This window comes from Euleptes europaea, chromosome 12, assembly GCF_029931775.1.
Source record: "Euleptes europaea isolate rEulEur1 chromosome 12, rEulEur1.hap1, whole genome shotgun sequence".
Taxonomy (NCBI): Eukaryota; Metazoa; Chordata; class Lepidosauria; order Squamata; family Sphaerodactylidae; genus Euleptes; species Euleptes europaea.
Genome location: NC_079323.1, coordinates 43,442,545 through 43,514,376, shown reverse-complemented (window position 1 = coordinate 43,514,376; position 71,832 = coordinate 43,442,545). Strand labels below are relative to the sequence as shown.

Here is a 71,832-nt window from a genome sequence, read left to right as displayed (position 1 = left end):
CCTGCTCCAACGCTCCTTGCCTGTGCCTGCAGTATAGCACCTCCTACTAGTTAAAGATCAGCTTTCTTAGGAACAGATAGCTCCCTGCTACAAGTATGTGCACAGAACATTGAACACCTCACTGATGATGGTGGACAGTGGCCAGTTGAGGACAAAGAAGTCAAGGGAGAGCTAACATGGTGTAATGGTTAAGAGCAGGGGTTTGGAGCGGTGGTCTCTGATCTGGAGAACCAGGTTTGATTCCCCACTCCTCCACATGAGCGGCAGAGGCTAATCTGGTGAACTGGACTTGTTTCCCCACTCCTATACATGAAGCCAGCTGGGTGACCTTAGGCTAGTCACTCTCTCTCTCAGCCCCACCTACCTCACAGGGTGTCTGTTGTGGGGAGGGGAAGGGAAGGTGATTGTAAGCCGGTTTGAGTCTTCCTTAAGTGACAGAGAAAGTTGACATATAAAAACCAACTCTTCTTTTTTCAGTAGAGGGCCATTGGTTCCACAAGCACTTGTACAGAACATTGGAGGACCAAGTGGGGGTGGGAGAGGGGTGTCTAGGTTAGGCAAGGGGGAAGAGCGAGAAGGCAACAGAGAGGTGTGGGGTGGGTCTTAGTACCTGCTCATGCTAGAAAGGAATGCTGTCTACTGCTCCTCTCACCCTTTGGCTGTGCTCCTCTCAGTATTCATGGAGCACACAAAAAAGGCAGTTCTACAGGAGTCTATGACTCCCACCTGAGGTTTCCAATCCATGGAATGAAGACCACTGATCTAGACCATGATAACAACCTTTAAAATACATATGAGTCCATTCTGATATAGATCCCAAGTTCTTCCATGCTCTCTCTTCCCTCCCTCTTTGGCAAAGGGGAAAGAGAAAATGGATGATTAATCATTTTGATTACAATGTTTTCAAGGCAGGGAATAAATCAATCCTATATATTAAAGATCTGGAAGTGAATGGGAGAAGAGAAGACTAAATAAACAGATTCTATGGTTTGTGAAATTAATTTGTAATACAAGCCATGACCACCTTCCTTCAGGAAATAGCTGGAAGGGTTTGCCCTTCAACGGGTTATACAGATAAAGAATACAGTATCTTAAACGTTCAAACTGCTGGTAGCAAGTTTTGACATAACTCTAGATATGCTGTTGATTTCAGACAACTGGACAGCTGAATCCAATTATTTACATCCACAGCAACGAGATCAGCTTACTGAATATTTTTGATCGAGGACAGCCAACTTGTATACCGTTGGCCCTTCTGTTTTTCCATTTATGGTCAGGGGGGCAGTGTGGGGTTAACTTTTTCTTGGATAGTCAGGCCCTATAAAGTCATCATCATTAGCAAGTATGCTGGGATTATCTGTAACTGGATAACATTCGTTTTACAGGCTGCAAGTGAGCCATCCCTGTCAGCAATCCAGGTGAGAAGCCACAGGCAAACAAGAAACCTGGAGCCCAGAGGCATAATACCTACATCAGGGGTGTCAAACATAAGACCCGCGGGCCCAATCCAGCCCCCAGAGAGCTCTTATCCGGCCCACGAGCCAGCTGAGGTAGGCACCCCCTCCCTCTGTCAATCTGGGCTGGCGAGGTCTGGCCCAACCCGACCACGTGACATTTATGTCATATCTAGCCCTCATAACAATTGGAGTTCGACACCCCTGACCTACACGATAGTCTCAATTTACAGGAGTCAAGTTGCCTGACATGGATGTAGGAAGTATGAAATGTGACATTTGCCCTCAATCTTCAAAATCAATCTTCAGCCACCTACAGATCCATGACAAGGGCTTAATCCACAAAGGAGCGAGAAAAGCCACCCTCACTATGGAAAGGGATGGAGGCAAGTGTCATTTCTGAGATACAAAGTGATGAAGGGAACAACAACAAAAACCCACTGGTATTTGATGGAAGTGAATTGTAAAGGAAGGGACCAGAAAGGATCTCCATCACCATGAAAGGGGAAATCCTTACTTGTTTTCATTATTGAACTGAAAAGTGATGTAAATAAAATCTGGAAAGGAGCTATGCTTATCTGCCACATTCACTGTAATGTAGTGACCCATCACTGACACTGGCAATTACCACTGTCTGACAGGTTGACCTGAGGTTTTTGTAGCTATACAGTAAAGCTGTCAACACCTTCTGAACCTGAATCCTCCTTTGAGGCCACTTTTTCCAGTTTTGTACCTATTTCAGCACAGATAGATGATGCTGCAGCTTGCTTACGTCCATGTGCATCCATTCCATGAGACAGACCCCCAACGATACTTGACTGTGCAAATTAGATAATGAACTTCTTGCAGGTGAAGAAATTTTGTTGCGTAGAAGATTTCCAGCATGTCACCCCCTGGAAAGTGAGAAATTAGCAACTGCATACTTATTCACTGGCTCAGCTGGAGTGTCAGATCAGGCTCAAGGTGCTGGTTTTGATCTTTGAAGCCTTACACGGTCTGGGACCTTCATATCTTTGGGACTGCCTCTCCTGGTACACCCCCCCAAAGAACACTACATTCACATGATACCAATCTGTTGGTGGTACCTGACCCTAGGTGTGTGTGGCTGTCCTCGACAAGCTTTTTCGGCCCAGGCTCCAGCCTGGTGGAATGCTCTTCCTAGCAACATCAGGGCCCTGCAGGACTTGAAAGAGTTCTGTGGGGCCTGTAAAAGGAGACCTGGCGCACCCAGGAAAGGTGTGCAGGGCTGGGGTGAATGCATACACACAGGGGACTGCTGTGCAGCCAGGGACAACATGAAAGTCTTTTGGCACCCATTTTGGGGTAGCTCTGGAAGCCGACCAGGCTTTCTCAGGCATGCCTCCCTGCCTGCCTCCCTCAAGCCCATGCCAGATGTAACCTGGAAAACATTAAAAACATACCATGCCCCTTTTAGCATATGCTTTAGTTCTCTCCTTGCAGTAAATATGCAGCCCCTTAATCCTCTCCAGGGTTGTGCACACACAAAAATCAGTAAATTTCAGGTTCAGGTTTATTGGGCATGAATTTTTCTCAGTAAACCCAAAATAAGCAGAATACCTATAAAGGTAAATGGGTATTTCGGCTTTTTTCCAGGTTTCCTGAAAGAAATTCTGGTTCATTATAGTCTATAGGGATTTTTTCCCAAAGCTCCTCTGGGCGCATTTTTGGAGGTAAGGTAAAAGGTAAAGGTCACCTGTGCAAGCACCGGGTCATTCCTGACCCATTGGGTGACATCACATCCTGACGTTTACTAAGCAGACTTTGTTTACGGGGTGGTTTGCCAGTGCCTTCCCCAGTCATCTTCCCTTTACCCCCAGCAAGCTGGGTACTCATTTTACCGACCTTGGAAGGGTGGAAGGCTGAGTCAACCTTGAGCCGGCTACTTGAAACCGACTTCCCTCAGGATCGAACTCAGGTCATAAGCAGAGCTTGGACTGCAGTACTGCAGCTTACCACTCTGCACCACAGGGCAGGTAGAGTCACCAAATTTACAGCATAGCTGCAAGGGACCCTCTCTAGATGGACATCGAAGTTTGGGGAAGTTTGGGACAGGGGGTCCAATTTTTTGGGCCCACAGAGGGGACACCCCCATCCTTCAGGCATTTGCGAGCCAAGCTGTCCATCTGTTTTCAGGCTCAGAAGTTCAGTGTTGCCGAGGACTGGCAGATAGAGCCAATCGGCAGGCTGGCACCTCAACGTCTGGGGGGCCCGTTCATTTCTGGGCCACATAGCATGATGTCCATGCAAATTAGCTTCCAAACTGAGGAAAATGGCTTAAATGCAAGAAAAATAAGGCACGGAATACATTTCTTTTCATGGCAAATACATGGAATACATTTCTTTTCATGGCAAATGACATCCTGTGAACTGTCCTTTATTATAGTTCTCAAAAATCTGATTTCAAGACATGGTCACGGTGTAGGGAAACAAAGCCACTATTCGGGGTGACCTTCAGTTTGAGAGCAGGTTCTCATGAGGGGGGGAGGTGATATCGGAGCCAGACGAAGTCATGACCAAGGCAGCTCTTCTGAAGGAGATTGCTCATCCGTGTGGGTGAACAGTCTCTTCAGAACAAAGCCTGTTCAGCAGGTGTTGAAGCTGGTGCATTTTAGTTGGAGGGTATATCCCTCCAGACAGGACAAGGTGAACCCCATCCTTTAAATGACCTTTCTGCCTCCAGACTATCCAGATGGATAGTTTGGTCAGACCAAGTTGGTTCCAATTACACAACCCCTACCTCAAAAGGGCCCCAACTATGGGGCCCTAACAAAACCAGTCAAAAATACAAAAATGGGAGAAAGCACAGGGCCGTGCATCTGAACACAGGCAAACAGCCGAAACCCAAAAAAGGCAAATATCTATTCAGCTTTTCAGGAATTGTCTGTTTAGCTTCAGGTAGATTCCCAGGTTTTGGTATTTGGCCACAACAAAACTGAATATTGCCCAAACTGCTAATTTTGGGTTTATTTTCGGTTTAGATTGATATGCACAGTCCTAAATCTCTCAGCAATCAAGTTTAATCCCAGCGCCCTCAAACCATCCCAAATAGAAATTTCTAGCTTTTATGTGGGTCTGCAGGTGAGAGATGGAACTCCATTGTAATTAGAACTCTTCTGCATGGATTTTTGAAGACTAAATAGATGCATTGTTATTTTGTGCTCTGTTCTCTTTTTAAACAGAGTAATTTACTCACAGAAGAGAAACTGGAATCAGAGTAGGGTTGCCAACTGCCAGGTAGTAGCAGGAGATCTCCTGCTAATTCAACTGATCTCCAGCCGATAGAGATCAGATCACCTGGAGAAATATGGCCGCTTTGGCAATTGAACTCTATGGCATTGAAGTCCCTCCCCTCCCCAAACCCCGCCCTCCTCAGGCTCCGCCCCAAAAATCTCCCACCTGTGGCGAAGAGGGACCTGGCAACCCTAGATCAGAGAAGAACTGAGGGGTTGATTCTACATATCTCTGAATAGTTTGCTCAAAAGAATAACAAATTAAGTAGCAGTGAAACACTGACATACTGGGATCCATTTTGTGCATGAGCAGAATCATTAGAGTCTAGAAGTAACAGCAATGTTTTCACCAAGCCAAAAACTTGGAGTGACCTGGGAGTTCAGGTCAAGATAAGAAGATCCGGCATTTCCACCAGCAGGTACCTGGCAATTATTCACCTGGATAGAACAAACTATTATCTATCCTAGATGCCAGCCAAGTTGCATCAACTTTCCCTGTCAACCTTGTGTGAAGATTGTTAAAAGATTACTTAACTGGAAGTTCTTTGGAATACTGACCTTTCAAAGACCAAGAAGCAGCAACCGGCTGTGTCATCTCTCACCCCTTACCCTTGTATGTGTAAAGGGATTAGCAATCCAAATCTGGAGCAGCAATAAGAACTGTGCTGCAGTTCAGGCAAGTTTAATACATTCCATTTGGAATCCTTAGCTTTGCTGATATTAAAGAACATGCATTTAAATAAGTAGTTTGGTTTGTGTTAGAGAATAAAGTACAAAGTCTCAACTCAGAGAGAATTTGTAGTAAAATATTAATACTGAAATTTACTGATTGACTTCATTTATTAGTTACAGATTTGGGCCTTTTTGTGCAGAAGTATTTCATCTGGCCTGCCAAATATCCCACAACAAACTCAGTTGCTTTTCTTGCCTCAAGTTCCAGATGCTCATTTGTCAGCCACACAGTGTCTAGTTTGGCAATGCTACCAGTGAATGGTTTGTAGATAGGGGTTGCCAGCCTCCAGATGGTGGCTGGAGATCTGGGATTACAACTGATCTCCAGGCAATAGAGATCACTCCCCCTGGCTAAAATGGCCAGTTTGGAAAAGGGACTGTATGGCATTATATCTCATCAAAGCCCCTCCCCTCCCAATCCCCCCTCAGGCTCCACCCCCAAAATTTCCAGGTATTTCTCAAACCAGAGCTGGCAATACTGTTTATAGATATGCAGCGGAGTCCTCACATAGCCTCATGGCGCAGAGTGGTAAGCTGCAGTACTGCAGTCAAAAGCTCTGCTCAAGACTTGAGTTCGATCCCGATGGGAGTCGGTTTCAGGTAGCTGGTTCAAGGTTGACTCAGCCTTCCATCCTTCCAAGGTCGGTGAAATGAGTACCCAGCTTGCTGGGGGTAAAGGGAAGATGACTGGGGAAGGCACTGGCAAACCACCCCGCAAACAAAGTCTGCCTTGAAAACGTCGGGATGTGACATCACCCCATGGGTCAGGAATGACCCGGTGCTTGCACAGGGGACCTTTACCTTTACCTAGGGGAGACCTCAGTTACAGAGCATCCGGAGCAATTACCCTGGGCTCATCAGGGCCCGCACCACCCACAGCCCTGCCCCCTCAGTGAAGGCGTAAAGAAGAGGAAGAGGAGGGTGCTGTCACCAGGCACATGCACACATGTGTTCTCTGGGATTTTCGCAGTTGGCTAAGTGGTGACAGCTCATGCCTCCATGGCAGCCAGCTCGCCACAGGCTGCATGCACCCACTCCCTCAGCAACAGGAGCACATGCATGCCTGCCCCCTTGGCAGCTGGGCCTGGGGTAGGGACATCAGCCTCCTGGTGGGACCTGGGGATCCCCTGGAATTACAGCTCATCACTACAGAGATCAGTTCCCCTGGGGGAAAGGGATGATATGGATGGTGGATTCTACAGCATGGAATCCCACTGAGGTCCCTGCCCTCCCCAGACTCCCCACATTGGTGGCTGGAAGGACCTAGCAACCCTACCCTGGGGTGGCCCAGGTGGGGAGTCAGCATGGGGTGGATCCTGGGGGGGGGGGCAGGGGATGTGATGACCCCATCCTGTACCTTGGTCCATGGCCCCAAAATTGCTAAGACTGCCTTTGTAGACATAAGGACACTCTCCAATGTTATTAGTGAATATGGTTATCCTTTTCAGAGTGGATTACATTATTTTGTGTTCTATAGATATTTTTAATGTAATATCTTCAATGCAACATCTTCAAATTTTTAAAAAATGCACAAGATCAATCCCCAGACTGACATGCCCATTTTTTTCTCTATATCCAGTCCCAAATTTATTGGTTTTATTTATACCCTGCTCTTTTTCTGAAGAGTTCTGGATAGTTTATTTATTTATTTATTAGACTTATAACCCGCTCTTCCCAGCAAGCTGGCTCAGGGTGGGTAACATCATTTTAAAATACAACAACCAATATAATTATCCATGATAAAACCAACAATAAAATTCTAAAACCTAACATGATGGCGCATATATTGAGTTCAGGCTGTTATCCCATTTTAGTACTTGCTCACTTTAACTCCTTGAAGACTGATGTGGTGACATAGCTCACAGCCCTCTCAGTTGAGTAACTGCCTGCCATTTTGCTCCAAGCCACCTCACAGGTTACACAGCACATGTGGAGCCAGGCCAACCATGGAAGGAAAAAAGCTGCCTTGATCTTGCACAAGAGCAGAGTACTTTCCCCATTCGTTAGACAGGTGGCTCCACACCAGTGGTGATCACACATCCTCCTCTACCGCCATGCACTTCTTTAAATAAGAGAGAAACAGGAAATTCCAGCTCTTGAAGCTTAATTGGTTCGTTACTGGCACATAAGTCTTCCCACTTGCAAATGACCAAGGCCAAAAAAAATTCTGATCTCTACACAGCCAGTCATCTTTTATTCTGTTTCCCAGAAACTATGGCAAGGGAGGAGGAATGATCTCAGTATTACTCTTTAAATAGCTAAACAGTTCTGCACGCTAATAGCATGATATGAAGGATGAAGAAATTCTAGAGGTCTTTGGAGTTAGTAGATGGCATATATCATTTTCTTAGCTGTGAGAGACCAAAGTTTAAATACTTTTTTTTAGCTGAAAGTCTCACCATAGCCTTTACACAGGACTGTTGTAAAGAACGATTACAATAGAACAAGGGTCACAATTAGTGTGGTACCTTGGCACCTGCTGAAACTTTCCTGGTGCCCACCAATTGTTTTTAGAAAGTGGGTAGGGCCAATGCCTAGCAGAGCATCTGATTGGCCATTGGAGATCTAATAGACACTGCAAAATGAATGTTTCTTCACTAGCTCAATATGTATATTTTGTGTGTATGCAAGAAATTATTTTGAACCAATTTATTCATTTTAACAGCATCCTGTTAAAACAGAGCTTCTGCCTGAAATATTGAGTTATGCCTGACCTCACTTCCTGACATTTTGTGGTTGACTCCACTTCCTGTGACTGCCATTTTGTGGTAGCACCCAAAATCCTGTGTCAGAATTCCAAAGGTTCCTGCAGACTCAAAAGGTTTGGGATTCCTGAAACAGAATGATAAAATACTCTGTAGGCTGTAAAGATATGATGAAATGACTGATAACGCTCTGTCAGGGAGAAGGTTTCGATCTGCTTGGGTGCTACCAGTAGGGTTGCCAACCTCCGGGTACTAGCTGGAGATCTCCTGCTATTACAGCTGATCTCCAACCAATAGAGAACAGTTCACCTAGAGAAAATGGCCACTTTGGCAATTTTAAAAGTCAAGTTTATTGTATAAGGCCGCATGCCATTATAATCTAAAACAGTATGGCAATTGTACACTATGGCATTGAAGTCCCTTCCCTCCCCAAACCCCGTTCTTCTCAGGCTCTGCCCCAAAAATCTCCCGCCAGTGGCGAAGAGGGACCTGGCAACCCTAGCTGGCAATGCTTGACTTGTAAAAAGAGAGCGGTTGAAACTCATATCTCTCTAGATGCCATGCCTTCTGATCCAGAAGCTCTTCTCTCCTAACTGAAGTCATTTAAGGTGCCGGGATAGTAGGGTTGCCAGCTCCAGGCTGGGAAATACCTGGAGATTTTGGGGGTGGAGCCTAAGGAAGGTGGGGATTGTGGAGGGGAGGGACTTCAATTGGATATAATACCATACAGTCTACCTTCCAAAGCAGCCACTTTCTCCAGGTGAACTATATCGCCTGGAGATCAATTGTCATAGCGGGAGATCTCCAGTTACCATGTGGAGGTTGGCAACCTTATGGGATAGTTAGGGATACTCTATGGGGAAGAAAATATACTCTTCGTGTGCTCAATGCATCTTTTTCTTTACTACTGTTTCATACGGCTACTTTTAATTAGAAACATTTTTGTAATAATCATCACTTTAGCTGTTTGGTGCTGTATCTTGGCGATGCAAGTAGATTCCAAGTCCTGGTACAAAATTCAGCACTGGGAATAGAAGAGGATCTAACTGAAGCCACTTTATCTGGTCTCTTGAACTTCTGCCAAGCCTGAAACTGCTGAAACAGCTTTTGTCCAAACAGCAGGTGGCAACTCTAGGCATGAAGATACAGCAAGGCCTTCTCCAGCTTCAGTAGAGCCCAAGTGTGGGAAAGAAAAACAAGTATGTTTCTGAAAGGAACCCAGAAAGAGATTGTATCTATCTCACACATTTCTTATCCCACCTTTCAAGTTGCTCAGAGCTGCACATGTGGTTCTCCCATTTAACCTTCCACATTACTCAAACTCCTATCTCTGGGACAGATTGCAACACTTGAACTTGCTTGATGTCATGTTCCGCAATCTAACTGTTCTTTTAATTAGGAACATTTTCATTATAATAATCACCCCAGCAACTCTGTGCTGTAACTGATTGTATCTTGTGTGTGCTTAGTAGCCTTTAACAATAGTAGCTTCTCGTGCTTATTTCACTGTAGTCTCTGTCAGAGTACTCTGAGTTTTTATGGAATTGTGCAGAGGAAAACAATACTGTCGTCTACTTCAAAGGAAACTAAGGTGAGCCCTCCAGTTAAGAAGCCTTCTTCACCAAGATTTATCAGTTTTGAATCTCTCACTCTTAAGCCAGGTGATCAACCATTTTGTGGCTGAGTTGTTGCAGCTCCAGGATGAAGATTGTTACCTGTTTCAGGTTCCAACATGGCTTCGAACTGAAGGTAGAGACTGATATAGTTTTGGGAAGTCTGCTTGAGGACTTTCTCTAAGAGAAAGAAGTTAGAAGATTGTGATCCTGTGGATTTTCCTTGACATTTCAACAGGTTTTGATACGATCAGCTATTAAGTATTTCTTGATAGACTGGTGGATTGGAAGCCCTTTGTAGTGCTTCTGATCCCACCTGGTTGGGAGATTCTAGAAGATGGTATGGAAGACGTTCTTCTCCACTGGAACTTCTTTAAGGGGCTCACTGTATCCCTATGCTGTTCAATATATATGTGAACCCACTGAAAGTGATTGCCCAGGGTCAAGGGATCAGTTGTCCAGTATCCTAATTACACCCCGCTCTTTGTTTCCATTCATGTCAACTGTTGCAATGTAATCCTTGAAAGGCTTGACTGTAATCAGTAATCAATGGGATGAAAGTGAATACATTGACACAGTCATAACAAGGCAGAATTGCTAATAGTAGACGGTCCCAGTACCAGTGGAAGTTGGAATATCACTATGATGCATGACATAGTAACATCCTGACTGGACTACTGTAATGTGGTTGTGTGTGGCTTCCTTTAAAACAGTGTTGGAAGCTTCAGTTGATCCAACAAACAGATACCAAAAATATTTTTGGTTCTAGATGTGAAGAATACATACCATTGATTTTATATGATATTCATTGACTACCTGTTTGCTTCCAAGATAAATTTAAGTCTTGGTATTTACCTTTAAAATACCGTATGGTATGGGACTGCGGTACTTGAGGGAGGGGCCTTGTACCTTCTTGCTCTTTCAGATCTAGCACAAAACATGGCTTGAAGGTTCTTGTATCCATCAGGTTGTGTCCACTGACAAGTGAGCAGTCTATATAGCTTTCCACAAATTGTGGAACAAGTTGCCTACCATGGGAAAACACAACCAGGAGCTTGATCCTTCACAGAGTTTCTCTCCAGCCATAGATTTATGTGTTCAGGTTTTTTTTCTTATTTGTATTGATTGTTTTCTGCTTTATAGTGTTTTGACCTTTTATAACAGGCAAGTATAATATCTAAGTATAGTTTTACATTGTTGGAATGGAATCAGTAGTTTAATTGTTGCCTCTGCCTTTAAAACCATTGTGTTGAAGACTTACCATGCTTCTAAATAAAAAGATGTGCTGAATATTAATTCTGTTGGAAAGTTCAGGGCTCAGAGTCCACAGTGCCAATGAAATCCCGTCTATTGTATGGTGGTGATATATCGGCATCAGTTTCAAGATAATACTCATTTGCAGAGGTCCACAAATACACGTCCCAAGCCTGGTGTTGGGAAGATAAATATCACCGTTCTGATCAATTCAAATAGACAGAATGTGAAGCTCCTGATGTCTGCAGAGCCTGAAGATGAGGAACCGTCCAGACATTCATGCTGTCCTAGATTCTGTAAAATGTCAGCACCTGTGCTGAAACACGAGGGCAGGAACCTAAGTTGCTAAGAGAAAAATCAAGGTAACTCAGCTTAGAAGAATGGGGGCAGGGTCAAGTTTGTTTATCAAGGAGTTCAGCAAGTCCAACAAAGCCTTGTTAAATAGATCATCTTTTAAATCAACCTTTGTTCATTCAAATTGTAGCTGTGTTCACTGAATGAACAGCATTAGAGGCTTGTTAGGAAAAGCCTGGGAACAAGTCTGCAGCTGCAGGTAAGAATTCCCCTGATCTGGGCTGTTTTCATATATGATACTAGAATGTATTTGAGTTTACTGATGCTAGTTGTGCCAGATATGAATACTGGCGACATCTGCATGGATTCTCTGTTGAGCATTTATTGCTGCTGTGAATACAGCATTTGCATTGGCGATGGAAGATGCGATTTTCCCTGCATTTTTCTCCTGCCATGCCATCAGAGGGCTTTTTGAGGGCTTTTGATAAAATTAATCACTATTGCATTATAGTGCTGGAATAATTGCCTTTTTAAGCTCTCCAGTAGTGTGTGGGGGGGTGGTATCCATGAGTGGACAATGGCAGGAAATGATGCCAATCCAGGTGGGACCTTAGAAAATGCACAGGTGACATGCTGACAAACTTTTACTGCATTCTTTACCAAAAGACTGCAGTAAAGCAGGTTTTAGAAACAGCACAGCAAGGATGGTGGAAACCTGGAAAGTGGATGATTAGAACACAACATTGTGTGGAAGTGCCAAAAACAGCACTCCACCTTGGACATTAAAGTGGAAGAAGCCATTGTTAATGTGAAATAGAACATAGAAGTTTTAAAAATGTGCATCCTAGCCAATTAAGTCTTAAGATCTTGCACTGGAGCACAAAAAAATAAAAGTTTTAAGCAAGTTTCTTCCATTTAGCCCCACCTTCCTGGTGAGCAGGTTCTAGTATCATTCTAACTTTACCATACCCTACTGCTGCTTCAGTCCTTTATTGCCTGGGAGTTGGGTTGATTTCAACGTTCGCGCATGTTTCCAAAAATAATGAGACTTTAAATAAAAACCTCAGACTATTTTATTTGCTTTCTGGGATATGAGTCAGGATTCCTGTTTTGCAGTTTTACAGTAATTCCCAGAGATATAAAATAAAGAGATTTCTTGTGGCATCTTGACAGACCTGTTATGTGGACTAAAGCCCATATTGTCAGCCACGTGAAGTATGTCCTTAGTTGACTGATGTGTGTGTGTGTGTGTGTGTTTAAAATACCTGCCACTCTGCAAATCTTAAATCTTAAACTCTGTAAATCTTAAAGGGGCCACAATATTTTTATTTTTTTGCTGTAACAAATTATAACAAATTAAAATAGCTCTCGGGAATTTGTCTCCCAGAGATCTAGGAACATTTCCATTAAACAAATTGAGACTGTCTTCCAAAAGCATTGGTTACAGTCCTACTCACGTTTGCACAAACAGCACTGAAACACGGTTCTTTAAAATGTTACTCCTTTTCTTTCACTGTAGATTAATTATCAAAGAGAACAGGACAGAACTACCAAGTAATTGTGCTTACAGCTCTGGCTGCTGGTTTTAGTAAGAACTATTGTTGGTGTTAGTTGCAGCTTTTAGATGTGGACAAATTTTTATAATTAGAGATTTGGTAGCATCCACTCTCCAGCACACTATTGAGCCAGAGTTACAGGCGGTAAATTCAGAGGTGGAAGTCATCTGAGTGCCACCTTGGTAGTACAATCGCTTGACCTAAGTAGGATTTCCACTTAATAGCCATCACTTCTTTACATATTAACTATGTCATCAAGATTACGAGGTATGGCATGCGGAGTAGGAGTGAGCAAAGTGCAGAATTCCTCAAGATGTTAGAATTTCAATATAATTGCTGATATGCTGCGCTTCTCTTGAACTGCGAACCACAATGTTGATTTGATCGACATGCCAAGCATTAGTTGTTGTTATGACGGACAAGAGGCGGTCCTGCCCCTGAAGGGACAAACAGCCACTCAGCTGAGCCTATGGGAGTGCTGCTCCGGCATCCAATCACCTTTCAGAAGATGGCAACCACTATATGACAAATACGCTTCAACAACGAATTTTGCCAACTGTGTTTAATATGCTAATTTGTTATGTATAATCTGGTGTTGACATAGTTTTGTTTTTAATAGAGATAATTATATTATTATAAGGGGGGAAATTGGCATAAAATGTTATAGCACGTGTTTATGATAAGCTTATACAAAGAGGAAAAAAAGATATACTGTATTTCTTAATGATGAGAAACCAAAGAGTGTATTTTAATCAAAATTAATTTATGGGATATGTCTATAGTCTATTGGAAAGGTTTGGACACAGAAAATTAAACGCTTTCCCCCTTTTCCTTCCCATTCTCCTTTTTATTTTTGTACCCCAAAAAAAACCTTTAATAAAATACTTTAAGGGGGGATGGAATGTTGGAGGGAAACACAGTAGGAGATGGGCAGACCTGAACTGAGCTATCTCAGGGAGGAAGCAGTGATACCTTGGTTCTGGCTCAGCAAAAGAGTAGACAGTTTGAAGGGTAGCTCTTGGGGCTGTGCAACATTTTTTTTCGGGTTTAATAAACCCAGAAATTTCCCCAAAAAAATCTAAAAAAAGCAAATGCCATATTGGCTTTTCCTGGATTTTCAATTTTTTTAGGTTTATTAAACCTGAACCCCAAAAATACACAGGGCAGAGCTAAAGGCTGATCTTGGAGCAAGCCCTGTCTTCAGTCCTGAGTTGTCGCCGCCTCCAAAGTCCACGTGGACTACGGAGCCGGCAGCAAAGAACTGAAGGTTGGGCACAGCTTTTCTGCTACCTTTAATTGCCACCCTTTTTGGGTACAATCTCCCCCCCCCCAAAAAAAAAGGGGAAAAAAAGAAGGTATTTATCGGGGATTTTTCCAATTTGGCTTTATTAGATGCACACCCCTAATAGTTCTGCCTGGTAGTGCGCCAGAATGGTTTAGCTTTACCTCTTGGAGACAATAGAGTACCTGATTGTTAGGCCTGTCTCTGGTCATGAGCAGATATTGTACCATTTAGTCAGACTCTTGGGAAAGAGCAGGCTGGTGTGATTAGGGTTGCCAATTTCCAGGTTGTGCCTAGAGATCTCCTGGAATTACAGGTGATCTCCAGACTACAGAGATCAATTCCCCTGGAGAAAATGGTAACTCTGGAGGGTAGAATCTATGGCACTGAACCCTGCTGAGGTTCTTTCCCTCCCCAAAGCTCAACCTTCCTAGGCTCCACCCCCAAATCTCCAGGAATTTCCCAGCCCAGAGTTGGCAATCCTATGTGGATGGATTCCTGTGTGTGGCAGAGGATCAAACCTAGTGGCTAGTCAGTAGAAGCCTCTTTGTGCCTGAAAGTATTAAAGAAAATTTGAACCCCACTGTGAAGCCATAACTAGCTTAAATTTATACAGTCATGGATGGCTGTTGGGGAAGGTAGGAAAAGATTTGCTCCTGCAAGAACCTTCCACTTATGCAGCCATAAGATCCTTACCTAAGTTTCTCTAGCCCTGTATGTAATTAATAGATTTTCTTTCATCTTGCTCTATCATGCAGTTGCTCAATGTGTTATTAGGATATCCTGTTATTAGGATAGAGTTTATTATGGCCATTAAAGTAATTAATATCCTCCTGAAAATCTCAACAACCACCCCACTAATGAGTGCTGTCGACATTTTCCTCAGGCTCCTAGTACACACCACCTCTCCTAGGGTCATACTTCAAATAAGACTTTGTCAGCTGAAACTTACAAAGCCCTTGCTGCACCTTATTAGAAATAAACAAGTGGTTTTTTTTATTCTGTTCAGATAATACCATGCCCTGAACAGTTGTGGGAGTTAAAAACATCATTGTCTACAACAGAAGGAAGTGGAGCAGTTGACAGAGTATGCCTGAAGGATCATCTACACAGGAGGCATAATGGGATAATTCCAATTTTTCTAACAAAACAGATAAATTGTGGCAATCACAAGTATTATTTCTGTGTGGAAAGCTGTAGGTCAAACATGCTGCCGCTGCATTAGAGCTTGTGCACTAATGAACTCTCCAAATTTTTATTGATAGTTTTTTTTAAAAAATTGAAATATCCTGCAGATATTGAGATACAACAATGGTCATTTATGCATGGGAACTTTTGACTTGTATTTGCTGCTCCCTGGATGCACATTTTCCCAATCCAAATTCTCAAACCTCTGCATGGGGGCTTATTTTTGAGTTTTGAGAATTTGGATGGGGAAAATGTGCATCTAGAGAGTGGCAAATCCAAGGCAAAACCTCCCGTGCATAAATGGCCAAGGTGTAGAGGGGGAGTCAGTATCTTTGGTGAGCTGTTTTCAGAGATGCTGTCAATGGATCGTTCCATCCAAACAGTGCTATAGCCAAGACATTCCCCGATGTGCTGTTTCAGAGTTTTGTGAGCCTTATCCTTTGAGGGAAGATTTCAACCTTAAGGTCGCTTCTGATGAACTGGTGAAAGTCAACTGACAGTCGTTTGCATTGTGCTGTGAAAGTGGACCGAGCCTAGTATGAGTCCCCGTGTGCTTCAGAAAAGGAACTGTGGTTAATTTTTTTCCTCAGCAGGTGTGCTGGTATCCTGGTGTGTGATTAATATATAACTTCCCCATTGTAGCTGTCCAGAAAAACTCTACTAAAGTGCTATGGATGATCAAGTTATGCATTTGTCCCTTAAAAAAAAAATTCAGAAAAAAGGAATTCGTCCTAGCTAATCAGTATTGACATCCTTGACAGAACAATAGAAAGTTGGCAAAAACAAATCAATTTGTCTGGAATGGGAAAAAAACGAGAATTAGATTTAAAGTGCTACAAGACGAAAAGAAAAGAGGAGGATTGGCATTACCCAATCTCAAATTATACTACCATGCTGCCTGTCTAACCTGGATTATAGAATGGATAAAATATCCTAATTCTAGACATGTTATTCTAGAACGAGCGGATCTCGGACAAGGTTTTCATAAAGCGCTGTGGGATTCTACAACAAAAATTCAAAAAGACAAAGCACCAGAAGACTGCGATGTTAAAATAGCGTTATTGAAAGTGTGGAAAAAATACAAAAAGAGAATAAGTCCTTCTCCACCATCTATAATGTCGCCAATCGAAGCTTATCATGATAACGTCACACTGAAACCGGGTGTTCACTTTATCTACAATCAAATGATAGAGCCCACAGGAGAAATTAAGAGCCTGATTAAACTTCAAGAAAATTTTCAAAAATTGAATTGGCTGACCTATTTACAACTGAGGTCTAACTTACAAAAAGACTGCTTATACCCCCGGCCATTCCGTGAACTAACAGAATTTGAGCAAACAATATCCAAAAATGACTCTCACTTATTAGGAAAAATTTATAAGCTTCTTTTGAAATATGATACAGAAGAAGAACAAGTGAAAATCAATATGATAAAATGGATGCAAAACTTTGGAGAAATGATCAATATGGATTTATGGGAAAAACTCTGCACTTCTGAAATGAAATATACTGTGTGCCAAGAAGTGAAAGAAAATTGGTATAAGACATTTTATAGATGGTATTTGACTCCCAATATGCTTTCCCAGATGACCACTTCTGGAAAAAGAGGCGCCTGCTGGAAATGTCAAGACACTGATGGTTCCTACTTCCATGTTTGGTGGACATGTCCAAAATTACAAATATATTGGGAAAAAATTCATCGTGAACTCCAGCTGATGTTAGATACCAAGATAACATTTGATTCTAAATTTTACTTACTTAGTATAGTGCCACCAAACCTGCCTTTAAAATTCCAGGACGTTTTCAAATATGCTACAACTGCAGCCAGAATAGTTCTGGCAAGAACCTGGAAACAAACTCATATACCCGAAACAGAAGACTGGAAAGAAAACTGTTGGAATATGCCAGTATGGCTAAGATGACTTTCGAGTTAAATTTCGAGTTAAATTTAAAGTTTAGTGAATCTACAGAGCAATTTGATGATAAGTGGGCGTCATTCTATACTTATATGAATTGCAACTAATTGAACGAAGTACGCTGGCTTAACCTTTCATAATAGGCTAAGTTTTATTTTATATGTTTTAACTAACTGTTAAGTAAATTCCGGATTTTCACATAATAGAACATTAATATGACACAAGTAGAATAACTGAATGATATTTTGCAATTATTTTTAATGCAGAAAATGTTTTATAATATATCGCAAATGACCAATAATTTTTTGTTGTTTACAACTGAGTTTATTTTATAATGTTGAATTGTTTTTATAAATACGTTTTACCCCTCCCTTTTTTTTCCTGTACCCCTCCAATTATATAAATAAAAATCTTATTAAAAAAAAAAGTACTGACTCCTTTGTCCCAAAAGTATACTCTATCATCAACATTCTTGCAGAGATTTTGTTAGCTACCTTTCCTGATTTTGATGTTTTCCCCATCTTCTCTCAGTCGACTACCTTTTGTGTTTCTCAGTCCTATGTTGAGCTCAAGGTCTAATCTATGTTATTTGGAATGCCAAAAGCATCCAAATGATTCTCCTGTCTTCGTGCCTAGGTTTACACAATGCAGCCTTTTTTTTTGTTCTTTTTGGAAAGACTACAATGTGTCTGTTTTTTTGACCCGGGGCAGCAACAAAACAAATGAGCACATCTCTTTTAATTATGGATTTCCCCCATCTTCAATGAAAGCAGAAACATCCAACACATTCTGATGTGATCCCCAGCAGGCCAGGTCTCCCTCCCTGAAGCATGTTCATTTGGTGCACTTGGCACAGCATCCTTTTACCATGGACTTTTAGCAGTCTGCTTACTTGGCAACACTGTTAGAAAACTTTCTGTTCACAAGAGGGAATCATTAAAAGAAAATGCTTCATGAGGATGAACAACAGAGGAAACGTTTTAGGTTATGAGAAATCATTTTTCTAAGTTATGTAATCACTGCAGAATGTGTATGAACCTTATCTGCATGCTAAGAATGGCTGGGAGGAAATGCCTTTTACAATTGTCTAATACCCAGAATCCCACAATGTTGTGTTCAGCAACAAGAACAAGAACGACAACAATACAAGTGTGGCAATAAAGAAATGAGTGTTAGCCATTTTAATACAATTTCCTTCCACGTGAGTTAGACCCAAACCCAAACCCATTCTTTAGAAGTGACTAATTCCTTGTTAATATCTTTCTTTTCACATGATGATTTGTTCCATTTTCAGTTTTTTTTTCTCACTTCTGTTTGAGGATCTGGATGGTCTTGCTGTTCTTGGATCGTTTCTCTCAACTTTCTATATAAGTGTTTTTTGACAGCTGCATCTCTCTTTTTTCCCCTTCTTCCCAGAAATGACATCTCCTCTACAGCCCAGGGAATGCAAACTGACTAGAACAGATAAAGAGAGTTATGGATTTTGCCTGCGCCTTGAGAAACACCAAAATGGTCACCTAATTAGAAATGTGATACAAGGCAGCCCAGCTGAAAAGGCTGGCCTGAAAGATGGAGACAGAGTCCTGAGGGTCAATGGGCTATTTGTAGACAAGGAAGATCATGGACAGGTATGACACCATTTAGCTCAGGATACTTCATTCTGCTAAATTTATGTTTTCCTTTATTACAGCCCAATCCTAATGGGAGAGAAGGGGTTTGGAGCCGCCATGTCCCCAGCGCCAGCATTAGTGTCACTTGCGCCAGCTAAAGAGGCACCAACGCCAGCGCTGGGGCACTTATGTTGGCTCTGCTGAGCCACACGGCAGCATCAGGCACCAGCACAGCCTTGCCGGCACTGTTTCCCCAGCGCAGAGGCTTCCGCCGGTGTCAAAGAGGGTGTTTTCGGGGATGGAACTGATGTTAGTGAGCTCCCAAAGCCCTTTTCGGCTTGGGAATGTCCCTTTTGCAGGCACCGAGTTACATCTGTATAACGGCAGGCGTAGCCCCATGGAACTCTATGGAGAGTTGTATGGGGGTTTCTTGGAAGAGGCATTTTCAGCTTGCTGTGCTTGGCAGCAAGCTACTCAGGAGGTGGCGTGGATGCACTCCCCCTGGCCCAGGCTAAGCGCACGCACACACACCCAGTTAGGATTGTGTTCTTACATTCAGATCCTAGTTGTTTTAGACCATTTATGTCCTGTCATTCCCAAAGGTTTCCAGTGGCTTACCTCACCTTAAAATCATAATAAAACAACTGTAATGACCCATGATCACCACAACTATTCAAAGCAACAGCAATAAAAGAATCCAATAATTACTTAGCCAAAACCTTCCAGTAATTCTTAATGCCTGAAGAGTTTCAGCCACCGCCGCTTAAAACCAGGAGGGTTTTCATTCCACAGTCCCGAGGTCACTACTAAACAGACCTATCTATCTCATCCTTCCTACAAGGAAGGAACTCAAGGGGGCCTTCCCCATATCCTCACATACGAGATACCTTGACACTGAAATAATATAACTGGCCTAAGGTCTCTAACGTTGTAATCTGTCAGCCTGAGGAGAGGGATTTGGGGAGGGGAGAGACTTGGGGATTTGGGGAGGGGAGGGACTTCAATGCCATAGAGTCCAATTGCCAAAGCAGCCATTTTCTCCAGGTGAACTGATCTCTATCTGCTGGAGATCAGTTGTAATAGCTCCACCCCAAAAATCACCCGCCAGTGGCGAAGAGGGACCTGGCAACCCTATCTGAACTGGTGGGCATGCTTATAGGGAGTAAAGCACTCTCTAAGGTACACCAGCCTCCCTGAGAGCAGTGACATTTACTCCCTTGTGACATACACTGGACTGTGGCCTTGAGCACTCTATACTACCTAATAACCTACCGTTCCTGGTACAGAAGTGACTGCTAAACCAGTTTGTGCTTGTGGTATATATTTGCTACACTAGACTTCCCCTGCAATGATTTTAAACAAATCCTCTTTTTAAGAGAGGTAAAATTGAGGAACTACAGCTCTAACCAGCTTTGATCCCACAGGGGATTTCCATCCATGGAGCAGGACTTCCCTGCCTCCCCCTGTGACCCAAAATCCCTCCCATACTGGTTGGGGGGGGGGGAGCATCAGCAACCAACTTGTTGTGAGACATAAAATAGAAAAACTGGAAATGTTCCTGATCTTTGATCTTGACACTTAACCTCACGTTCCGTCCATTACAGGTTGCTGACTTGGTTAAGAAAAATATGAATTCTGTAGTATTCCTCGTCTTGGATGAAAAATCTTATGAAAAAGCACAAAAGGAAAAAATTGTTTTGGAAGAGCTGGGTCAGAAGTCAGAAGCCCAGCATCCGCTAGGACATCTCCCACCTGCGACGAACAGAGAGCCTGCCCCAGTTCCACAGCCCCGACTCTGCTACCTGACAAAGGAAGGGAAAACTAGCTATGGCTTCTCCTTGAAGACTACTGCAGGTGAGACCAATGAAGGCAGGTGTATATATAGTACAGTTTAGAGTACAGGAAAAGTCTGTCAGCCGTTCTGCAAAAAGTATATTTATTTATTTATCAAGTGCATACACTGCTCCTCCCAAGGATTAATTGAGGCAGCTCACAAAGTAAAAACAAAACACAATATTATAAAAACTACCATCATAAAATTATTAATATTAAAATAAGCCATAAAAACATGAAGCAGCCTAAAATGGAACTCCAAAAAACAGCCCTGAGGCCAGAAGTGGACCATAAAAAAAAGCTTTAATGTATGGATGAGTACGCAAATGTATGGATGAGTTCTGGGTGAATACACAAAAAATGCTTTGGCATTATGCCCAAAGGACCGTAAAGTAAATACCAGACAAGCATCAGTGGAAATGGCATTCTAAAAGAGAATAGTAGAATCATAGAGTTGGAAGGGGCCATATGGGCCATCAAGTCCAACCCCCTCCTCAATGCAAGGTCAGCCTAGAGCATCCCCAACAAGTGTTTGTCCCACCACTGCTTAAAGACTGCCAGCGAGGGTGTTCCTGGGGATGGAGCTGATATTAGTGAGTTCCCTAAGCCCTTTTTGGCTTGGAAACGTACCTTTTTGGAGGGATGAACAACTTTTACTGCAAAAAAATATATTCTACTTTTCTGTCCATAATCTCAACCCATTATTGCTGGTCCTATCCTCTGCTGCCAACAGGAACAGTTCTAGCCCTCCAAATACTTAAAGAGAGCAATCATGTCTCCCTCTCTTCTCTTATCCAGACTAAACATTCCCAACTCCCTCAGCCTTTCGAAGAAGAGTTGGTTTTTATATGCTGAGTTTCTGTACCTTTTAAGGAGAAACAAACCAGCTTAAAATCTCCTTCCCTTCCCCACAATAGACACCTTGTGAGGTAGGTGGGGCTGAGAGAGTTCAGAGAGAACTGTGACTAGCCCAAGGTCACCCAGCTTTCATGTGCAGGAGAGGGGAAAGCAACCCGGTTCACTAGATTAGAATCTGCCACTCACATGGAGGAATGGGGAATTAAACCTGGCTCTCCAGAATAGAATCCACCGCTCCTAGCCAGAACTCCACGCTGGCTCTCATAGGACTTAGTTTCCAGGCCCCTGATCATCCTCGTCACTCTCCTCTGCACCCACTCCATTTTATCCACATCCTTTTTGAAGTAAGGCATCCAAAACTGCACACAGTACTCCAGATGTGGCCTGTCCAATGCGGGCAGGCATCATCACTGGGAAAAAAATCTGGTTGCCACCCACCTTATCTCTGCAGGCAGAGGCCCAGAAAGAAGGAATGCAATTTTAAGTGGTAGGCTGAACATTACAGGAGGACGAGGCCCTTTAAGTGCCCTGACTCCAAGCTGTTGAAAGGTAAGAATTGGCAGCCTGAATTATTTCTAGAAACAAATGGGCAGCTAGTTAAGGCCTTTCAGCACAGGATACCTCTGTATCCAGCCCCTGACAATAATCTGGCTGTGGCATTTTGGACCGATTGGAGTTTCCAAACGGGTTTCAAAAGCAACCCTACAGAAAGTGTATTACAGTCATTTAGCCTAAAATTGTTTAATGTAAATTGAAATTGTTCAAGACTTTCTATTCCTTGGCTCCACCGTCAACCAAAAGGGAGACTGCAGCCAAGAAATCAGAAGGAGACTGAGACTGGGAAGGGCAGCCATGAAGGAGCTAGAAAAGATTTTGAAGTGTAAGGATGTGTCACTGTTGGCCACCAAGATTAGGTTAATTCATGCCATCGTATTTCCTATTACTATGTATGGGTGTGAAAGTTGGACAGTGAAGAAAGCTGATAGGAAGAAAATAGATTCCTTTGAAATGTGGTGTTGGAGGAGAGTGTTATGGATACTGTGGACTGCCAAAAAAACAAATCAGTGGGTTATAGATCAAATCAAGCCTGAACTGACCCTAGAAGATAAAATGACTAAACTGAGGCTATCATATTTTGGTCACATCATGAGACGACAAGAGTCACTGGAAAAGGCAGTCATGCTAGGAAAAGTTGAGGGCAGCAGGAAAAGAGGAAGACCCAACAAGAGATGGACTGACTCAATAAAGGAAGCCACAGCCCTCAATTTGCAAGATCTGAGCAAGGCTGTCAAAGATAGGACATTTTGGAGGGTCACCATGAGTCGGAAGCAACTTGATGGCACTTAACACACACACAGCCTAGATGAGATCAGAGCATGGCTAGATCATGGTTCACAAGGAATAGCCATAACTGACATATCAGCCAAAGTTGACAAAAGGGACTTGGAGCCAAGGGAGAGATCTCAGCTTCTAACTGTTGACCAGGCCCTCTCAGCACCCCCAAAGCTGTGGACTTGCTTCTTCAGGAAGAATGCAGTATTTTCCAGGACAGGCTAACCACACACACACAGAGACACGCACAATGCACATAGGCTTCAGAATCAATATGGTTGTTCAGCTCATTTTCATCATCTGTCTTCTAAATTGATTACTGAAGATTATTATTTGGATGATGAATTTCTTCCTACAGTAATTGAAAACATTTAAAAGATCTTGGAATTAATTTGAAAATTTACTGTAGTCATAGAAACAGCACTTCAAAGTGCATGGCATATGAAGGGTATTGGTTGCAAAACTTGCAGTAGTGGCACAACTTCACCTATAGTTTCTCAGACTGATTCACAGATTTTTTTGCATCACTTGAAATATTTTCATGCAATACCTAAATGGGGAAATTGCTGGCACTGAAAAGTACAGGTGATATGAAAACTCTTGTCTGTTGTGTCTGATCTGTGATAGTTATTTCATTATGCAAGCCATCACTTGAATTGCAGCACTCCTTGTTGTACTCCTTCAGTATGGGATGTCAGACATCGTACATTTCCCTTATATCCTGCTTTTCTTCTTTCATGGAAATCAAGGCAGCATCCATACATGGCAGTTTCCCATCCAGGACTTAAGATCTAGACCATGGCCTGGGCCATGTAAAAGGTATAACTTGTGCTTGACTCTTTTAGCTTCGTGGATCAATGTGGACTCTGTGTGCTTTATAGTTGACTTATAGTTATATTGACTCCAGTGGACATGAAAGGGTTAACTCTGTTTAGGCTTGCACTGTGAATTACACGTCCTATGCACCCTGGGTAGGGATGCCTTTAAAAGCATATCTGAGAATCTGACTTGGATTCATCTGAATGTGTCTTATGACACATGAAACAAAATAGCTGTGTTTGTCAGCAAGATGATCGCTGAAGTTGCCACATATCTAGTTCTTATATATTTAGGGTTGCCAACCTCCAGGCAATAGCAAGCAGAAGATCTCCTGCTATGACAACTGATCTCCAGCTGATACAGATCAGTTCGCCTGGACAAAAGGGCCGCTTTGGCAATTGGACTCTATGGCATTGAAGTCCCTCCCCTCCCCAAACCCCGCCCTCCTCAGGCTCTGCCCCAAAAACCTCCCACCTATAGCAAAGAGGGACCTGGCAACCCTATACATATCACATGAAAGTTCCTCGCCTAATTTTTGAATATGATTATAAATAATATAGATATAAGACCTCTTTCTAGGTGTTATTATAATACTGCACGCAGCAATTGCTAGATCATTTATAAACTGTACAGGAAAGACTCTTTCTGTTTAACACAGGGAACACCTTTGGAAGCATGATAACAAACCAAATTCTAATCAACCACCAGAAGAACAAGTGCAGTTTAATAACAACTTTCTTCTTGCTGCTACTGACCAGCCACTAGCGTAAACCTCTGTAAATATCTCCTTGTGTAGTATCAGAAAAGGCATAAAGTGTGGTTGGACTACAAGGAATGAAAAACTTTTAAGTTCCCGAGGCACAGAAAAGGCATGTTATTGCTGCTGCTCAGATCACACATCTGTAGCTGTTACAACTGTTCTTTGAACCAATAAGTCTCAAGTCTATCGGGCAAGTATTATTGTCTCACCTCCAGGCCCCACAGAAAAGGCTCAACGCGAGAAGAGGTGTCTCAGTTTCTGTCTGTTCTCTCCTTTATTCCAGGTCAAAAGGGATTGTTTGTTATTGACATATCCCCACAAGGGCCAGCGGCGAAAGCTGGCGTTCAGCCGAATGACCGCCTGATTGAAATCAATGGAGAGAACGTGGAAAATGACACTCATGAAGAAGTGGTTGAGAAGGTACTTGTGAGCCCAAACATCTAGGGTTGCCAGGTCCCTCTTCGCCACCGGCGAGAGATTTTTAGGGCGGAGCCTGTGGAGGGTGGGGTTTGGAGAGGGAGGGACTTCAACGCCATGGAGCCCAATTGCCAAAGCATCCATTTTCTCCAGGTGAACTGATCTATATCGGCTGGAGATCAGTTGTAATTGCAGGAGATCCCCAGCTACTACCTGGATGTTGGCAACCCTACAAACATCTCACCCTCCATCTTTCCCTTGTTAGTTTGTTCCATCAGAAGTTCTGAGAGTACATTGGTCGCTAAGGTGGAATGAGTGACAGCCATCTATTTGTCCCCATCCTTCTCCCTTTTGAAAGGCTGTGTTGTTAAATAATCACCCATATTTGTCCAGAAGAATGGGCACTAGAATCCCAGTACCCAGATCCAGAATGACTACAGAAGGTACCAGATTAATTGAATGTATATTGTAGGACTAGGCCATGCAGCATACATTATAGAAAATGTCGGGATGTGACATCACCCCATGGGTCAAGAATGACCCGGTGTTTGCACAGGGGACCTTTACCTTTACCTTTTTAAGCCATGCAGAGTTCACCTCTTCAGTACAGGCCAATTTAAGCTTCAATACAGACTTGTTTAAGCCTTTAAAAAGATGGATGGGACATGTTTCGTACAGAACAGATATTCTGAACACCTTTATGAGCTCTGGAACTTTGCATATAAAATGCTCTTTGGTCCTTTCCCCCTACAAGGACTGACCGAAGTACTGTCTGCATTTCCAGGTGAGAAGATCCGGAAGTCAAGTTGTATTTCTGTTGTCAAATAAAGAAACAGACTGCTATTACAACAGACAGAACCTGCCGCTGAAGAGAGAAATGGCCAGTTTGAAATTTTTACCTCATAAACCCCGGACCATTGAGCTCACAAAAGGAAATAATGGCTATGGATTCTGTCTGAGAATTGAACAAAATAGGAAAGGTAAGAATCAGGACATCAGATCACACACTGCTCTTCTGGCTTGCAGCATCAGTAGTACACTCTCAGCCCTCCATATTAATCAGTGGGCATCATCTACCAAGCAGCCGAAATTCATGGAAGGTGTATAAGAGTATTTTTCTCTCAAATCTGCCTGCCTTACTATTAGAGAAGGCCCAAGACACTCTGGAGACTGAGGCAAAAAATCTTAATGACACCTTTAATCCCCAGAGTCATTAAAATATAATAAACTAGATTGGGGAAAAAATTGCAGTGCCTTGAATGGCATTGTACAATCTGCCACCCATAATGGGCCTCCTCGCCCTGCCTCATGGCAGGGCTAGTCCTGCTTACTATTTTATGCAAGGCCAGCATGCCAGTCATAATTTGATTTTAATCTCATCTGAGGGGACCTGTTCTTCTTTTCCATCCTCTAGAAGCCTAGCTCCCAGCAACTCAATGGCACAAGTTCAGAGGTCTGTTGGAAGTGAGGATCGGGCAAGGGAGGGAGGGTACATTTTGTTAATGTTCTGATACTGCTCTTTTGGAAGTGTTCCAAAAGATTACTCTATAACTATGTGGATAATTATTGCATTTTCTCCTAAACCCTTTAAAAATTAAGTAAAACAATGGGTTTAATTTCTCATCCTTCCCCTCCCATCCATCTCTCCAAAAGCAGCAGACCTAGCTATAAATATAAGAGTTGCACCTAGACCAGCTTTGTACAAATATTGGGAAGATAACAAATAGCTTCCAAGGATTGTTGTGTAAACTTTGGGACGTTGATTTTATCTAAGTTGATGCATTATATAAAACCAAGAGAAAGGTGAATGAACAAAGAATTTTTGTACAAAATTGGTCTCCACTTATGCAGTATTGGAACTCGAGCTATAACACAACTTGTTAAGGCTGTAGATCAGGGGTCCTCAAACTTTTTAAACAGGGGGCCAGTTCACTGTCCCTCAAACACTGTTGGGGGCCGGACTGTTGCGGAGGAGGAGGCGGCGGCACAAGGGGGCTCTCCGGAAAAGCATCCTCCTTACAAGCCCGGTCCTTCCCCCTGTAGTGGTTAAGAGTGGCGGTTTGGAGCGGGGACTCTAGAGAACCGGGTTTGATTCCCCACTCCTCCACGTGAGAAGCGGAGGCTAATCTGGTGAACCTGGTTGGTTTCCCCACCCCTACTCACGAAGCCAGCTGGCTGACCTTGGGCAAGTTACAGCTCTGTTAGCGCTCTCTCAGCCCCACCTGCCTCACAGGGAGTCTGTTGTGGGAGGCTATGGGAAGGGGATTGTAAGGCAATTTGAGTCTCCCTTTAGTGGTAGAGAAAGTTGGCATGTAAAAACCAAGGCCATTTATTCATGGAAGGGTTTGCCTTGGATTTGCCGCTCTCCAGATGCACATTTTCCCCATCCGAATTCTCCAAACTCTCCCCTGGGATGGGGTGGGGAATTTACTTTTGAGTTCTGAGAGTTCGGACGGGGAAAATGTGCATCTGGAGAGCGGCAAATCCAAGGCAAAACCTCCTGTGCATAAATGGCCACAAGTCTTTTTCTTCTCCCTGGAGATATGCCCAGCCCTCCCCCCCCAAGAGGCCCCTACAATTACCTCCAGGCCACAAGGATACCCCCAGGAGGAGAGAGAGCCCCGAGCCGTGAGAACGCTGCCAACTGTTGCCAAAACAGGAACGCCAGGACAGGAAGGGGGCGACTCGCGCACCCAGGAAAGGAGGTTTTGGGCCTGGGAGGGAGAGGGGGAAGAGGGCGACCGGGCGGCACGCGAAGCAGCAAGATGCCTTGTGTGCCCAGGAAAGGGGTTTGGGGCTGGAGAGGGAGCAGGGAAGGGGGCGACTGGGGCGGGAGGGAGGCTTCCAGTTGTGCGTACACAGCCAGGAAGCCCAGAAAAGCTCTGGGGAGGGGGGCAAGGGGGGACTGGCTTCCTTGGTCCCCGGGCCGGACAAAAGCCCTCCGGGGGCCGGATCCGGCCCTCGGGCCTTAGTTTGAGGACCCCTGCTGTAGATGTTTAGCTTATATGAATTCTTTTTAATAAAAAGATTCACGAATAAAAAGACTAGACACACTCATGGATGATATAAATTCTAGCAACAGATGTAAGACATAGTTAAATGGAATGTTCATGATCAAAGATGTTATAACAGACAACGGGAGACAGCTGTTGAGTTCATGGCAAAGTTTTTCAGTTCCCAGAAGTATCTGGCTGATCACTGTCATCTCGTTCTCATCGACCCAGGGATCTTCTTGTGTTTTTACAAAAAGAAGTATTATTTTTCCAAGAGCACATAAGTGTGCGTGATAGGTAGGATTTGGATTTGAGAGAGCTGAATTCAAATACACTTCTCACTTTTCCAAGGAAACGGTTGTTCTGCTTTGGGGGAGAAGGTTCTTGCGACAGTGAATGATTTATTAGATTTTCTTTATCGAAACATTGTATTGTTTTAATCAATGTATAAGCCACCTAAGAAATGTTGAGAGTCCAAGATATAAATATTTAAATAAATAGAATTTATTTTCATGCTATCCAATTAGAGCTCAGTCACGGTGAAGAGTTCCTCTCACATTACAGGTGTTCAATTGGCTTAGCAAGTCTATAAAACTGGGCATCTCTAATGAGAGCTGTTGTGAACAGTCACTGTGCTCATTATCTGCTATGCTCATAGTCCTGTATGTATCTTGCACTTCTTAGCCTTGTGATGTCATCCTTTCTCTGTATGCATACATACATGTAATACATACATACTTGTCCAGAAACGTGCAGTGTGTCCTAAACTAGAAGATACATATAAAATCGGCCAACGGGAGAGACCACCTTTGAAAAATAAGTAAAATAATTAAACCTATTATTTTACTTATTTTTAAAAGGTGGTCTCTTCAGTTGGCCAATTTCTCATCTCATCTCCAACAAGGTGCAGACCAGGTTATAAACTTAATAGTTACAGATGCACCGGTTTTGCCCAAACACTGAAAAGATAATAAAGAGCTGTGGCCTGAAGCCCACAAAAGCTTACGCCACAGTAAGCCTGTTAGTTTTTAAAGTGTCACAGAACTATTTATTTATTTATTTAGCTACAAGCGGGATATCCGAAGGCTTTGTGGGGGGCATCTAATTTCCCACTCCCCCTCTATTTCCTCCTTCCCTTCCCTGAATGCCTGCAAAACCTTTCCTCTCTGTTTCCTTCTTTCTTCCCCATGCACCAGCCAACCTACCTGTATCTCCCTCTTCCCTCCCCCCCACAGGAGTGTCTGTCTGGGAAACCATAGCCTAGTTGGGCAGTGCCATCTGGCAGGCCAGGTCCAGTTGGGTAGTGAGTAACCTACAAGACTTTGTACAGGGGGACCCAATTTTCCCCCTGTATCCCCCTCCCCACTCAATTTCCTCATTCTGACCTCCTGGCAAAACCAATAACCTTACTTTTCCCTGCTTCCTTCCCTCCTCCCCACCCACCTTTTACCTGTCCCTCATCTTCAGCTATATTATTTGCTTCATTTATACACCACCTTTGTCCACAATAGGGTCCCAAAGCAGCTGACCTCATTCGCTTCTCTGCCATTAGATCCTCACAACCCTGTGAGGTCAGTTAAGCTAAGAATGCATAACTGGCCCAAGGTCACCCATGTCAAGTGGGGATTCAAACCTGGGTCTCTCAGATCCTAGTCTGAAACTCTAACCACTAAGCCACATTAACTATCATAGGGTGACTGCCAGTGAAGAGTAGTAAGCAGCCAGTTCTGGGTGAGCCATGTGTCACATGGTAGCAAGTCACCCAGTGCTTGCTGTTGGGCTGGCCCTGGCCCTAATGAGTCCTCCCTTAAAGGCCGAAACAGCCCTGTGAAAGGCCCCCTCCCCTGCTTTTTACTGACAGAAACCAAGGCTTGAAGACTGGCAATACAACTGTAGTTGTCTAGCGATAGCCCTTTAGGGCATTCATTTCTTCAAAGCTACCAGTGCTACTTCTATTATTTGGGGGGCTTAACCCCTTAATGGAAGGCAGCATGGTATAGCTTAATATGTCAGATCTCAGAAGCGAAGCTGGGTCAGTACTTGGAAGGGAGATCACCAAGGAAGGCTCTGCAGATGAAGGCAATGGCAAACCACCTCGGCTTCTCATTTGCCTTGAAAGCCCTTTGCTGGGGTCACCATAAGTCAGCTGTGATTTGAAGGCACTTTACACAGACACACACAGACAACCCCTCAATGCATTTTTTCCTGCAACCAGGGATGATTTTCAGATTTGTAGCAAGCTCTGTCTTGTCTGTTCATGGCTCCAATCCCCAGGTTTAAGTATCCCCAGATTCGGCTATGTTGAGAATTAGATATATTGCCGCCCATTGCCTTCATTCGTGAAATGTACACCAGTCACAAAATCAAGCTGTTCCTCAGGCAGGATTTTCATTAAATCAAAATAATCTCAAAGTAATAAAACCACCAGTGAAATACTTAGAGCAGTCTTGTTATCGGGCTTTTCTTTTTTCCGAGGACAGGTCACTTAATTAAGAACATTGATTCTGGCAGCCCTGCAGCTAAAGCAGATCTCAAGGAAAATGATATTCTTGTGGCTGTGAATGGAGAGCTGGTTGAAACACTGGACCACAACTCTGTGGTGGAGAAGATCAAGGAGTCGGGTGAAAAAATTACACTGCTAGTGATGGACGAAGAGACCAACATCATGTACAAAATGGTAACAAAAATAGATGGTGTGCAAAAAGGAATAATTTGGAAAATCAAGTAGTGAGCAGTGAAATAGTACAAGTGCAGATACTGGCAATGCACATTGAGTTAGCATTCTGAGAATACCACTTTTTGCTTTGTAATAAGCAAGTTTCTAGCCGTTACAAATGCCCAGATCAGCTTGAAAGAGTGTGGGTAATGCTTTTTTGGATGTTTTTTTTTTTTAATTAACATTATCTCATTAATTTTTGTGCCACTTGCTTACAAATGGCACGCAAGAAACTACGAAGTTAAGACCTCTGCAAAGTGTACACAAAATAACCATACATAAATATATATGTACATAGATTCATGTGACAAACACAAAGATCCAAAAGTGTATAACAAATATCACAACAATACGTCCCATCAAAACTTCAAAAAGGTAATCAATGGATAAATAATAACAATGTTGTATGTAGTATGTGAGAGTATCAAAAATACCACTTCAATAGACATTTTAAGGTTACATAAATGAAAGTTGCACAAGACAAGCTCCCGGGTACTACGCGTTTTGAAAAGTGTTCTTCTTCAGTTTGTTTTAAACCTCCCCATTAATTAGAGTCAAGATAAATGGTTCATGCATTGCCACGTAAATCTTGACGAAGAATTAATCAAAAGCATTAGCCATTGTAGTAATGCAAAGAGAGATAACAATGACCCATCTGAGCAGATAATTCTTTTTCTCAAACCAATTGCCTCCAATGTGTAAAATGGTCAGGCACGTAACATAAAATGATCTACAAATGGCATAAATAATAAGGAACACCAGGAACAAAAATGGATGGGACAAAATGGTTCACATAAACATATGAAAACAAAAAGAAATGAGAAAAGAACACATGTGTAGATCTCTAAGGTAGATGTGATAGTTCCATAGCTTTAAATATCTGATCTATAAAACATGGGGGAGGGTCTGAAGTCAAGATTAGGAGGGTGATGCTGAAGCCTTCCACCATTTGCCATTTTCTCCCACAGTCTTTCATTTCAAGTCGTCTTTGCAGGACGATTTCAGGTTGAAGATAAGCAACTGCAGAGCGAATACTTCTTTGGTGACTAAGACCAACCCAATACCCCACTTCAGAGTTGTGCAGCACAACCCATGTTTCATAATTCTGCTCGGACATCATTTCACTCTAAATGTCACCAGTATCTTTCCTTAGAATGTGCTTTTCTTAAGAATAAATTACACATTATGTGGGAGATTCAGGATCAGCTCTCCCAACACTTTGTAGTACCGGGGTGGGGGTGGGGACTCTTACCCTCCCCCTGTCCATATTGTTTCCCAGTAGAAATCACATTCTAGAGCTGCTGGTGTTCCCCCAACCACAGCTACAAGAAACTGCTCTTCTAGAAACAGTCCATGTAGAAATGGCTTCATCCAAACCAGGGGCCTCTGTGGTGTTTCGTTTGGTTTTTTAATATTAAAGCATAAAAAGATCTCCCAAGTCATCTGCAGTCTGGCACAGCACATTAAACAAATGGAACGGAATAATTACAGTGTAATACATACAGGCTTATAAATTAGCAAAGTGCAAGTGTTACATGCGTGAACTCAGGAGAAAAAAAAACCAGGAACCCAGGGTAAATAGCAATAGGATTCTAGAAGTAAAACGTTGTCATCCTTCAAGAACTGGAGGCTGAGAACTTAACCAGGGCAGGTTGTTCTGCTCTGCAGTGGGCTCTTGCCATTTTCAGAGCCTGTTCGTGTTTGTTTGTGAAGCGCAGACAAAATGATCTGTGCTTCGGAGAAACTGCAGGCTGCATAGCTGACACATCTGCAACATTGGCTGTCGCTGTACCCTACAACATTCGTGAAAGGTTTCTGCCATGATGTTTGACAGAGCTGTCCGTTTGGAAAGTTCACTCCTAGTAAAAAGTATCTTTGCTTTTGGTTCCTCAGGCTCAAATTGCTCCGTGCCTCTCCTGTCACAAAACCACAGTGGCATCTCTAAGGGAAGCAGAAGTGCTGGCATGCCGTACTGAGCAGGAGAGACAGCAGCTCAGACTCTGCAACCTGGTTAAAGGTCCCAGTGGATTTGGTTTTCATCTGAACGCTATCAAGGATTTGCCTGGCCAGTTCATCAAGCAGGTATTAAGCTCGAATCCACACACCGGGAGCAAGGGTGGAGGGGTGGGAAAGAAACAGGACACAAAAGATGTGAAGATGAGCTGGGCCAACCTTTTCATCCCTTTCTACTGTGACTATAAGTAACATTCAAGTATACAAAATACAGCACAAGTTCATACCATATACTTTTGTTCTGGCATCCGAGGCTTGGACAAGGCTGCTGCTGCATTTTGCTAAGGTTTACCGTTGTCCGAGTTGAATATGGTTCCAAAGGCGTCAGCTTCAGCCAAGCCTGCTTTGTTTTCACCGAATTTGCCGCGTGTGAATCCTGGAAACATTTTTCAGCCTTTTCTGTCCCACAGCAACGAGCGCCGTTACTCAATATTGCAAAATTGTAGGTCGAGCAATGTTGCACAACCTTGCTCCCTCCCATCATGCTGCTGATAATTTTTCACCAATGGCCATTTAAAAATGTGAACGTTCACAATTGATTTTGTTAGTTTTATGCAGTTTAAAGCCAGCTCTCAAGGCACAAATGTATATGGTGGGGGGAGAGGATTAAAAACCTATCCAAGAACAAAGACCGGATTAGATGATTAAGGACATGGCGACATATAAAAGCACACGCAGCTGGCTGAATATATTGCTGTGGTGTGAGAAAAATCAGATTAGCCCCAGAATTATCCAGTAAGTTTTGACATCTCTAGCAGTGTGTGTGTGTAAAGTGCCGTCAAGTTGCAGCCAACTTATGGCGACTCCTTATGGGGTTTTCAAGGCAAGAGACGAACAGAAGTGGTTTGCCAGTGCCTTCCTCTGCCTATCAGCCCTGGTATTCCTTGGTGGTCCCCCATCCAAATACTAACCAGGGCTGACCCTGCTTAGCTTCTGAGATCTGACGAGATCAGGCTACACCATGCTGCCTTCCGTCCCATCTCTAGCAGTAGGGCAGTCTATATACCTGCGTACAATAAGATGTTGGCTGTACTGCCTCATTGTATCTATCATGTATCTACCCTTCCTCAAAAGAGTGTTTCTTTCCCCCTTCTCCATTTTATCCTAATAATCTGTGAAGCAGTAAAAGCTGAGAGCGAAAATGACTGGCCCGAAGTCTTAGTCTGACACTACTACATCACACCGTTTCTCACTGTAGAGCTTAATGCACAGCAAAGTGTCACCATCTTGGGAAGCAATTGTATCTACTGAACACATCAGAAAATGTGAAGCGCAGACAATATCGATACAGAGTTCCACTCAATGATTCTGTTCTGCTAATTGTGAAGCCATCTGCTGGTGCAAGGAACTTTGCTCCAGTGGAAGAGGCATGTCCCACCTGAAGATGTGTCTTGTCCCAGCAAAAGACTCCTCCCATCAGAGTAAGACCCCACTGTTATCAGAACCTTTAGATTTCAGTATCTCAGCCCACATCTCGCACATCTCTGGATGTGAAAACTCAGAATTACATGCAAACTGCCACAATGGGTATGCCTGCCATAAAACTGCATGTATGTAATTTGTGACACTATAGGAGCTGCACTACAATAACATTTTAAGTTACGGGTATCACTAATGAGCTATTGAACAGCTGGAATAACCACACTTTTTTAACCTCAATTATTTAAGATAGGGAGAGAGATACTCTGGGGAGAAAATATATTCTTCATTTTTCAGAGTAATAGTTCTCAGACTGGGGGTCAGGACCTAAATTTGGGTTGCAGCTCTCTCAGAGATGCCTTGCAATGACAGGAGGGAAGAAAAGGAACAAGAGTTGGTGGGATAAGAGGCTCTGGGAGGTTCGAAGAAACTCCCAAAATGTCTGGCTCCATTATGTGCAGAATGTATTTATTTACTTAACTTATTCCCCATTATTCTCGCCAATGTTGGCCCGAAGTGGCTTCCAATTTCTCCTCTCCTCTATTTTATCTTCACAACAACCCTACGAGGTTAGTTTAGACAGCATGTCACTAGCTGATGGTTACCCAGCAAGCTGCCATGACAGAGCAGGGATTTAAACCCTTGTCTGACACTAGACCACACTGGCTGTATTACCAACCATGAAATACTGCCTGTTACTCAGTAATACCACATATTGATAAATACCACCCATAAAAATAAAATTTAAACTTATTCAGTGTTAACGGATGAGAGAACCCTGTGTTTTATCTTGGGAAGGGGAAAAGAATCATAGAGTTACTTTGCAAGGGGGCCTGAAAAGTACAGTAAGTTTAGAAGGATGTTCCACTTTATAAGGAAGTGGCTCTCAAATATTGGGGAGTTTTGGAAAATATATTCTGTTACATGGCAGTCCTTACCATTTGGTATCTTTCGGAGCAATTGCACTAAAATGTATAGCTCTATGAAAACAGGATGATGAAAATAAACTATTTTACAGTCTTGTGGTCACAAACCAAAAGACCTCACTACCCCAAACTGGCAATCCTGCCTCATTTAGAAGAGCCTTAACATATTGAATGTATTACAACATTAACTCTATTGTCTTAAGGTAAAGGTCCCCTGTGAAAGCACCGTGTCATTCCTGACCCATGGGGTGATGTCACATCCCGATGTTTACTAGGCAGACTTTGTTTACGGGGTGCTTTGCCAGTGCCTTCCCCAGTCATCTTCCCTTTACCCCCAGCAAGCTGGGTACTCATTTTACCGACCTTGGAAGGATGGAGTCAACCTTGAGCCGGCTACCTGAAACCAACTTCCGTTGGGATTGAACTCAGGTCATGAGCAGAGCTTGGACTGCAGTACTACAGCTTACCACTCTGCGCCACGGGGCTCTATTGTCTTACCCGCTGAAAAAGTCAAGTTTGTTGAAATCCAACTCTCTTTAATTTATTTTAACACAACAGTACATACCATTCATTCTTTGTTTGCAAAAGTCATATGTATGCAACCCTTGTTAATTTGAATAAGTGTACAGTAATTCAGGGGTGTGTGAACTACCCCCTACTCCATGCTGCTGTGCATTCTTGTAGGTCAAAGCAATAATACTTGGGCTGTATTTAGAAGTTATTCAAATATGAACAGCCACTATGGCAAAAAATAAAATATCCACTACTGTATGATGTTTTAAATGTAATATAACCCCCCCCCAAAAAAAACTTGTTAACTCACAAGGAAATTTGTAACCTTGTAGCTTCACAAAGGTTTCAGTAAATAAGAAACATATATATAAATACAGTAGTATGTATATGAAACACCAAAAATCAGTTGTTCAATTAAACAGCCACAACAAGACAGGCATCCGGTATAGGTCCTGTTTCAAGGAGAATTTCTTCAGTTGGTAAGTATGGTTGTTCCAACTAATAAGTTAATGTTAATAATTGCAAATAATAATTCTTCATCTTTGTTTTTTTCTTTCTTTCTTTTAGGTGCTGATGTGCTGTTTGCTGTCAATGTAGCTGCAGCAGGCTGTTGTTGCAGCTTCAATAATTTTGTTCAATATTATTTTAAAAACATAATTTTCTAAATGAACATAATTATTGAAGCTGCAACAACAGCCTGCTGAAGCTACATTGACAGCAAACAGCACATCAGCACCTAAAAGAAAGAAAGAAAAAAACAAAGATGAAGAATTATTATTTGCAATTATTAACATTAACTTATTAGTTGGAACAACCATACTTACAAACTGAAGAAATTCTCCTTGAAACAGGACCTATACCGGATGCCTGTCTTGTTGTGGTTGTTTAATTGAATAACTGTTTGATTTTTTTTGGTGTTTCATATACATACTACTGAGTGCATTCTTGTAGGGCAACATCTGTAACTAATACTATGTATGTACAGGTACAGAAGGGAGGACCAGCTGACATAGCTGGGCTGAAAGATGATGACATTTTGATTGAAGTGAATGGTGTGAACGTGGAAAACGAAGACTATGAAAACGTGGTGGCAAGAATCCGGGAGGGCGGCAACAGGCTGACGCTACTGGTGTGTGCAGAAAAGGCTCACCAGCACTGCAGGTCCGAGGATCTCTCTGCAGCTTCTATGGCAGCTCCACCCCATGGTTACAGTAACAACCCTCCTCCTTACACAGAGGTACAAGAGCCACAAAGACAGTTGTCTTCAGCACATGAGATGGTGAGTCTATCACACTGCTTATGAAAATTGAGTGGAAGCTCTAGCAATTGGAACGGATTCAATTAAAGCTACAATACTAAGTATCTTTACTTATACATAAGCCCCAATGAAATCAGTGGTACTCAATTCCAAGTTAACACAATCAGGCTGTGAGCAGTCATGCCATCAGGCCACAAGAATAATGAAAGTCAACGGAGAAGACCAAGGTATTCACTCACGCACTCAAGCAGTGCCTCAACCACTGCATTGCTAGCAGTACAATCCTATGCAGTTACTCCAGGTTAAGCCCATTGATATCAATGGGCTTACACTTCAGTAACTCCATAGAGAACTGCAATATAAAACTCAGTTAAAAGACTAGCAATATGCAGTTATTGTCCTGCACAGGCTGGGATGCTGTCAAAGAGGGGGCTTCTGAGGATGCCAACTGTTCTCGAACACTCTGTTTATTTCTCTTCTAGGCCAGCTTATCCTCCTCTTCGCTCTCAGTTGACTCAGAAGAAGAAGACACCAAATTGTGAAGATGCCACAGACCAATGTCTCCTAGTTTTGTTCCCAATGGGCGACCCGGACTTGTTCCCATTCTGAAGCAGTTATTATCGCTATATATATATAAATGCTTACTTGAAACTTATTCCCGCTAGATATTTCTATCAGTCTGATGGAGCAATAGTGTAATTAGTTTTATCGGCTTCGGTGGAGAAAGTGATTGTTGGGTTCCTGAACTGTGTTTGTTAAGTAGCACATCTGTCCACACTGACCACAATCCAGCACATCAATGCTTATGTTTAATTAAAATCATTATAAGTGTATGTCACCCTGCTTATTAGAGACAAAGAAGCCCCTCAATGGTACACGAAGCCCTTCAGTTACTACATATATCCCAAGTACATTTGCAATCAATTTTTTTAAGTGTATATTGTATTGCATCCTGTGTCTAGTGGCAAATTTTGAGGCCGTCATTTTAAAATGAATTTAAGCTTTGTTCCCTAGGATACATACCCCTCTACTGAATCTGTCCCAGTAAGCTGCAAACTGTGAGCTTCTGGCTGACATGGCCACAGTTCTTAGTTATCCTCAGGACTAATTCTACAACTTCGTTAAAGAAATAAATCAAAAATGAAAAAAAAATTAATATCCACTACCTAGTACTTGATCACAGAATGTATACAATGTTGTCTTAATTCTTTTATCAGAAAGAAGAGAGGCTTCTTAAATGAAGGGTGAACTGTATTCCAGATACAGAAGTGTATCTGTCAACTATCATGACTTTGGATTTTAATTTTTGACAATACCCTCTCTGCTTCTATTTCCCTTTCCCCACTCATAGTGGTGCAGAAAAAAACATGGTTAACATTCATAACTGGGGAATTGTGGGTAGCCAAAAATGCCAGTTGACCAAGCCTGTACGGCAGCCATGGCCAGAATCCACTACCAGCTTCTCCACAGCCTGAAAGCAGGTGAAGAGCAGGCAGTGGTTCCTGGAAGGCTCCTGGCTGCAGTTGCCATCCGCTCAACAGCAGCATAAGCAGGTGGCGCCCATAAATTGAATGCACCTCCGGCCCCCATACTGCCAATCACCTGTGTGGTGACAAAGAAGTAGGGAGAACGGGGAAACAGGGGGACCCCAGCCATGGGCACCACCTGCTCAGCAGCAGGGCAAGCAGGCAGTGCCTACAGCTGTTACTCAAAGCCTGCTCTGCCCACTGCTCACCCCCTCCTGAGCAGGCAGCAGTGTCCGGTCTCCCATTTAAGAGAGTCTTCCAGTTAACGCATCTTTTACTGTATTAGTTTTAGCTGAATTTACCAGGGGAGCTTCTCCCTAGACAAGCGAGATCTGATCAGTTATTTTACTTATGACTTGACATCCAAACTAAACCACTATTAGATTATCTTGTTTCACCTGCATGGGCTGCCAGTTAGTGTCTAGGTCTCTGAAAGCTCTGAAGAGCTATGAACCAGGATCTCTTAAGGACTGTCAATTCCTTTGTGCATCTACCTTTACACCAAGAGCATCTTCAAATGTCCTTTTTTAATGTGTGTGCTCACTGGTACCATGATAGGACCCCCAGTCTTTTGGCCACCTATCAAGGACTTCAGGGCAGGATACAAATTTGTTAAGTAAAAAAAACCCCTTTGTTTTCTTAAGTCTTTACCACCATTCCAATGTTCTAGGCTTGCAAAATGTCATGTCTCCTAAGCACCACTTCCTCCCACATGCATGTCTGCTCACCCAATCTGCATACATGCTTTACTGAGCCACCTTGTACCCTTCCCTTAAGCTCCTAGTTAGGTTATGAAGGAATGTGAAACTCACAGACTATTCCTGGTGGTAGAAGCTGTGGAAGGTAGACTCCTACTGACTCCTTTCCACCCCTCCCCTCCTTGTAAAGCTTATGCAGGATCTCTAAGATTTTTTTAAAATCCCCTAATATACTGCCTAATTATAAATTTTCAGTGTTATCCGTCTACAATTGCTCTAAATATTTTCTGAACCTAAGAAGCAAAAACCCTGAGTGACTGTTGCAAAGCAGGACAGATAGCCTGAAGAGGAATCGGCATTGGTCTGTGAAAGGCTTAGAGGACGGTGGCCGCCTTTTGAGAGGAGTCCCATTATCAGATTCATGTGGGATCTACAAGGAGAACATCTTGTAGATAACACAGAGACATGCTTGACATCAAACTCCTAGGAGGTCTCAGTTCTATTTATAGTCTGGAAGGAACATAAGTGAGGACAAGCCTAAGATCCAATGGAACTGTAAAAGGCTGAGATTCAGCTCCTTAAAACATGGCTGCATAGCCCTCTGCTACATACTATAGCTTGCAAGGTACTGGGTGATCTACATGTTTTTGCATTCCCAGTCTGGCAGCAGATCCAAGTTTGAGTTCCTTGTGCTGCGCCCCCACCCCACCCCCCACCCCAGTGGGCTTCATTGGCCTTGATGGAACACAAATTATGCAGGCCTACCTAGAAAAACCTAGACACCACAAATTGAAACATTTTTCATTCCTTCTCTAACCAATAATTTCCAAGTGTCTAGGGTTGACAAAACATTATTGTGAAGCTACACCTTAAATTATTACAAAACTTAGTTTATTGGGAGGTTTCATTCCAGCCTCTCTATTCTCCAGGATTACAACACATTCCATACAATCCTATGGGCAGTTACTCCAGTCTAGACTCACTGATTTCATTGGCCTTTGACTGGAGCAATTCTGCATAGGATCGCACGATTTGACCGACATTTTGCCAAACATCTTTCTCATTGAAGCTCATCCATCGTCTTTTTACAGAGCTGTCGCAGCAAGTTTCCTCAGACACTCTTTTACGAACAATTCCATCTCAAGCGTGTCCCAAAGCCTGAATCAAGTACTTTGGGGCTCTTGAGTGTTTTTTTGCCACTCTCTGCCCAAGCTGAACCAAACAGTTGGTCGTCGATCAGAGGAAGAGCTGCCACGGGATGGCAGTATGCCAAGGGGCACTGTTTTTATCCACGGGAGAACCATGGTTGACTTACAGTGCCATATGCTTCTCAGGAGCCTGCTTGTGTGCTAGGTAGAGGAAGAGGATGCTGGAGAGAGCACTGACAAGAAATATAACATCAAACCAGCGGTGGTAGAAGTTAAACTGCAGTTCCCCTAGAACTTCTGTAATTATAGTGCGATACTCTAGAGGCATGCTCATCCGAATCAGAAGTACCGATGATACAAAATACATTCCCTGCAGAAAAGATAGAGAAACATCAGAAATCCAGCAGCTACAGCTAAGCAAAAACAAGAAGCAGTTTTCATACCAGCTAAAACACTCACCATGATCTGAGCCAGTAACAGAACTATGACATTGGAGGACTTGCTGCTGGAGATAGCATAGAAAAACTGCAGGGGAAGACAACCACCAAATATATATATATATGTATAAAAATGTGATCAACACTCCCACAGAGGATTAAACAAATATGCACCTGAGGATTTTTAATGATGTTCACAGGACTAAAACAGTAAGATATCCCTTTGATAGCCATCATTCGCAGCAGGACACTCACACAACATGCTGCCATTGTGCCCAAGAACAGCAGAATTCTTGTAAACAGGAGCAATGGATTTGAAAAAGCTCCTACATTTTTCTAAACTGGCAGTAGAGTCAGAGTGATTTGTGACAGATGACTCTTTTCTCCCAGTTCCTGATGATCTCCCATAATGCAATCCACATTCACCTGGGATCACAGCCAAGTTTTATATTTTTGAAGGCTGATAACAGGTTTTGATTTGTTGGATGGCAGCCCTGACTGTCCTCATGCACGCATTTGCGGGGGCAAGCACAAGGGGACTAAGAAGGTGCTGAGGCTCATTGCTAGCATACATGCTTTGTATGCAAGACGTCCCTGGTTCACTCCTTGGCATCTCCAGCTAAAGGGCCTCAGGAAGCAGGAGCTGGGAAAGACCTTTCTCTGTCTCTACTGCTGGAAGGCTATGGCTGGTTGGGCTTGTTTGACTTTCCTTTCAGATTCCTTTGTTCATATCTATCACATGAGTATGCAACCTGGCATAGTTGTGACTGCTGCATGTAGGACAGCCTATTTTTGTGCACCACCCATACAATACAATGTGCATTTGAACATACCATCGGTATGATCAGATTAGTTTCTGCCCTACGTTAAGCAATCCCAAACGTTGCCTAGCAAACATGACGGAAGCAATGCTCCATCACGTTCCATCTATATTTGTACCATCATCGGAATGTAACTGGGAAGTCCAAAAGCACCTTTAGGGCACAGTCCGTCATACTGCTAAGAGGTGAGATTTGAAAACAGAAGATCTTACTCAACTGTTCTAGTATCAAAGCATAAAATTCCAAGTCCATTTCCAATAGAAGAAATGGATACCATGTTGTTATATGTTTCTTACTGTAATGATCTATATAACTTCTTAGTGTCTAAGGTGATGCAATAACCACTTCTTTGCAGTGAGCTATTAGTCATATACACCAGTGCTAAACATAAAAGTACATCATAAGGTAGCATGGGTGCCACATCACTGTTAGAAGGTTTCTAGCAGATGGCTTTTAAATGGTCCAACTATGCGTCTAAATTATGATAGGAAAACTAGTAAGAAATGGTTATTTGAATTTCTGCCAGAAGAATGTCCCCTAAATCAGACTTTACTATTACCTACTACAAATACTTCTCAACTAAGCAGACCAAGGGAATACCTTAATAGTAGAACTACAAGTTACAAAAAACATGAGGCCACTGCCGAACAGTATCCTTGCTTCGCATTCTCTCCCCGCTTTCTTTAATATGTAAATTTATCTTTCTTTGTGCCCTGGTGTCACTACGGTGAACATTTTCCTGGTAGTCAATGTATTCAGCCATGGCTAAAAGAAACATTCAGCGTAATGACAACTATACTTTATGGAAAGCAAGGAGAAATGGAATGAGATTCAAATCAAATCAAATGTATTTATTACGGTCCATGACCAGCAAACGGCACGAGATTGTGGTTTTCCATGGCAGACTTGTGTATTTTTGTAACCTGTAGATTGATCTAAAATTCTTACCTGACAGCAGTGGTCTACCTAATTCACACACCACATCTTCCCAGCCACAGCTATTTAAAGGACCATGCCCCAGCTTACCTTTGTGAGTGTTATCAATAAACCCCTGATTGAGGTGACTATAATTATTCCCACAAGGATAAAGGAAATATGCTGGGACCAGAATTTTACCTGCAATAATACAATTAGGAAACAGTCAAGATTCTAAAGACATTTATCGCAACATCAGCAGATAATATGAATTTGATAAGCTCTCTCAATTTACATTATGTTTCTATATGCACAATATCTCCTACAAGAATAGTTTCAGATATTTTCTGTATTCCTACAGATCTTGCTAGCAGTGCAAATTCAGATTGGTGTTTTTACTGAGACCAAAATCTACAAGAAATTTGTGTGCTTTCTTAATGAACATAGGAACTACTGCCATCTTCTGGAGTAGAAGAAAAATAGAACCCAATTCTTTTTTTCTTTTTTTAAAGAGCACCTATTGACCTGGATGGCCCAGGCTAGCCTGATCTCGTCAGATCTCAGAAGCTAAGCAGGGTCAGCCCTGGTTAGTATTTGGATGGGAGACCACCAAGGAATACCAGGGTTGCTGTGCAGAGGGAGGCACTGGCAAACCACTTCTGTTAGTCTCTTGCCATGAAAACCCCAAAAGGGGTTGCCGTAAGTCAGCTGCGACTTGAAGGCACTTTACACACACATTGACATAGTAATGTTAGGAATGACTTTCCTAATGGTAAAGAATAACAAGTTGTGTACAGATTTCCAGTAAGGACAAAGCAATAGATGAATACTTATGAAAAATAGGATTCTGATGTGTATATATGTTAACATATAGAAACAATTTTAGATACTTTAAATTTTTTCACATTATGAAATGATATCCAACTGGTCCTACAGAAGTTGGGAATGTATAAATGAGAGATAGATTTACAGATGGCAAGACAAAGGTAACATTCCTGCACACAAAACCATTCAAGAAGAATTATTATTTAATTAAACATCATTATTTACTAGCAGGGAGAAGAAAATAAGAGATTCTGACACCAGATTCTTAGAAGGGCTTTGAATATAGCTACTTTTCCTGGGAATAACAGGAACTGCCTCTGGACCAATGGTGGGCAGCAGCAGATAAAGTTCTGCAATGTATTTCTAACAGCCTATTATTTATGCATGCAAAAGTAGACCTTTGATTTTCTCTTTTGCTACTCAGTCACCTCTTAAGATTTCAGTCCAAGCATGCACATGTCCAGAGCTGCAACTGCTTAATTATTGATACATTATTAATGTTAGAAGCATGCCTATTATCTTAGGTGCTGTGGAACACTGGCAGAATAATGCTGCTGCAGTCGTCTTGTTTGGGGGTTTCCTAGAGGCACCTGGTTGGCCACTGGGTGAACAGACTGCTGGACTTGATGGGCCTTGGTCTGATCCAGCAGGGCTTTTCTTATGTTCTATAGTGATACCATCAGGTTATTTCACATTAACCTGATGGTATCACTACAGAACATTATTAATATGGCAAAACCTGAAGAATGATTTTCCAAGAGCTCAAGACTTTGCACATACCCTGTGATATTTTATTTTTTTTGGTCATTTTTCCTTTTCAGCCGGACATGATATCAAAACCTGCATTTGGAGATTCCTCTCAGCAGTCAAAGTGCAGCTTGCACCTCCCACCAAAAGGCTACACTAGTAAGGGGAGTATATTATACAGCTAAAGGGGCATTTCCCATCAGATTTTGAAATACAATTTATTAGACCTTTAAGCTATCCCTATCCAGGTGTTAAAGTATTTGACTTAGTTTGCCACAACACCAAACAATAGTTTGGTGCTATGTAAATGAGCCACTCCCTTCTTTCCTCCCTTTTATCTCCCGCAACTCCCTTCTCTTTCTGGTTTGCTGTAAATCAGTTTGTCATTACATCTGGACTGGCAAACTATGGTTTGCGTTTGCCTGGCAAACAAGAACTGAAAGCTATTATCATGGCTTTTGATTTGGGTTTACGGGGAAAGCACAAGCTGTAGTTTACTACTTCAGATATAAATTACAAATTATGGTTTGCTTAAAACTGGGAAGGAGGAAAGAGAAAGCTCAACGTTGGCCTGGGCTCGATTACATAATGCAGACCCATGGTTTGGCTTTGCATCTAAGCCAAGCCAGTATCAAATTCTGAACACAAAAAGGAAAAAGAAATATTACTGAAAGGTTAAAATTGAAAACAGGTCTCACATCAAACTGAATTCCCAAATAATTTACAGTGATCTCAATTCCTCTTGTGACGGGATCAGTTTTCCCAACTCGGTCAAATACAATATTGATTGTTGCCTGAAGGGGAAAGAGAAATATACTCAATAGCCCTACTGAAAAATAGTTTCACCAGAACTGACACAGGATAAATACAGTATATAGTCTTTCACAGTAAATTGTCTGGCCTGGCAGAGCTTATAAAACATAAACTATATCACAAAAGGCATGGAAAGCAACGCTGCTGCTCAGCAATCAAACTTTTGCCAGACTTGTCTCCAAAATAAAAATCAGCATGTCAATAGGACTGTTACATACCATAAAAATTTTCCAAACACAATAGATGGAGAAAAAATAGCCCAGGAAGTTAAAATACTTCCCTTGGAATGTCTTGGAGTATTCTATTCTTTCCTGCAATGAAGGAAAGGATCGGGTTAATGAGGCATTCAGGTTCACGGTTTTCAACTAAGAATTTTCCCATCATTAAATAAAACAATTTGCACCTCGTAAAGACCTTGCAAAACAGACGAAACATGTTGGTTCTTTCATAGGGTTGCCAGCTCTAAGTTGGGAAATGCCTGGAGATTTTGGGGCGGAGCCTGAGGAGGGCAGGGGTTGGGGAGGGACTCCAATGCCATAGAGTCATGGCCAAAGCGGCCATTTTCTCCAGTTGAACTGATCTCTATCAGCTGGAGATCAGTTGTCATAGCAGGAGATCTGCAGCTAGTACCTGGAGGTTGGCAACCCTACTCTTTTACATATACGAAACCGGAGAGCCTGCAAACAGCAATGTAACCAGAAAACAACCCTTTCCCAATAGAAAATTCTGTTTACACAAAGAGTTGTTCATGATCCCACACAAGGTATGAACTGGGGAAGGCTAATTTACCGTCTACATTTTAAGAAACACTGCCTTTTTACAATCACTGAAAAGGTAGAGTTTCGCTAGTCCTCTTGTACACTTTTCTGGGAAGTAAGCCCCAGTGAATAATATGGGACATACTTCTGAGTAGACCTTCTTAGGCTTGCTCTCTTATTTCCTTGACAGTTTCTAAATTTCTTCTTTCTCCACACCCAGCCATCACTTCTACCCACCCATCGGACATCCTTTAACAACAGTCCCTTCAATCTGCACCTTGGTAGCATGTAAGTCAGCCGTTTCCAGGAAAAGCTGCCGACTCAGCTCCTCCAGAGCATCTACTTCTTGCTGGATAAGTGTCAGATCTGACAAACAAAGAATGTCAAGGACAAATACATAAACAGTAACAGCTAAAAATGGCACATCTCCAGCTTCCTTTCATTGCCTATCCCATAAGAGACATATAATGAACCTTTTTTAAAAAAAACCTCTACACTAGCTGATGACAATACAAAAATAAGACTGTTTCTAAAATTATCTCACTTTGCAATAGCAAATAATTTATATTGCAATCACTATAGGGTTCAGCAAACCCCAGCACATTGCCAGCGGCAGCACATCAGACCATTTAGCTTGACATGTTCTTTGCCCTATACTCCAAGGCAAAAATTCTTAGGCACAATCTTGGCCAAGTTAGATCACTGTACAGGGAAGGAGAAAGTTCTATTTCTCCTTGCAGACACGGAGACAGCTGTCTCATATAAAGTAGCCCTCTTTGCTCTAGCGACCAAGAAAATTCAGGCTAGGCTGACCCAAAGTATTATAAGCGATCAGAACTGAACTGCAGACCCCATCTATAAGTGGTGACATGGTAAGAAGCAAGATTCTCTAGTCACAAAAGTGAGCTCTATTCAGGCAAGCACTAAAGACTTCGATTTCAAGTTATGCACAGTTGTGGTTTTCGTTACATTGTGTATGTGTAAAGTGCCTTCAAGTTGCAGCTGACTTATGGCGATCCCTTTTGGGGTTTTCATGACAAGAGACTAACAGAAAGGTGGTTTGCCAGTGCCTTCCTCTGCACAGCAACCCTGGTATTCCTTGGTGGTCTCCCATCCAAATGATAACCAGGGCTGACCCTGCTTAGCTTCTGAGATCTGACGAGATCAGGCTAGCCTGGGCCATCCAGGTCAGGGCTCATTACATTTTAGATAACTCTAAATGTTTTATGTTCAATACTTCCATAAGTTGCAGCGGTCTAGAGAAACCTTTTTTTCCCTTTTTCTTTCTTGAGTTTTAATTTGGTACTAAAATGTAAATGTCATCAAAGATTGTCATATGAACTTATAGCATTTTTAGCCTAACTTTTGTAACAGCCTTGGGCCACATGCAATAAACTTGAACCTGAACCATTTAGCTTTGCACCTGGGGCCAGATCTCTGTCCAAGAGCTAGTTTTTAAATGCCAACTTTCTCTACCTTTTAAGGAGATTCAAACTGGCTTACAATTGCCTTTCCTTCCTCTCCGCACAACAGGTAGGCAAAGTTGAGAGAGGTAGGTGGGGTTGAGAGAGTTCAGAGAGAACTGTGACTAGCCCGAGGTCACCTAGCAGGCTGCACGTGTAGGAGTGGGGAAAACAAACCCAGTTCACCAGATTAGAGTCTGCCGCTCAGGTGGAGGTGTGGGGAATCAAACCCGGTTCACCAGATTAGGGTCCGTTGCTCCTAACCACTACAGCATGCTGGCTCTCAAGGCACCAGCAGCACTGCAGGAGAAGGCCACATGCATGGCTTATGCCCATCATTGCCTCTTAAACCCACACAGCCACCGACGAGTCCAAGGCGAATCCCAGACCAAACATGCCTGACCAAGTACAACCCCTCACCTCCCACTGTGAAGGCTGAGGTTTTAAATGCCCCATAAACAGAGAAAGTGTGCTAATGCTGCGTTAGCTCCCATCAGGCCAAGACACAGAGTTTAATACACCTTACAGACCCCTCCCAAACGTTCTTTCACTCGAGCCTCCACTGCAACTCTTCCTGCTGAATGTAGCCTGAAATAAAGGATACTTTCACTGCCTGGGGAAGAGGTGGTAACACTTTTTATCATGCCCCAGAAACCAGTGGGCTTGTTGTGCTCCTCCCCTCTCTGGAACATGTTTCTGTGAACCATGGCTATCCTGGTTGGGAAAAAAGACAAGTTCCTTTTAAAAAGGAAGGAGAGATATAAACTAGAGCCAAAACAAAATTTAACACATATTGCATTCCATGCCATTTGGGGATTGTCTGTTGGCTGCCACAATTAAGAAACTGTTAAAAAACAGTATATGTTTTTTGTAACTATCTCAACACTAAGTTCTCTTCCCCCCACCCCCAATCTGCTTTTTCTCACCATGGAAGAAAGAAAATATACAGGTTTTTTTGCTGATTCTTCCTTGCAGACATGATCAGCATTGCTCATATAGCAACTAATTCTGCCCAAAAAATTCAAACTCAGGGTGGAGCACATGAAACAGGGGCTTCCTGGAGTCTACCGTAAACTGTTTCCTTTCATGTGGCAAGCTCAGTACAGGACTAAAACGTTTGGAATAGGGAAAATTATTTCTGGTCTCATATTTAAAGTAAAAACCAAGAGAGAGAAAAACTTAATGTTGTAAAGTTTTTTTTTAAAAAAACACCTTTTCCCTCTAGATTGCTAAGTAACATTAATATTCCTTTAATAAAACATTACTTTGCTAGCTGCTCTAATTTTACTGGGCCCTAAACGCATCCTAGCAAGCTAACTTCTTCAATCTAATCCAACAGTTCTGCAACCATTTCAGCCCTTTCGGAAAGTATCCGATGCTCTAAACAAAACCAGAGAATTTGTCCATCAGCATGCCATTGTGTAATGATGCAGAAATATGCCTCAATGTGCTTCTCTCACCTTTTCTTCTTGCTGATGATCATATCCATGGTCTGGAGGAGACGACGCTCCAGAGCTAGAATATCTGCATCTGTCACATTCCTGCAACACAGAGAAAGAGAGAGAGGTTAAATGTGTATGTGTTTGGACCAACTGGTATGGCTCTGTCTTCTAGTGCAGTAATGGCCAACTTGCATCCTACATGCCAAATCCAGCCCCCGCCCCAGTACTGTGGCGCCTGACCCATCCTCTCTAATTGCACTAGAGCCTGGTAAGAAACAAATGCTACACAGTGATAACAGGAAGCCAATATCAAACTAGAATCAACATAACTGAGACAGATGGGACAGGGAATCATAGAAGGAGTACTATCTACTCCAAAGTGCATTTCAGGGGGATTTAACCTGAACGACGAGGAAAGGGAATATAGTGGGGTATATCCTACTTAGCACAAACAGACCAATGTTTGTATAAGTGACCTTTCTTCCGGCCCCTCATGCCCCCGCTACAGTCATTGTCCTCTCAGGAACAGCACAAGGCTGAAGTTACAGTCTGCAGTTGAATCAGCTAAAATCAACCCTTCTCTTTTCCACGGGCAGAAGTGTTTTCAGTCTGTAGAAACCATGGTCAAGATCCACCCCCAGATTTTCTTCTCCAAAGATGGAAAATACAAACAACGAAAAACCTTATTCAGTCCATTTACCTGAGAAAGTAAGACATGTAAGTATATGGGCAATTGACGGCACCAAATCCAGACAGCAGAGCCATGAGGGTCACCCCAATTACTCCCACCCGACTGATGAGCTGCTCTATAGACAGAATTCCTGATGTAAAAGAAAAAAGCAACAGATTAATTTCAACACTGTGTTCTTTTTAAACTCCCACTTTAATTTTAGTCATTTAACAATTACAGGTATTGTTCAACTGATGCAGGTGTTCCTCCCTTTGATACTTTATTATACCATCCCATAATCTCTGCAATGAATAAAGGAATATAAGACAGGAATGCTCAATATGTCCATGCCAACTACTTACACTCAACAGTAAGCAGAAAAAGCACTAGTAGCCAATGATACAGTTGCGTATCCTTGCACTGGCCATTGCTAGCTCTGTTTTGGTACAGACTTGCCATCCTTGCAAACAAGTTTATGATGACCAGCAATACAACTTCAAAGCGCTCATAAAAAAGTTTAACAATATACACAAGTACCATGTAGAGGGCAGAATCTCTGATGGGTAACTGACCTATTATTCACTTACAGTTCTTATGAAGGGAACTCTTATCTCTTCCAATTTCTTCCCACAGCAACATTACACACACAGAGTATGTCTTCCACATTGCATACTCCATGCAGTAGCTTGTTTCAGAGAGTTAGCGATCACCAGACAATGAGAGACAAACACTGCCTTATCAGGAAAAGAAAAATAAATGCATCCGAAACTCACCATGTTTTGGACTGAGGATAGGAAATGGGTCTCCCAGTTTCCAGAAGAAATACATGAATGTTAACCAAACAACACAGGCAAAAAGCAGTCTGTGTCTGTGTACTATTAAAAACAAAAAGAGAAAAGAAAACCAAGGACATTAAGAGTGCAATCCTAAGGGGGGGGACAAATTGGCTTAGGAGCTGATATGACCTCGCGCCGGCATAAGTGCCCATTTATCCCGTGATAATGGGCACTTATGCCCATTCCCCCACCAGCACAGCCTCCGGTAGCATCACAGGAGGCATTCCTGGGGCAGTTCTAGGGGCGGAGCTGCCATTAGGCAGCTTCCTAACCCCTTTCAGGCTGGGAACCCCTTTGCCCTTATGCCACCTTTTTAGGTGGAACATTATGGAGCAGTTCCACGGGGCTCATAAGTAAGGGCAGCATTCTGGTTTCGGTGGAGGAGCTGGATCCTGCTGTAGAGGTGGCGCAGTTGCGCAGCCTCCGGCTGCTGCCTAACCACCCCCCACCCCAAGGAATGGGCTGTAAGTATACCATCTTGGCTTGAATGGTGAACTAAGAACCTACTGCAATATTTTTTTTGTCAAGATAGCTTTGTGCCTCACTTACACAATCGAATGTTGCTCACAACAAAGTAGCCAATGTAAAAGGGCACCATGAACACTAGCACAAGCAGAATCACACACAGGTTCAATTTCCAGTGAAAATACCGGGAGCTGAAAACAACAGAAAGATTGCCCAACATCAGTTCAAAATCAAAGTGTATTCTACTTATTTAACACACCACACTCTCTTTTCTCAGGTAGTACTGCCTACACAAAATCAGCCTGAGTTATCATATAATGTAATTAAACCAATACCAAGAGTACCACATAACCAATAATGTGCTCAGAATCCCTCTTTCCAACCGTTCTATGCAAAGTCATCAGTAACTAATACTTCAGAATGTGCATTTGACCTCTTCACATATTAGAAATTCCAACAATCTAGTTAGGCCTCAGACCAGACAGATGATTATAAGAGCAAATCTAAGCATGTCTTACTCAGCACTAAGCACCACTGAATTCATTGTTGCTTACTCCTAAGGAAGTGCTCTTAGGGCTGCAGCCTACATTTATCTCCACCACTGCAAATGCAGACGCTGGTACATTTTTCTTGCTGTTCAAAGATATTGTTCTAAAACAAATAATGAGAGCATCAGTGAGGTTTTCTTCAACTCACTCCATGAGTAGGGAATTTATTAATAGATAATGTCATTCCATGGAATTAATAGCTTATTATAAAGGAAAAATTGGGGTCTGTCATGAACTGGTATTATGTAAGTAAAGTTACCAAAAATTGGTATTAGTCCCTAAATTCATGTATCAGCCTGATATTTACAATTTGGAAAAAGATCTGGAAAGCCTGATAGTTTTACACTAGACAAATAATACGTTCCTCAGTACTGTCAATATCTTTTTTAATTATCAACATTATATTTGCTACAATTCTCTTGATATCTTAGTTACAGTTTGGAGTGCTGTACAGTATATCAGCATGCATTTGTGAGAACATTTCATAAAAAGTGCCCTGAAACTATTTTTATATGCCCCCTTACTGCAACTAAATAACAAGCACTGCCCTTACTTACAACTAGACTGGAAAGACAAAATACAGCCAGACCAATAGATGATTCCACTGTATCATGAGCAGTTACACTTACCTGCTGTTTAGGACGCCTAGAATCTCAAAAATGATGAGTTCAAACATAGTGCAAGAAAAAGCAAATGTGACAGAGAAGACGACCTGCACAACATACTGTCGCACCTGTAAAGAAGCAGAGAGAGAAAAGCACTTCCATAAGCACAGTATTCAACATCCAAAAGGCAAGAGTAAATTAGCATTAATTTAAACATATAATGTTGTTTCCATCAAAATATACAAATCTTGGTCAAATGCAGTCTGCATTAATTGTATTTATTTATTTGATTTATTTATAGTTCACCTTTCTCACTGAGTTTATCAGTGCTCAGAAGCAACAAACAGTAAAGAATCTTAAAGCCCAATCCTATGTGTGCTTGCATATGGGTGAATTCCACTACATTCAATGTAGTCTTATACCTTCAATGTAGTCTTATACCCAAGCACCCATGCCTAGTAATGCAGTCTTAAGGAGTTGTGTTATCAATTCATTTTACACAACTCCAATCAACATCCTCTATATTGGACTTTAATGAAGTTATAGCTGGGATACAGTGGGCTGATCCTCACCTCATAGTCTTTAAAAAGCCGGCGCATGAAGAATAGCCATCCAAATCCAAAGAACAGCACCTGTAGGTGAAGAGAGTGGCAGATAATATCATTTCTTATTTATTTAAAGAATTGCAACATAGCTTGAGGAACTCTGAAGTTTCACAACTCTTCAGCAATAATATTCTTGTACAATCAAGATAAGATAGCAGATACAGGTGTGTTTTTTTAAAAAAATCTTTGCAGCATAAAGGTAGACATGACTCATCCTAGAATAAGTCTTCAGTATTGTGGAAAGGCTTTCTCCACCAAAAAATACAAAGCCATGCCAGAAAATATACTGCAGCAAGGCTACATTTCCTTCTTACTTATTAAAATATTTATATCCTGCCTTTCCCTATCACTCAGGACGGCCTGTTGTGCATGTGCCACTAAGTTGCAGCCAACTTATGGCAACCCTGTAGGGTTTTCAAGGCAAGAGATGTTCAGAAATGGTTTGCCATTACCTCCCTCTGCATGGGCTGAGAGAGTTCTGAGAGAACTGACTGGCCCAAGGTCACTCAGCAGGCTTCACGTGGAGAAGAGGGGAATAGAACCTGGTTCTCCAGATTAGAGTCTGCTGCACTTAACTATTATACCATGCCGACTCTCTCAGGGTGGCTTACAAACTCATATTTAAAATATAAATAACCCCCCCGCCAAAAGATGAGAATATCAACCACAATACACTCCCCGTACAGTTCTCCTTGACCTACAGACCTATGTAAGAAGGAACAGCAAGGTGTTCATCAGTGCAGCATCTTCTGGACATTTAGGGTGGATTTATTTAAACAAGACAATTTTTTAAAAAGTGAAGCCATTATATTTCCTGTTATGTATGCTTTTAGTTACAAAATGTAAGTTTAATGCTTTAAGGCCATAATGCCACTTTGACAACCCTTGCCTAGTTAAGATTTACATATGAAGTACACACTCATTTCAGCATCCCTTGTGAAGACAGCTTGTCTTTCCCCCTCCTACAATTAATAAACAAGGAAAACTGAACTATGAGGTTGTGGTTGGGACTACTATCCCATTTCTCCAAAGGGAGCGCTTGATATGTTATGTAAGGGAGAGAAGCCATGGTGCATCTGGAATGCCCCTGGGCCTGATTTACATATCACACATGAGAATGAGGTGGTAAAACAAACTGCAACATTTCAGAATCCAGGTAGAGGATAGCATTTTGGAATGCTCCCTAGACGTTTAAAAACTCCTTGCAAAACCTGGCACAAGGAAGGATAGGGCCCCAGCTTTCTGTCCCACTGTGCTAGCTTTCTATTGATGCAGTATTTTCTACTTTGTGTGTGTGTGTGTGTGTGTTAAGTGCCGTCAAGTCGCTTCTGACTCACGGCGACCCTACGAATGAAAGTCCTCCAAAATGTCCTATCTTTGACAGCCTTGCTCAGGTCTTGCAAAACTGAGGGCTGTGGCTTCCTTTATTGAGACCATCCATCTCTCTTCCTATATTGAGCCAATTTATCTCTTGTTGGGTCTTCCTCTTTTCCTGCTGCCCTCAACTTTTCTTAGCACGACGGTCTTTCCCAGCGTCTCATCTTCTCATGATGTGACCAAAACACGATCGCTTCAGTTGAGTCATTTTAGCTTCTAGGGTCAGTTCCGGCTTGATTTGATCTATAACCCACCAATTTGGGTTTTTTTTTTTTTTTGGCAGTCCCCCGTTATCCATAACACTCTCCTCCAACATTGCATTTCAAAGGAGTCTACTTTCAGAAACCACAATATTCAATAACCAGTGGAAGAACATTTCAACCATCCAGGACATTCTGTTGCAGATTTAAGAGTAGCAGATCTCATACAAAGGAATTTCAAAGGGAGATTGGAAAGAGAAACTGCTGAATTACAGTTGATATTCAGACTAAAGTCAATGCATTGACCTGGGCTGAATAAAGACCTTGCATTCATGGCTCATGACCAATGCTGATTTCTCCACACCCATCTCTCCCCTGGACATCACAGACTTTTCTGCAGACCACACCTAATCCCATCACGCCTGCTATTCACATTGACATACGGTTAACATTGACATACTAATGCTTGTCCGAATTCACTCTCCTCTACTTAAAGACAGATGGATTCACATTCTAGCTGTATCTGTGGCTCACGAAAGCTCATACCCCGCCAGAAAATATTTTTGTTAGTCTTTAAGGTGCTACTGGACTCTTGCCCTTTCTTTAAGGTGCTACTGGACTCTTGCCCTTTTCTCCTACTGAAAATATTTTCTGCCAGCAAATATTCTTGCTAGTCTTTAAGGTGCTACTGGACTCTGGCCCTTTTCTCCTACTAAAAATATTTTCTGGCAGGGTCTATTTTGGTTAGTCTTTAAGGTGCTACTGGACTCTTGCCCTTTTCTACTACTGCAGACAGACTAGCACGGCTACCCACTGTGAATTACTTTCTTCCTGTTCCACTCCCGTATAAGCGCAGAGGGATCTAGCCCTGTTCGCCCGTTGCAGCAAAACAAAACGGCAGCCCAGCGGCACCTTAAGGGAAGTTTATGGGCACATAAAAGTTTTGTGACACGGAACTCCCTTTCTCACGCCCACGCACCCGGACTCCTGTTTTGTTCCCCCCATGCGGCAGGTGCAAATTGACACCTCCGCAGGTAGCAAGAACGACCAGCCCCGCCCTCTTTCCCTCTCTCTATGACGTAACAAGAACGGCCAGCCCCGCCCTCTTTCCCTCGGCCTCGCGCTCTATGACGTAGGAAAGGGAGCAACGGCCATCATTCGCCGCGCGTGCAGAGGGAGGGGGCGGAGCCTCCTTACCTGAGAGACCACCATGATGCTGGAGTCGATCAAGAAGCTCATGGCGCACGAAAGGCGGCGCCGCCCCCCTCCCCCCCCCGGGGAGGGACAGGGAAGAGCCCCCTTTCCTTCTTCCCGCTCGCCCCTGCCGCTCCCCCCTGCGTCAAGCGAGGCTCCCGGGCGTCACTCAAAGCAGCCGAGCCCCGCCTCCTCTCGGCCGCCTCATAACCGTCGTGGCGCCGCCGGGCCGGGCAGACCCAGGGAGAGTAGGCGGGGCTTTCGTCCGCGCTCGGTGGGGGGGGGGGGCAGCGGAAGATTCGAAACGGAACTCTTGCCGCTAGAAGAACGACTCAAGTGACGCGGAGCCCGGACTTCCGGTCAGGTCGCTCTAGGCGCCCCGTCTCTACGGTGAAAAACCATGTGTAAAAAAAAAAAGGGAGGGGGGGGTTCCGGTTTTAGACCGGAACTGTCCGTAAGGACGGAAGTTAAAGTCTCTGTGGTTTAATTCACAGCGGGTAGCCGTGTTTGCAGTAGTAGAAAAGGGCAAGAGTCCAGTAGCACCTTAAAAATATTTTCTGGTAGGGTATGAGCTTTTGATTATAACTAAAGTCAATGCATTTACCTGGGCTGAATAAAGACCTTGCATTCATGGCTCATGACCAATGCTGATTTCTCCACACCCATCTCTCCCCTGGACTTTACAGACTCTTCTGCATACCACACCTAATCCCATCACGCCTGCTATTCACATGTACATACGGTTAACATTTACATACTAATGCTTGTCTGAATTCACTCTCCTCTACTTAAAGACAGATGGATTCACATTCTAGCTGTATCTGAAGAAGTGAGCTGTGGCTCACGAAAGCTCATACCCTGCCAGATAATATTTTTATTAGTCTTTAAGGTGCTACTGGACTCTTGCTCTTTTCTCTATGGTTTAAAGGTGATATTGTCCCTGGGGCTAAAGAAGCGACTTTGCTCAAGGAAACCAAACTAACGAAGTGCAGCATGGAGGCGGAGCAGATACGAAGCGCCGGGCTCCGTCATGGTGGTGGTGGGGGGTCATTGGTTGTTTGTCTAGGGCATAAATTGCTTCAGGTCGAAGCTCTTGAAAGTCCCCGGTAGTGTCTGGGGCACTGGATGTGTTGCGTACTGCTTTGCAAGGGCTGGAGTAATAGCTCACCTGTCACCGCGGGCTGTACACATTCAGATTTTTTTCTTCAGATGATCAGGAGAGGGTTCAGTTATCAGGTGCTGAGCAAGTTGAGAGCAAGTGTGATTGCGTAGTGGTTGGAGTGCGGACTAGACACAGGTTCAGATCGCTACAGATCACCTGGGACAGATCTGGGCGAAAACGCATGATCGCTTTATCCTCCTTTAATCCCTGTTTTAGCCAGGATTGAACACACATTAGGCAAAATGCATGCATTCGATCCTGGCTGAATCCTGGCTGAAACAGGGATTAAAGGAGGATAAAGCGACCATGCGTTTTCGCCCTCTGTTTCAGCCTTAACTACCTTACATGTGTGTGTAAAGTGCTGTCAAGTCGCAGCCGACTTATGGCGACCCCTTTTGGGGTTTTCATGGCAAGAGACAACAGAGGTGGGTTGCCAGTGCCTTCCTCTGCCCAGCAACCCTGGACTTCCTCGGTGGTCTCCCATCCAAATACTAACCAGGGCTGACCCTGCTTAGCTTCTGAGATCTGACGAGATCAGGCTAGCCTGGGCCATCCAGGTCAGGGCTTAACTACCTTACAGGGTAGAATAAAACAGAGGCACGAAACCAATGTATGCTTTTGGAGGAAGGGTGGGATAAAATGTACAAAATAGCCGGAACTGTGTGCAGACTTCACATCATCAACCTTAAGTACAATAAAAACAGAGTAGGTAGCTTCCTACAGAAATAAATTATATCCCTTTCTAGGTTATATACTGTTTGGTTTTGCTAATTTATATTATCTGTAAGTACTGTGAAAACATGGCTTACTTTTTTATTGCATCTTATTTATTTAAAACATTTATTGGCTGTTTTCTTTATGGAGCTCACAGCAGCTTACAACATAGGTAAAAAACATTCAGTAACATACATTAAAAACAAACATTTGAATCACAACTCAAGACTGTTAATAAACTTAACCCAATGCAGTCCTAAATAAAACCATCTTCAACAGTCTTCTAAAGGTCTAAAGTGAGGAGGCCAGGCGCAACTCCCTGAGGACATTGTTCCACTGTCACTGAAAAGGCCCTCTCTGGTGATTGATGGGACAGTCTGGAGGGCTTCTCCCTGTGATCTTAATTCCCAGGCAGGAATTTTGATCCATATTCTGCAGTGTGACATCTAATATCACTAGATCTTGCAATGCTGGAACATCGGTTCCTCTCCTCTGTTCTTCTTGTTTGTGCCCATGTGTATGCATCTGCCAAATAAATGTAACACTGAGCGTTGGATTCTGGCTCATAAAAACTTATGCCACACTAAATTTGTTTCGTGGGGGGGTTGCCGTCAAGTCACAGCTGACTTAGGCAACCCCATAGAGTTTTCAAGGCAGGTGGGAGGTGGTTTTCTATTGCCTGCCTCTGCATCATGACCCTGGTATTCCTTGGAGGTCTCCCATCCAAATACTAGCCAACTCAAGGCTGAAAGTGTGTAACTGGCCCAGGGTCATCCAACAAGCTTTCATGGCATGAGTGGGGATTTGACCCTTGGTTTCCCAGGTCCTAATTTGATACTTTAACCACTACACCACACTGATGCCGTTATTCTTTAAGGTACTGCAAAATAATTTACTTCAGTGGCTAATGTGATTCCCTCACTGGAATTCATTTGGAAGCAAACCTTTCCCAAATTCTTCAAATTTCAGTTTGTACAATCTGTTCATATGAGATGGATAGATGTGCAAATTACAGCTGCACTTTTCCAGGAAGGAAAAAAGGTATATTTTTGTTTTAATACTTAAGACTGGAGCAATTCACATGGAGATCCACTCCTTATCTAAACTTTACTGGATAATCTTTACTGAACAGCTGTGTTGCACATGACAACCAGCACCCTATAGTGCTCTTGCTTTTAAACTGGCCAGCTCTGTAATGGAAGGTCCACATCGTTGCATGTACTGAAAGTCACATATAACCTGTCATATGTTACGTTCTGGATCTGATTATTTGTTACGTCAACTGGTAAATATGCAAGTATATGAACCATACGACCCTCAAAATACAGCCACTTGAAGATAGGTTGCTTCAGGATTAGGCTGGCCTTGCTTGCGTGTCATAATGTTCTGGTTTTCTGTCCTCATCTGTGGTTATAATTACAACTCTGCCATAGGAAATAAAAATACCATCAATGAAAACAAAAATAAATAGGGAGTGGATGTGTGCGAGAGAGAAAAAAATGGGTTCATACCGTGTTTTCTATTTGTTACCGAAGCCAGCAATTCTTATTCTTGGAGGGGAATTGATTGGTCACACTAAATGAACCTTTCTTCAGGTTGATCTGCAAAGCATTAAGATGGTATACATCACTGACAGCCAACTTTTTGAGCTTGTCTCCTTTAAAAAAAAAACTCCCAATGTCTACCTGTGAAGGTGTTGGTGTACTGACAGGGGTGGGGCATCACAGCCAAGAGTTGTAGATGGCCAGACCCATTGGGAGGAAGCTGAGCTCTAGTGTTGCTGCCAGCATTTCAAGGGTTTACTTGGTCCCTTGTGGATGTTGTTCCACAATTGCGGGGCTGCCACTGAAAAGGCCCTCTCTCAAGTACCCTGATCCTGCCTCCTGAGCAAAATGGTCTGGCATGCTACTGTTCAGCACCTAGGTTTCTTATCCCCTCTCCCTGTGCACTGTTCATGACATTTTTGTTTGTTGGGTTCAATGGGACTAAACAGGCCTGACTGGTTTGTAAATTGATCGCTTAAGCAATCTGTTAATCATAACTTTTCTTTTGAAAACAGTAGCTGTACACTGGTTCTTTTCATCAAGCCTCATTTCCTAACCAACCTGAAGTTTAATCACTGATTTATGCATCTGTTTTTATCAAGCAAAGAAGAGAATGTATATGCACAGTTCTCTGTGATGATGCTGAAAGGCGCCTTTGTCTATGAACAGCAAAATTGTTGCGATTCCAGCATCATATACAATGGCTTGTTTTAAAATGGAAAACTGCATTTTTTATTCAGCATTTTACTAATGGAGATCTTTGGATCTCTTACAGGCCTCCAGTAAAATCACTTTCAGCCTATGAGACTCACTGAGTACATAGCTGAATGCATATGTGGCCAGAAGGTCGAGCATTGGAACTTTTCCTGGGAAACTTGGGCTTACAATCCTATTTGGGCATAAACTCACAGGATGGCAAACCAGTTAAGAGTCAACAGTGCAGATTTGCACCCTTCTAAGTCCACTGAAGGGTGCAACTGCGTTTAGGATGGCACTGCCAGTCTCAGTTCCCTTTCTGTGATAAGGGAATAATAGTGATCTGTCTCACATGGGTGTTACAGAGATGCATGAAAAAAACCTTAAAGCAATTTGAGCATTAAAGCACTATAAAAATTAATAATTCATACCTGTTTCACCATTGCAAACAAGGCAGCAGTCATTTAAATTCACCCACCGTCCGTTGTTTTATAATACTGGATCCACTCTTCATCAACACGGAGGTGGCTCTGACATAATGCACACTGGAGTTCAGCAGTGTGCCCAGAATAATGACAGTTTTCCGCCAGACTGTTCAGCTGAAATCCCAACACGGACCTCACTGTATTACTATCACTTAAAGTGTAATGTTCAATATTATAAATTCTTGATCTTAATTCATAGTCCAGACCTTTTTTTTTTTTTTTTTTTTGCTGTCAAGTCACAGATGACCCTGTAGGGTTTTCAAGGCAAGAACATTTAGAGGTGGTTTGCCACTGCATGCCTCCATATCACAACCCTGGTATTCTCGGAGGTTTCCCATCCAAATACTAGCCAGGGCCGACCCTACTTAGCCCAGATGAATAGTTTGCCCAGTATGTTAGGAATACTCATATCTTTGTTGCTTCACAGATAAAATTGAGTGAAAAATTTTTTTGCGTGTGTTTGCAGGAGGAGTAATTATATTCTGTCCGTTATAATTTCCTGCTTTTATTCTCAGTAACACTTAAATGTTTTGCTTTCGTGTTCTTCAGTGACCGTAATTTTTAGAGGTTTAAACATGAGACGTATACAAATTTCTTTACCATGAGGCTGTGGTTTGGTTCTGAATACTTCAGACTGCTTTCTAACTACTTTAGTTCAATTCAATCTTTATTCACATTTTTCACAACACAATTTGTAAAAGACAAGTTACAAAAAAAAGAAACACCCTCAGAACCATATAAAAACATTATAAATTATTAAAAAGGAACAACATGAAAACTATATAAAAAAACAAACATGAAACCCCAAACTATCATCTCTGATAATAAAAACTTATTTTCTCTAACCTTCTGCAAAAACATAATATACTTACTGAATATAACATATTTTGGGTTAAAATCAGTTTCTCATTATTTGACCAAGATTATTTCCCTGTCAAGAACGGAACTGGCCTCATAGGCTTCATTTAATTAGATTCCTCACATTTCAGACATAGCATCTTTTTTTTTGTCCTGTCTCCCTGGCCTCTGAAATAGTCCCAATCTTTGTATTTATTACTACACATGATCATTTTTTGTTATTTGCAGGAATTTAAAGTCTCCCCATGTATCCTACAACTTGACTGAGGAAAGTCTGAAGGCTTCCTTCAGCCTAAAGAGATTTCTTCCAGTTTAAGTGGCTTTTCCATTGGAGGAGGAAAGCTGGAGGGGGGCTCCTTCAGCCACAGCAGCTTCTTCCAGCCTAAGGCGGGGTACATGGCATTACCTGTACAGGTTCTGTTCCCTGTTCGAAACAGGTTGCTGGACCACAGGATTATTGGCCAGTAGGGCTCTTTTGTGTCCTTTAGCACTTAAAATGTGTCTGAAACTCTACTCGTTGTCTCAACCAAAATCCAAAAAAGAACAGACATCATTTTCACAAAAGAAATTTGATTTTTCATGTTAATAAAACTCCTACCACATTTTAATAACAGAAAACTGGACACTCTACTCCTCTTATTTGACCACCGTGCTGGCTCAGGGCAGCCATTTAAACAAAATACAGGAACAAAAATATAGCACACAATTGAAACTGTCTGTAGGGGAACAGAATACATTGGAATTTGGTTAGGATTAAAAGCCTAATCCAAAACCATGTGAATGAATGGAGGAAAAAATCCCTGACTTCAGTTGACCTCTGAATTAGGCGCTAACAAACCCCCAATCTTATGAAAAATTCTATGGGGCCCTTTCTGGGTGTTGGCAGTTCATGCTAAAGGGATTTTCTAAAATGGATTATACTTCCCATTGCAGAAAGCCTTTTGCATTGTTTCAAACTGGAGAGAATTTGCTGAGCTGTTGAGGACTGAAAAAACAGAGCCAGTAAAAGTGCATACCTGCACATTTCTGTTATTAGCCACTACCCCCTTAAAAATATTTGATGTGCAACATATGTATGCAAGTTGTACATTGGCCAAGGATAAGGATATTGGTATAGTCCTCAGTCTAGAATACAGTGGACATTTTCAACATTAGAAATGCATTCCCACATAGGTATTCTTCCTTTCACATCCTCTTTAACCCCGCAGATTTTCCTATTCCTCTACATTTCTTTGGAAATGCCAGAGAAACGGATGTGAAGTATTGTCTTGCTTTCTGAATAGTCAGCGTTCCAAGAGCACATGGTTGGCCACTGGTAGAGACAGACAGCCCTTTGTCTACTCCAAGGCCATTCTTATAATCTCATCTGTGCACTGCAGATTTCAATAGAGCCAGAGGTCTATCCAGGATACATCCAGCCAGCTTCATCGTGCAGTGGTTCTGCAGTGATGACTAGGATACTCGAGTAAACCATGCAGTCTGCACGGCAGAAGTCACAGTGGCAGCACTTAAGAATTAGCATGTAGGTACTGATGAAAAAGCATGGTAAGATCATTTGAGCCTACTTCTGAAAATATGGCTCTACCCTAGTAGGACCATTTCCCCCCTCCCCCTGTTCAGTATTATCTACTCGGACTGGTAAGGGCTTACAGGGTCCCAGGTAGAGAAGAACCTTTGCCTATGCCTGTTACTTTAACTGAAGATGCCAGCAGCTGAACCCGGGACCCTCTTCATGCAAAGCATATGCTATATTCCTGACCTATAGCCCCTTCCATTTTAATACCTAAACAAATGCACTTCTCTTGTCGTTGGCTAGAAGTGATCCTGTTAGGAATGAATTTAGCCAACTGATAAATTATAACAAAATTGGCTTAACCGCCAAATGTCACAGTCCTGATCCATTAAAAGGAATCGGCATTTTGATACTGAACTCCACAGAATGTGAATAATAGCTATAGGCAGTTTTGTACGGTCCTGTATACTTCATACATTACTTTGTGGTGAGGGGGTCTCTTTTCCATGCCACTCTGGTACTGTGAGAAGCCCTGGGCTGCATGAGCATTCCACAGAAACGGGGGCAATGTGGAAGAGTCTCAGCATATGGTCCCCATATGTTTGAGGCTTCTCGTATTACTCAAACTGTAGAGGAAGGAGTCACAATGCAGGGTCTATCACACCACAAAGCTAATGTGATAAAGATACCAGTGAAATCAATATTCACACGTTTAAAATGTTCTCTGTATGATGTGTTCTACTTCCCTGGGGACACCTTCATGCAGAAAACCAAATGTGTGATCCAGTTTCATGGCAGATAGCGTAGATGTGTCTTGGGTTTTTTTTTGTTATCACTGTTGCACAGTGGTCAGAGGCCTTATTTAAGTTGTATGCATCTAAAGATTGAGATGCATAATGCAGATAAAAAGTTAAGTGCCCCACACTAGACTAAGGATAGAAAAATATAGGTAAACCACATTTGTCTTCATACACAAACATTTAAACCTTTGTTGTTCTGCAGGGATATAGCTGGATATAATTTAACCATGCTAATTGGCAGCATCCCTTTTTTGTGAGTTAAATAATTAAAGCTCAAGGCCAGCAAGGGAGAAAGCACCAAAACTGTAATGTTACAAGCTAAAACAGAAAAAAAAGAAATATCAATGCTAAGAGGTTTATCGATATTTGCAGGAAATCAAATGAAGAGGTCTACTTCCCACATCCCTGGAGAAAAGAGGAATATAAAACAGTTGTGACCACAGTTGCTACATTTGTTTTCCTCGGTGTTTTAGGGAAGTTTTCTCCTCCGATTTCAGTACTGTATATAGTGCATTTACTTTACAGTAGTGAGGCATCTCCCATTGGCAAGAAGATGAATTGATTCACTGAATAGGTAACATGGCAGCTAGCTCCACTTGTAGACCAAACAGGACTGACAAGGCAGCTAGCTTTTATAGCACCTTTCTAGCCAAAACATTGATAAGGAACAATCGTAAAATGACTGGTGTAGCACTTCGTGAAAGACATCTAAGATATGTATGGTTGTGGCTGTTCAGGGCCACCAGAGAGCCAATCATTTCATACAGTCAGATCATCTGACCTGGCCCGACTGCTGGCTTTACTCAACCTGCTAAGGGGTCTTGTGTCAACAGTGATATCAGCTGATGGTAAGGGTAAGTCCTCTCCTGGTGGTTCTAGCACTGGTTCCTCCTCGGGCTTTGCTTCTTCTTTTTCCTCTGCTTTGTCTGTCACCTTTTCCACCCATGGCTCTTGTGCCTCCTCTGCCACCTCAGGTGCCTCCTGTTCTTGCTCTTCTCTCATGTCTACTTTCTCCTCATCCTGTTCATCCATCCGGGCGTAGGATGGCAGCTGCTCGTCAAAGACCCTGGAAAGGTCTTTCAGGCGCTCCATGCCGATCTTCTCTTCAAAATTATTGAACGAGGGGGGTATAGGTGTAGTTTCTACTCCCACCTCTGTCAAAGGGAAGTAGTGAAATACTGGCTTCTCTTCCTCCAGCAGCTTGTAACCTTTGACTTTTTGGATGGATGAAACTGCGATAGAGTGAAGGGGTTTCTCTGGGGTCTCCACGGGATGTTGTTCTGCTGACCTTCTGAAAGCCATCAGGATCTTCTTAAAGCCCAAATGACTGATCTCCACAAGATTGAGAAAGAGGGACACTGAAGCCACAGCCAACATAAACATAATAAAGACAGTTTTCTCAGTAGGCCTGGACACGAAACAGTCTACAAGGTTGGGACAGGGCCATCTGCCACAGCGGTAAAGAGGCAGAATTCGGAAGCCATACAGAAAGTACTGACCCACTATGAAGCCCACCTCAAAAAGTGTTTTGAAAAAGATGTGGCAGATATAGGTTCTCAACAGTGTCCCCTCAAGACGAAATTTCTTGATCCCCCTGGGGCTTATTTCTTTGGTGACTATAGGGCTCTTCCGGTCTGGATCAAGGGCGGAGTTTTCTTCATCTGCCTCAGCTTGCCTAGCCCTTTCTGCTTCTTCCCGCTCTTTCCTTTTCTCTTCCATCCTAACATGGTGTGCGGCATGGCCCAAATAAACCAGGGAGGGAGTGGAGACAAAGATGATCTGCAGGACCCACAAACGGATGTGGGAGATGGGGAAGGCTTCGTCATAGCAGACATTCTCACAGCCAGGCTGCTGGGTGTTGCACACAAAGTCTGACTGTTCGTCTCCCCATACAAACTCTGCCGCAGTCCCTAGGATCAGGATTCGGAAAATGAAGAGTACTGTAAGCCAGACTCTCCCTATGACAGTTGAGTGCTCATTTACCTCTTCTAAAATGTTCCCCAAGAAACTCCAGTCACCCATTTCTGGCTGTTTAAAAGAAGGACAATGATTAAGTTAAATTCTATAGAAAGAATTAAACATTCTGTGTACATCATATTTGCTACGTTCCTTTAAAGTCTTCCACAGATCTCTCATCTTACTGATTGTGAGTTCTGCTACAAAGGGAGAAGTTCAGAACATCCTGCTCTTAGGCTACACATATTGTACAGAGGTGACCATTTTTTATATTCTATGGCATTTCAATTAAATGCATCATGTCAAATCCTATGAACCAGGCAGATTTTCCTCCCTTTCCCTAAGCTGTGGCCCCTATAGGGCCGGTACTGGGAGCAGGCCCTGGAAGACCCCATTATAGGATACTGCAGTGAGAGAGAGGAATCCCTCCCTCTTCTCCCCCTCCCTCCCTCTTCTGCTGACAGAGGAAGCACGGCGGAGCAAGCACTCCGCTTGTGCAATGAGAAGGTGAGTGATTTTATCTGGTGTTTCCCCTCCCCCGCCCCCATGACACATGGCATTTGTTCACCAGAGTGAACTGACCCTCTCAGCACTGGGGGAAGGAGATACAGGGAAGGTCTGCATCTATTAAACAATCTAGTTCATTGTTTTTCCCTTGCGAGGTGGAACTGGGCAAATTAGAAGCTGATATTCATTTAATAGGACATAGAATTGCATGGTATAGCCCAATCTCATCAGATCTGAGAAGCTAAACGGGGTCGGTACTTGGATGGGAGACCACCAAGGCAGACTGCAGAGGAAGGCAATCACAAACCACCTCTGCTTCTCACTTGCCTTGAAAGCCCCTTGCTGGGATCGCCATAAGTCAGTTGCAACTTGATAGCCCATACATACATATTCCTTTAATACTCTTATTCCGGAATAACTGCATTGGCTTCAATAGTACATAATAGTTCTGGAATTAGTTATTTGAAGCTTGCTGACCAAGAGGACATCACATTCCACTGTAGCCAGGCGGTGGAATCCTCAGCATAGCAGCTGGTAAAACCCACACAGTCTTTTCCACTGAAAAACCGCTGAAACTCTCTGACCCCCTTAAAGTTGGAGGCAGGACCATGCATGCCTGGAGATTCCTTTCACAGCTTTACAGTGCAATCTTAAGCAGGGTGATTTATTGCATAAGATATCTTGGAGAAACATGCAACCACAGTAAGAAGACTGTCCAAGGCCTGTTGACTGCAATGGACTTAAAGAAGCATCACTCTGCTTAGGATGGCACTGTTATTAGCGATCCGGTGCAACAGTTACAGGCAAATCTCACAAAACCTCTCACATTTACTCTAAATACGTTGTGCAGTACTGAAAGCACTATCACAGCAGTGCCAAAAGATTATATGAATGTGAACCATGATCATTTATTGTTGCTTACAGTTTTGTAGTTCTAACTTCTAACGCATGAACACATGAAGCTGCCTTATACTGAATCAGACCCTTGGTCCATCAAAATCAGCATTGTCTACTCAGACTGGCAGCAGTTCTCCAGGATCTCAGGTAGAGATCTTTCGCATCACCTACTTGCCTCGTCCCTTTAACTGGAGATGCCGGGGGTTGAACCTGGGACCTTCTGCATGCCAAGCAGATGCTCTACTACTGAGCCACAGCCCCTCCCCAGTTGAGCCTTTGTCTGGTCATAGTGGTTCATAGGATCAGACTATTAAGAGGCATTAAATTTTTTTCTTGAGTCTAATGATATGAAAGATCAGCTCCATTTCTTAAACTTATGCAGACCGGCTGGCCATTTTAAAAGTATTTATAAATGTGCAACATTGCATAAATCATAATTTCGGTGCACATGGTTTTGAACAGCCAGGCAAACAGTTATTTTCTCAGATTTAATTGCTTCCAAACATTGTCTATATGACTATGAACATATTATTTACACAAATGGAGGTTGTGTTCCATTTCATAGCAACAGCTACCTCAAGAACCACAATGCAAATTGAATTACCAGTTCAGAATCATTTGAACCAACAGCATGAATCAACAGATATTGTGTGTAAATTTTTGTTATAATCCGCTGCTAATACTATTTGGTATCAATTAACTCTGTTGGGTCATCGTTCAAAACTGGCACTTCCAATACCACATGCCTTATGCATTTAATTCAAGGAAACAAAGGACTATATTTTGCATTCTTCCTCGAGGTTTTCTGCAAGCAACTAGTTAAATTTAAAGGAAATCACCAGAAGCACTCTGTAATAGGGTCACATCATTCAGAAATATTAAATTTGCACTTGCAACTTCAACAAAAATGCATTATATAACGTTTTCTGTGTTCTGTTAGAAAACTGAAATATTTTGGACATCACTGTCAAGTATTCTTGTTAAGAAAGAATTGGTACTGTCAAGGCTAGTTCTAACTTCTGTGGTCTATCCAGTAAATCAAACAAATAAATCTGTCTCTGAAGAACCAAGTCACAATTTCAGTGCCTTGTTCTTCAGTACCATACATTTTAGCAAGGTGTCTGCACCAGCTGTTCTTTCCCATCTGCACTTAACCCCAGCAATTCTCTTTTTAGGAACTCAGAACACCAGTCCTACCGAAGGTCAATAGGATTTGTACTTAAATGCCAATGGAAATTGTGCTCTGCCTATCTTGCAACAAGGCAAGTGAAAAATTTGGGGTGCTTCTCCATCTGAATGGTGCTCACACAGAAAGATGCACATTCAAAGCAGGACGCTGTGGCTGTTTTTATTTACAGATTTCTGCATTGTGTTGCAACACAGAACAACTCTATACAGACGCTGTTGCATTCCTTATGGATGGGAACATGTTGGAAGGATGGCCATAGTATCCTGCATTCATGTGAGTATTTCTCTGGACCACCATACAAAGAAAAAAAGAGCCTCAAAGTGGCTCTCAGCTGTGAAGCTGCTCATAGATGCTGACATGCTCATATTGCAACTGCTATGATTTCAACTACCTAGAGCTAAAAGTAAGTCTAAATAAATCAACTCTATCAAGAAGGCAACTTGCCGCAGTGAAAGGATCCGCTGAAGAAAAGTGCTCCCCTTGTCGTTTGGCCCTCGGCAGCAAAAACAAAAAAGAGAACTGGAGCTTCTCCTTGCTCTAAAAGTCCCCACTGCGTCGCACGACTGAGCAGATGTGACTGGATCAGCACTGATGGGTGGGCTTTGCTTGCCCTGCACTATATAAGCTCCATGCCAGACATCTTTAGAAAGTGAATGACATTTGGTGACATGGAGAACAATAGAAGGGAAAGACAAAAAGTGAGAGACGGAGAAAGAAAAATAATGTGTGCTTGCTGAATAGGAACAAAGTGAACCTAGGGATGGGCAGCAGGCAGGCACTGATCGTGTAACACTGGCCAAGATGCTTTTTCTAGAGAGAAGTCATAGAGCTATGTTGAAATGTCTAGGTGTGTAGAGTAGCGAACACAAACTGAAATGTCTCTGGCCTTATCTATTCTGCGTTGCTATTATGTGTCACCTGGGAAATTATGGAGAGTCAGCCCATGCAGATGATCCTTTTACCATGTTCTACCACACTTCTTGCCCCATCTGTACTTCTCATATGATATTTTGATGTATCGGCACTCCTTCCCACTTGGCTGGAATATACAGGTGACCAAAACTCACTTCAGGGTAACTACAAGTTTTTACCTGCTCGTAGTGAACACCTTCTTTAAATTAATATTAACTTACTAATATTAACCCTTCTTTTCTTCCATGGCATTTCCATGGCACGCACAGCATTTCCCAGACAGCATTTCCTAAACAGCATTTCCTAGATAGTTCCCTATGCAAACACAGATCAGATACAGATCTGTGTAGTTTTAGCTAGATGGCAGTACCATGTGCCTTCAGACAACACCTTGACAACTTGTCATGTGTCTGGGACAACATCTTCCTTACCTCTTTCAAAACCCTATAGTGTTCGAAACCATGGCATATGAAGGAGGATAGATTTATCAGAATTATTTCAGCATGGTAAAGGTAATGGTGGTCTTCAAAATCCACACTGAGCAAAGGACTAAGAGCTCTTTGGTCCAGGCAGGTGACATTCTGACCACTGTCACTTTTGGGTGGTACCAGCCGATAGATTTTTGTAAAAACCACACCTGCCCAACCCAGGAATTGTCCTTTATTTTTTAAAAAGATGTTGTTTTTAAATAGTCACAAATTACAGAGCTTTGGAAAAAAAATGTTAGATGAGGCACATTCAACAGGGCTGCATCCAGATGCCATACAGGTAAACCCATCCCCGGCAACATGGGTGGGCCTGGGTGGGCACCAGCTGACCGATGAGAGCTGCAAGGGGACTGCTCTCTATAGCCTGGTGTCTTTCTGGGAGAACTCCACTAGGGGACTGGAAATCCACGACATGAACCCTGACCGCCTGTTCTTTCCTGCACATGTAACCTCCCTTCCCTTGCCAGATCCAAAGGAATCAATCACAAGCCAGCCTTTTCCTTTGGAGCCCAGGGCCTGGGGTGGCTTGTTGTTTCAAGAGGATTTCTAACATGATTGTGTCAGCATGGGGCAGGGTCTCGTCATTGAGCAGAGCAGATCATGCATGAGGGCACGTTCTGTCAGTCTGTCAGGACACAACCCCAGGCGGCAGGAACGAGCAGCTCCCCCCACCCCAGGAACAACTTTATCCATCTCTTGATCTGCTTTGTCAGAAACCACATTTCCTGCTAACATGCTGCACAAAGTGGACATTCAGGCTACTCAGGACACACGTGATGGCTATGGGCACAGGAGCTCTTTCTGGGATCTGTAAAGAAAATCTGAGCTCCTTTACTTAAACATCCTAGGAGATACTGTTTTTTAAAAGCCTTGCGTTTCTATTTGATTTTAACCAAATATCTTTTGTCTTACAGCCTTAAATTCTACTGCGCAATTGTTGAGAGGTTCACCGCACACTTTTGGAAGCACTGAGGGTAACTGGGAGGATTAGGGTTGCCAACCTCCAGGTACTAGCTGGAGATCTCCTGCTATTACAACTGATCTCCAGCCAATTGAGATCAGTTCCCCTGGATAAAACAGCTGCTTTGGCAATTGGACTCTATGTAGGGTTGCCAGGTGCCCGCTAGTGGCGGGCAAACCCCCGGCAATTTGCCCCTCTGCCCACTGACCACCTGAGGGTTGGCGGGCAAACGAGCATACATGCATGCATACTGCGTGAGTCATTTCCGGTTTAGAACCAGACGTTCCGCCTCGCGAGAGGCCTTATACCTCTTAGTTTGAGTGGTAAAGGGAGGAGTGGGGAATCAAACCAAGTTCTCCAGATCGGAGTCCACTGCTCTGAGAGGCAGGGGTCTGCCCACTGAGTGCATTGACCCACAACTTGGATGTCAGCAAGCATCCATGCTGCTTTAGTCAGTCAAATGCTTCCACACATCCACACGTCTTGTTGGCGCAGGAAAATTCAGTTGTGAATTATGACAGCGCATCAACAGTGCAATACCCAATAGCATGTGGATGCAGCCTCTGCATGCACCACTGACATCCTAAATTAAACGTGGAGTTTTCACCACACATACAGAGTTTGTGCAGTGGATTTCCCCTCCCCCTGCGCACCTTGCCGCACTGAGTGGATGCTCACTGTTGGGAGAGACAGAGCCAGCATGCTGGGTGGATGGAGAAAATACAGCATGCTCCCCTCTGCAGCATCCCACCCCACTCCACTCCACTCAAGGCTGACCTATTTCCAAACCAGTGGTACAGACTCTCGTCTTGTATTCAAATAACAATAAAACTGCTTAACTGCGAGACAATTTGCCTAACTCAATCTGGCTCTGTCACTTGTTCATAAAAAAGCTGGCAACCTTAAGCCTTGAGCCCTCACCGCGGGCATGAACAAATAAACTCCCATTCAGGCAGCGCTGGCTCTTATCTAGCTATTTCTTCTTTGTCCTCGGCACTTTTGTAACTGAGTTTATATAACTATCCATTTTATACGCCAAAAGAAGAACTTTGTAAGGTCTTCAACTTTTAAAATTCCTAAAAAAGCTAGTTAAGCCAATAAAAGATGTTTGTATATACTTTATAACAATCTTTCTATTAATTCTGGCTAAGGATAGAAGGGGTTTTTTGGGTGTGTTTTTTAGCAAATTGTATAATGTAACTCTTTATTGTAATTCTCAAGGGGGTTTAATGGTGAAGGTGACAATGATAAAGCCTCTGGCAGTGATTGGCTCATTTGCTCAAATGTCACAGACGGCATTGCAATAAAACAGGTTACCATTGATTGAGTAGCTCTGCTCCTAGTAGACTAAGCAGTGGGTGGGTGGGGGAGAGAATTGGTTTGAAAGAGCAGTGGGTCAGTGAAGGCAGGGTGGAGGGCTGGACCACAAAAATGAGGGGCAGAGAAAAATGCTAGCGGGCCAAGGATGAGAGGCAAAGGAAAGAGAACGTTCAGGTAACAGAGATGAGGAATTCTGTTCTAGTGTTTCCCTGTTATATTTCCATGGGGTTTTTTTCTAGACCTGATTTGTGGTAATTTTTAAAAATTATATAATGCAATTACATGGTCCTTCATATCACTGGTGAGTCTGATCAGGAATTCTGTCCCTTTATTTTCCTCCTGTTGTTTTTCTTCCAACTTAAGTTGCCATTCTCTTCCATGAAGCCCCTCCTCACGCATTCATCCATCAATTGTTAACGTCCACTTCTTGGATGGGGGGGGGGGTGGTACAGCAATGAAATACTGTTTCTCACTTTGCAGCCCAAGCCACTCTAATCATTCTGTTATTGTTGTTGTTATTAATATAGTGCTGTTATGAAATCATGATAATAAAATTGATTTTTTTTAAAATGAGCCACAGATCTGATTGCAAAGTGGGGTGTACTTAAGTCCACCCCAAAGGCAACAACATTTAACCAATGAATCAGGGCTAAAAATCAAAACTGCTGGGGGTAGCAGAGCCTTACTTCTGAGTAATTCTGTGGTCGAATCTTGACCATGCAGACAGGCATTGATGGATTTTAATGGGGAATACAATGTTATATCAAGTCCCATGCAGTACCCTGGTTACCATTCTATTGCAGCTGATTAAGGAAAAGGAATGGATGAACAGCACAAAAACATCCTCAATGTCTGGTTGTAGGCTTTCAGTGTATGTTAGTCCCACAAGAGGGTGCTATATTCTCACATTAATATTGTTTATTTGGGATTGCAGTAGGAATTTCAGGATGTTGCCTGATTAATTTATTCACCTCCACTACCTTTCAATTATTATTCTTATTTCCTACACTATGAACTGAATTTGG

At 42.7% G+C, this 71,832-nt stretch overlaps 3 protein-coding genes across 4 annotated transcripts; 1 reads left to right on the top strand and 2 right to left on the bottom strand.

The window, feature by feature from the left end:
• The first annotated feature begins 18,663 nt into the window (after positions 1 to 18,663).
• Positions 18,664 to 37,254, top strand: PDZK1 (PDZ domain containing 1). The gene is made up of 8 exons (XM_056858614.1): positions 18,664 to 18,873; positions 20,460 to 20,709; positions 24,741 to 24,877; positions 25,659 to 25,854; positions 30,348 to 30,544; positions 32,477 to 32,665; positions 36,440 to 36,733; positions 37,195 to 37,254. Exons 1-8 carry the CDS (start codon positions 18,664 to 18,666, stop codon positions 37,252 to 37,254), a joined length of 1,533 nt encoding a protein of 510 aa, XP_056714592.1.
• A 2,965-nt stretch (positions 37,255 to 40,219) lies between these two features.
• Positions 40,220 to 54,857, bottom strand: GPR89B (G protein-coupled receptor 89B). 2 transcript variants are annotated; one of them, XM_056858332.1, is made up of 14 exons: positions 54,809 to 54,857; positions 52,002 to 52,061; positions 51,454 to 51,557; positions 50,361 to 50,467; positions 49,749 to 49,850; positions 49,006 to 49,126; positions 48,324 to 48,404; positions 47,468 to 47,577; positions 45,678 to 45,766; positions 44,861 to 44,953; positions 44,528 to 44,623; positions 42,369 to 42,458; positions 40,544 to 40,609; positions 40,220 to 40,454 (listed from the first exon to the last, which is right to left on the bottom strand). In XM_056858332.1, exons 1-14 carry the CDS (start codon positions 54,848 to 54,850, stop codon positions 40,248 to 40,250), a joined length of 1,368 nt encoding a protein of 455 aa, XP_056714310.1. In that variant the 5' UTR covers positions 54,851 to 54,857; the 3' UTR covers positions 40,220 to 40,247. The 2 variants fall into 2 exon arrangements, with proteins under 2 accessions (XP_056714310.1, XP_056714311.1); XM_056858333.1 differs by lacking the exons at positions 51,454 to 51,557; positions 54,809 to 54,857.
• A 7,925-nt stretch (positions 54,858 to 62,782) lies between these two features.
• On the bottom strand, positions 62,783 to 67,641 carry GJA8 (gap junction protein alpha 8). The gene is made up of 2 exons (XM_056858273.1): positions 67,567 to 67,641; positions 62,783 to 64,601 (listed from the first exon to the last, which is right to left on the bottom strand). The coding sequence occupies exon 2, from the start codon at positions 64,597 to 64,599 to the stop codon at positions 63,337 to 63,339; it is 1,263 nt and encodes a 420-aa protein (XP_056714251.1). The 5' UTR covers positions 64,600 to 64,601; positions 67,567 to 67,641; the 3' UTR covers positions 62,783 to 63,336.
• Positions 67,642 to 71,832: the final 4,191 nt, after the last annotated feature.

Coding starts and splice junctions, on each gene's coding strand:
- PDZK1 (XM_056858614.1), top strand. CDS start 18,664: ATGACATCTCCTCTACAGCCCAGGGAATGCAAACTGACTAGAACAGAT. Junction 18,874..20,459: donor ACAAGGAAGATCATGGACAG/GTATGACACCAT, acceptor CGTCCATTACAG/GTTGCTGACTTGGTTAAGAA. Junction 30,545..32,476: donor CCAACATCATGTACAAAATG/GTAACAAAAATA, acceptor TTGGTTCCTCAG/GCTCAAATTGCTCCGTGCCT.
- GJA8 (XM_056858273.1), bottom strand. CDS start 64,599: ATGGGTGACTGGAGTTTCTTGGGGAACATTTTAGAAGAGGTAAATGAG.
- GPR89B (XM_056858332.1), bottom strand. CDS start 54,850: ATGAGCTTCTTGATCGACTCCAGCATCATGGTGGTCTCTCAG. Junction 49,851..50,360: donor TGTGAGCAACATTCGATTGT/GTAAGTGAGGCA, acceptor TGTTTTTAATAG/TACACAGACACAGACTGCTT. Junction 40,455..40,543: donor TGTTACTGGCTCAGATCATG/GTGAGTGTTTTA, acceptor TCTTTTCTGCAG/GGAATGTATTTTGTATCATC.